Source organism: Meriones unguiculatus, chromosome 8 (assembly GCF_030254825.1).
Source record: "Meriones unguiculatus strain TT.TT164.6M chromosome 8, Bangor_MerUng_6.1, whole genome shotgun sequence".
Classification (NCBI taxonomy): Eukaryota; Metazoa; Chordata; class Mammalia; order Rodentia; family Muridae; genus Meriones; species Meriones unguiculatus.
The window spans coordinates 21,505,454-21,575,678 of record NC_083356.1 but is presented as its reverse complement, the minus strand read 5'-3'; the positions used below and the strand labels follow the sequence as shown (position 1 = coordinate 21,575,678).

The window sequence follows — 70,225 nt, the reverse complement described above, 5'->3', positions numbered from 1 at the left end:
CAGATTCTCCACTGACTACTCTCTCAAGTGTCCTGATGGTGACCCCAGAGCGTCTCCGACCAGCAGGCCTGGGAAGGGCCTGGAGGGACAAAGCCACTCTTGGCTGCAAGGGGCAGCTGGTCGCTGAATGTTCGTCAGTTCACCAGCCTGGCTGCCCCCGCGTGTCACCATGTAAATCTTGTTTTTCTGTCGTGACACGCATGGCAGAGCAGATGTTCCTCATCAGTTCTGATGGAGGCCTCCCCTTCTGTCCAGCCCATGGCACTGCCCTGTCACCTCACCATTCTCCCTGGTTCTGCCACAGTCTGTCCTGCAGCTAGAGGGAGCCTTTTAGAAACTACGTCCCTCCTGAGCGAGAGCCCAGTGAGCTTAGGGCCCAGGTGTCCCAGCTCCACGGTCCAGCACAGGAGACTCAGCGTTTGTTTTTGCCCCCAACCTGTGTTCTTTTCTTATCACTGATCCCTGAACAGTACAGAATACAGGCCGTTTACTGGTATCTACATTGCATTGGATTTGGGGCTTTGGTTTGGTTTTCTAAAGACAGCGTCTCACTGTACTCAAGATGGCCTCATACTCACAAGCAGCCAAGGATGGCTTTGAACTCCTGATCCTCCTGCCGCCACTGTCCCCATGCTAGGACGGCAGGTATACGCTACCACTTTATTGAGTTGGCAAGGGTCGAGTGCCTACCGTGTGCCGGAGTGGTGGGAGGAACCACCTCCTCTCATGCCGGATCTCCCACTGGGTTGCTTCTCTCCTGGGCTCTCGAGCCTCTCCCTGCTGCTGGGTGTTTCCCCACCCCCACACTTCAGCCCTCCACCGTGGGACCAAACAGAACACTCTCCTCTCACCAGGGGAGCCCAGGGCATTAGCTGGTTTGGTTGCTGGGGCAAACAAACAAACAAACAAAATGCAGAAAAGCGGTTAAGGAAGGAGGGTTTCTTCTGGCTCACAGTTCCAGGGCACACAGTCCATCATGATGAGAAAGGTATGGAGGCAGGGGCTTGAGGGAGCCGCTGGTCACCTTCTCTCCCTAGTCAAGAAGAGAGACGGTGCTGCCTATAGTTATAGTGCGTTCCCCCCCCCCCATGCCCCAGTTAACCTAATCAAGATAAACCCTCCTAAACAGGCCCAGGGCTTGTCTCCTGGGTGATTCTAAATCCTGTCAAGTCGACAATCACACGTCAAGACACGCAAGCCCAAACACGATCTAAGGAGCAGCGGTCACTTTGCCAGAACAATCTCCTCCTTACCAAAGGACTCCTAAGGTGCTTTTAATTAGTTTCCCAACAGGATTTTGCATATGCACTGGGCAGGTGTGTACAGGCTGCTGCCTCCCAGGAAGGAAGACGCTGAAACGCGAGCAGCTGCGGCAGCTCGAGCCCATGATTCAGCAGCCCACTCTTGGGCACGAGCCGGAACATGTGGTACCCAGGTCCAGGGGTCCTCCAGGGCTCTCCTGAAGCAGCTGAGAGCTGCAACAGCCCAGGTGCTTCCCAGAAGGGGACACACAAAGAAACAGCCGGGCCGTGAGAGGGCTCAGGAGGTCAAGGACATCTGCCGCCAAGTCTCACAACCAGAACTCTATCCCCGGGGACCTACTGAGTGGAAGAAGAACCAGCTCCCACACGCAGACCTTCATATTTGCGCTGTAGCATACATCCCATATACACAGTAAATAAAAATTTAATAATCAATAAAAAGGAACAAATTATTTAAAGAAATAATCACGATGGTCAGGCATGGGGACTGTGCAGGGTTGTTTTACGTCAGCTTGACACAAGCTAAAGATCGGGCTGTGGGTTCCAAACAGCCAGGGCTCTGTTATTCATAGAAACCCTGTCTCAGGAAAAAAAAAAAAAAAAATTAAATCAGGTTGTAGGCAAGCCTGTAGGGCATTTTCTTAATTAGTGATAGATGGGGGAGGGTCCAGCCCATGGTGGGTGGTGCCATCCCTGGGCTGGTGGTCCTGGGTTCTATAAGAAAGCAGGCTGAGCAAGCCATGGTGAGCAAGACAGTAAGCAGCACCCCTCCATGGCCTCTGTGTCAGCTCTTGCCCTGTTTGAGTTCCTGTCCTAACAGGGCAGTCCTTTGATACTGGAACAGTGATATGGAAGCATGAACCCTTTCCTCCCCAAGTCGCTTTGCATGATGTTTCATCAAAGCGACAGAAACTCTGACCAGGACGGCGGGACACGCCTACCACCCTGTCGCCCAGGAGGCAACGGTAAAATTATCCCTGCAAGTTCGAGGCCAGCCTACTCTGTATAACAGGTTTCCGGTCAGCTGCCTGGGTTACAGAGTGAGACCCTGTCTCAAAATAAAATAAGATAAGCTAAAAGAAGACAGGTGGAAAGAAGAAAGAAAGGCAAGAGTGGTGGGTACATGGCCGAGGAAGGGCAGTGGCTTGCTTCTATAGAAAGGCATGGGGCAAACCAAAAAGTCTAGATTTGAATAAGAAAATAAAATGGAGCTGGGCGTGATGGTTTGTGAGTGTAATCCTAGCATCTGGGTGGCTGAGGCAGGAGGATTGCTTGAGCCCAGAAACTTGAAGTCAGCTTGGGTAACAACAAAACAAATTTCAAAAAAATTTACTGTTTTAGGGAAGATGTAACAGATATGCTTTTTTTTTCCTAGTCCTTCCACTAAGCATTTAAAAACTGCAGACTGCAAGTATAAATGTTGTGAAGGGCTACGGGAAGGTGGAGAGGATGTGAGCTAGCCAGGGTCTCAGGGCCCGAGGGGCGACGTTTGCTTCCATTTGCCTGGGATGTCCCAAGTATAGAGCTGAAAAAGTCAGCAGCCAGAACAGAATGGATAGACTTGGACATAAAGAGCCTCAGGGAGATGAACCTCTTCCCAAGCCAGAGGAACCAGAAAAACAGCCACCAGCAGGGCAGGAAAACTCCAGGCACTAATATTCTGCTCCAGCTGCTCTGTTCAAATACAGTTTGTCCCACCAAAGTCATGTTGAGGCTGGATCCCAAAGTGACAGCATCTGATGTGGGGAGGGTGTGGGGCCTTTAAAAGGAGGCGTTTGGGATCATGAGGGATGATGCTCTCATAAAGGGATTAGTGTAGATGCAAGGAGACTGGTAACTGGTACGGGAGTGGGTGAAGTAAGACTAGCACCTCTCCCTTGGTCTCTCTTACACACCTACCCTCTCTCCATTCACACCAGCGCCTCCTCTTTACCTCCCCACCGTGCTGTGGTATAGCATCAGGCTTTCACCAAAAGCCGAGTAGAGGCTGGCACCATCTTCTTGAACTTCCTTGCCTTCGAAACCGTAAATCAACATAAGGCTTTTTCCTCTGTAAAGTTCTCAGCCTCTGGTATCGTGTTATAGCAGCAGAAAACACAGTAAGACACCGGCCAAACATCGAGGAGAATTTCTGTGGACCCACCCGTGCCAGCAGAGGCTCAAGTGGGGACCCTCAGTGGATTATAACAAGACGATAACAAGACAGATAGGCAGGGACCTGACAGAGAAGGCTGACAAAGAGGTGGGGCTTTCCTCCCCTCTTAACCCTGCACAGGCCACCAATGGCCAAGTGGCGAGGCTGACTTCTGATCCCAGCAGGCAGTAACAAGGTGGCACTGTAAGCCTGAAGCAGGTGTGGCAGCACATGCCTGGCACTCCAGCATTTGGGAAGATGAGGCAGGAGGATTCTAAGTTTGAGGTTAGATAGTGAGATAGTCATTGACAAAAAGCCTGTGTCTAGAGAACATGCTCCTCAGAAATGCAGGGGAAATCAAGACACTGGATCAAAAAAAAAAAAGGGGGTGAGCTTGATTGCAAACAACCCGCTTCTTGATAAAGCTGAAGGAAGTTCTCTAAAGAGAAATCAAAGGATGAAAGAACGACTCTTGAATGACCCTGGGTGGGTACCACAGGCGTTCCTTCTGGTGTGTGACCACTGAGGCAGAAATATCACAGTCAGATGCAGTTATCTGAGCACGGGGTTGGGGGGGGAATAGGTAAGTCAGCTATGGTATGAAAGACACAGCAAAGGCCTTAAAGAGAGCCAAGGTCCCCATGGTTAACTGAAACTGACGAAATGATAACGCCAATATGAAGCAATCCTAATGTATATGATGGAATGGCTACAGAAACTGTTCGGGGGGCAGTTGTGGTGGAGAAGCTATTCAGAGGAATAGCAACATGGCTTGGTAGGCATGGGACTTGCCAGCAAACCCAACAAACCTGATTTTGGGCCTCCACTTACGGATGGAAGGAAAGAACTGACCCCCGCTAGCTGCCCTTTGACCTATGTACCTGTGCACAGCCACACCTACCACAAAAAATATGAATAAAAATAGATTTATAAAGAATGTTCAAGCTGGGGCTGGAAAGATGACTCAGTGGTTAAGAGCGCTGTCTGCTCTTCCAAAGGACCCGGGTTCAATTCCCAGCACCTACATGGCAGCTCACAACTGTCTGTAAAGCCAATTTCAAGGAATCTGGTACCTTCACACTAAATAAACATAAAATAAAAAAATTAAAAAAAAATGTTCAAGCTGAGTGTGTTGGCACATGCCTTTGATCCCAGCACTCAGAAGGCAGGGGCAAGCAGATCTCTCTGAATTTAAGGCTAGTTTGGTCTACAGAGTTGAGTTTAGGACTGTCAGAATTAAATAGTGAAACCTTGTCTCAAAAAAGAAAGAAAGGAAAGGAAGGAAGGAAGGAAGGAAGGGAGGGAGGGAGGGAGGGAGGGAGGGAGGGAGGGAGGGAGGAAGGAAGGAAGGAAGGAAGGAAGGAAGGAAGGAAGGACGAAAGAAAGGAAGGAAGGAAAGACAGACAGACAAGTAAGTCAGTGGAAGGCAAGAGAAAGTGAACAGGAAAAAAAGAAAAAGAGTAAACAAAGATCAGAATTAATCCCTAGCATACAATGCTTACACTAAATGTTAGTGGTCTAAATTCAATAATCAAGAGAGAAATTGGCAGAACAGATTTTAAAGCATCTTGTCTATACGATGTCTACAATAAATTCATTTCAAGTATAATAGTATAGGCAGGTTGAAAACAAACAGATGGAAAAGGATATTTCATGAGAATATTTATTCAAAAAGAAAAAGTGGGGTTGGAGAGATGGCTCAGTGGTTAGGAGCACTGATTGTTCATCTAGAGGACCTGCGTTTGATTCCTGGCAAACGTATGGCAGCTGACAACTGTCTGTAACTCCAGTTCCAAGGGTTCTGGTTCCCTCTTTTGGCTTCTGAGGGTACCAAGCACACACAGCGCACAGACAGACGTATATGCAGGCAAAAACAGCCAAACACGTAAAATCAAATAAACAGAAGCACATGTGCAGGATTTAAGCCTAGTGTGCTGGCACATGCCTATAGTACCAGCGTTTGAGAAACCGGAGGACTGGGTTACTGGGTTTGAGGCCATCTTAGGCACCATGGTGAGACCCTGACATACAAAAAAAAAAAAAAAAAAAAAAAAAAAAAGGAGTTAGGGCAGTGAGATGGTTCAGCATAAAGACATTTGCTGCCACGCCTGGTGTCCTGGGTTTCAGTCCAGGACTCCTGAGAGTCCGTTCCAGATCTACACATGCCAGAGCACACGTGCTGAAAACTGCAAAACACTGGCAAAAGAAAGCAAACATAGTTAAATGGAACGGTAGCTTACATTTCTTTGTTTCTTTGTTCTGCTGTTTTAAGACTGGGTCTCTGCCCATTCTGGCCTCAAACTTGTGATTCTCCTGCCTCAGTTTCTCCAGTGCTTGGGATCCCAGGTGTGTGCCACCAGGCTGACCTGAGACACTCCCCACTGATAAATGGAAGCTCCGGCACTGGAACGATGTCACTTCTCCCCTAACTGGCATTCACACCAGGTGATTCCCACACAAGTCTTAGCAATTTTTTTTTTTTCTAAATATAGAAAAGATTATTGCAATGTGCGTGTGGAAAACCAAAGCAACTGGGGTCGTCGGAACAACTGCTCTGTTTTGTCATCGTTCGTATGTGGCACGTGTGGGTGTGTGACAGCATGACTGTGTGGGTGTGTGTGAAGGGCAGAGAAAAAACCGTGCGGTTTTCCTTAATCACATGCCACCTTTTTAAAGTATATTTTAAAAAAAATATTCATTATTGTTGTTGTCATTGTTGTCGTGTAGGAGAAAGTACAGGCACACGTGGAAAGCAGAGGACAACTTTCAGGGGTCTCTTCTCTCCTTCCATATTGAGTCCCAGGGGTCAAACTCAAGTCATCAGGCTTCTGTGGCAAGTGCTTTTACCTGCTGTTCCGCCACCCTTTTCTGAGTCAGCGCTACGCCAGCTGACGATCACACCCTCCGGGATCCACCTGTCCCTGCCCCGAAGCTCAGACCACTTATTTGTTTATCTGTCCGTGTTTGTTTTGAGACAGAGTCTCACAAGGTAACCTCAGCTGGCCTGGAGCTCTCTAGGTAGATCAGGCTGGTCCTTGAGCTCACAGATTTGCCAGCCTCTCTGAGGCTAAAGGCCTGTGCCTCTACACCTGACTCTCGAAACACAATATTAAGTGTAAATATTAAAAAAAATAATAAATTGGGGGAGGGGACTGTGGAGATGTCCCAGATGCTGGCCAGGCAGAGTTCAGATCCCCAGTACCCACATACAAATAGGTCACCGTCACGTATGCCTGTAATCCTAGCATGGGGTCGGGGTGGGAAGGGAGGGAAACAGGGGTATCTAAGGTGGCCGGATGTGGTGGAACAAGCCTGTGACCCCAGTCCTCGGGAAGCAGAGGCAGCTCCTGGCCCGCCTTGCTCTATACAGTGAGTTGAAAACCAAGCAGAGCTACATAGTAAGACGTGAGACCCTGTGGGGGGGGGGCGTGGGGGGTGAGGGAGATGGGGGAGGGACAGTGATAGAGGAAAGCACCCAGTACCAATTTCTGGCATCCATAAGCATGCACACATGGGTACCCACTTACAAATGTCATACACATGAACAGGTAACACACATGTACGCAGTTTCGGCAAAAGAATCCAGAAGAAAATCTTTGGTGTTCAAAGGTGGGCAGATAGCTTTCACACTTGATCCAAAAAGCACAAGCCGGGTGGGTTTGCAGCTCAGCCGTGAGTGCTTGCCTGGTTTATGCAAAGCCCTGGGTTTCATCCACAGGACTGTAGAAACCCGGCATGAGGGCAAACACCTACAAATCCCTGCACTCGGGAGGGGAGTCAGGAGGCTCAGAAATTCAAGCCTACGTGAGAGCCTGTCTTTAAAAACCAAATGAAAACCAAACCACAAAGGAAAGATGGATAACTCCGAATCCATCAACTATAAACGTGTTTCTCTGTGGAAGGCTTACTGTGAGGAGGATGAAACAGCAAAAAGTCTAGATGGGAGAAAATGCTCACAGCCACTTACCCACCCACCCACCAGTGTTTGAAACATGCCAGGACTTTCACCGCTCAACAACAAGGAAGGGGAAGAGAGAGAGAAAATGGGCAAATGAGGTGAAGACACTTCTTCAAGAGACCTGCAGGTGCTGAGTCTGTTGGTGCTTGCCTTGCCTGTGCCTGCGGCCCCGGCACTGAGGAGGCTGAGGCAGAAGGATCCTGAATGTTATGTCAGTCTGGGCTGCATGGTGAGAGCTTGTCTCAAAAAAAAAAAAAAAAAAAAATCTTAGCTGGATGGTGGTGGCACACACCTTTAATCCCAACACTTGGGAGGCAGAGGCCAGACCTCTGAGTTCCAGGCCAGAGGGAGTTCCAGAACAACCAGGGCTACACAGAGAAACCCTGTCTTGAAAAAAAATAAAAACAAAATAAAACTTAAAGAAAAAAAATGTATCGTAAATCTACTGGTGTGTGCTGTGTGAGTGCAACCATCAAGCCGGGAAGACAAACTTGATTCACTGAATCTTTTCAGCTCACCTTTGAACCTGCTCCTGGGGAAAAAAGATCCCTTTTGAAGTATCTTTGCTTGTTGATAAGGCCCTTGGCTTCCCAAGAGCTCTGCGAGACACCGATTCATACTGTCTATCTATCTGTTCTACAGCCTGTGGATCAAAGACTGGTTCTGGCTTCCAAATCTGATTGTCCAAGAAGCATTTTGCAGGCCCTTGCTGCCACAGACAGTGGTGGTTCCTCTGACGCATTCAGGCAAAGCACACAGAAAACCTTCTAGAAAGGACTCGATGTTCTAGATGCTTTTAAAAAGCATTCACATACAGACATGGTAGGGTCTTCCTGTAATCCCAGCACCAGGGAGGCTGAGGAAGGTCTAGGTCAGTCTGAACTATATAGTGATTCCACCTCAAAAAAAGTCAGAGCCGGGCATGGTGGTGCGTGCCTGTAATCCAGTGCTCTGGGAGGCAGAGGCAGGTGGATCTTTGTAAGGTTGAGGCCAGCGTGGTCTACAAAGGTCCAGGACAGACAAAGCTACACAGAGAAAACCTGTCTTGAAAAAAAACCAAAGAGAAAAAAAAAAAAAAAATCAGGGGGTTGGGCCTGGAGAGATGGCTCAGTGGTTAAGGATGCATACTGCTCCTCCAGAGGACGCAAGTTCAGTTCCCAGCACCCTCGTCAGGCCTCAGGGGATCCAACACCCTGTTCTGAATTCCATAGGTACCTGCACTTATGCGCACGCGAGCCCACACACACATATTTTCTAGGGACTGTGATGTCCTTTTCTGGTCTCCTTGGGCACTAGGCAAGTAGGTATATGTGGAGGCAAATACTCCTAGACAATAACATAAAAAGAAACTATGTTTATATATAGCTTTAAAGGGCTGGGGCTAGGGCTCATTGGTAGAGCATTTGCCCAACGCGTGCAAGGCCCTGGATTCAGTCTCCAGCTCTGCAAAGAGAGACGGAGGCGGAGACAGAGAAAGGGGCACAAGGAGAGGCCGAAGCTGGCATCAGCACCCCGCAGTGTGTCCACTATCACTGACCGTTAGTGGACACAAATTTTAAACCCCAAAGAAGTATCATTACACACCAGTCAGAATGGCTGAAATTAAAAAAAAATAAATAAATAAAATAAAATAAAACAAGGGAAATCGTGACGCCACCACACGTGGGCAAAGCTGCAGGGAGACGGGATCGCTTGTACTTTGCTGGCAGGAATGTGAAACGGCACGGCCGCTCTGGAAAACAGTCTGGCAATTTCCTTTGAAAATTAGGCATGCAAATACCGTACAACCCGGCAATCTCGCTGCTGGGCACTTAGCCCAGAGAAATGTGAGCTTATGCTCACAGGAATGTTTACAGCAGCCTTATGCAGAACACCCTAAACCTGGAAACAGCCCAGACGTCCTTCAACACGTGAGAAGTTAAAACAAACCACGGAGTAGCCACACTATGGAAAACTACTCGGCAGTTAAGAGGAGCGAGCCGCTGAAACATAAGCCCCCGAGGACTCTCCAGAGGGTTCTGCTGGGTGGGAAAAGCCGGCCCCCAAAGATTACGTGCCACATCATTCCATTTATGTAGCATTCTTGACATACCAACGCTGCAGAGATGAGCATAACAGCAGAGGCCTGGGGATGGGGAGTATGGCTTGGATGGGGGGACAGCTGGGGTGGGATGAGGGGCAGCCCGTGATTTTGATGAGTCTGTTGGTAGTCTAGGCTTTGGTCGTCCAGGTCGTGACACCATTTTCTAGCTTTGTAAGATGGGGGGTTGGAGGGCTGGATAGAGTCATGAGACCGTCTCTGTTATTTCCTATGGCTGTGTGCGGAATCGCAATGATCTCAACACTAGAATTTTACTTTTTAAAGGGTGTAGGGCTGGTAAAATGGCTCAGTAGGCACTTGTAGCCAAGCCTGATGACCTGAGTTCAATCCCCAGGGCTCACACTAGGAAATGTGGCTCAGTGCTGGCCCAACATGCACAAACATGGATTCAGGCCCCAGCACCATATGAAACCAGGCATGGTTGTGCATTCTTGGAATCACAGGATTCATGAGGTGAAGACACGAGCATGAGGAGTTCAAGGTCATTGTCTGGTTCACAGACGTTTCAAGGCTAGCCTGGGCTACACAAGACCTTTGGATTTGGGGGAGAAAAGTTAACCAGAATCATCCTAATTCCTTCTCCTCACTCTTCCATGAGAACTGAGGTATAAGATCAGCTTTCAGGAATCAAGTCGGCACACAGAGAGTCCAGCTGTGGCCAGGAGACAGGGGCCACTGGGTCCTCTTTGAGAAAGCTTGGAAAAAAGGCCAGGGTCAGATACTGCAAGCTGATGTGTTGTTCTGAAGGCCGAGAAGAAGAAAAAAAAAAATCCTTTGGTTCTGTCAAGTCTTAACACTAAAACAAAAAATAACAAAAATGAGGAAAGGGGGCATCGCTGATACCAGAAGATACAAACCGGTGAGACAGCTTGACTTCAATCCAGCCAAACTTCGGGATGAACGAGCACAAAGTGACCGGGGAAGACTAGGGAGGATCCAAGCCATCGGGGGTGCCTGTGTGTTTCTAAGCAACAGTGGCATTGGCATCCAGATGTGCAGGGCCAGTGGGTGAGGACTGGGAAGTGGGTGTGCTCATGTGTGAGTGCATGCGTGCTCGTGTGTGCACTCGTGTGCATGTGTGTGTGTATGTGTGAGGGGAGGGGGCAACCAGGACGTCGCAGAGCCACTGAGTAATTTGTGCTTCAGACTTTTTCACTTCCAGTGGAGAATTTATGCTATGACACTGAATTGGGGCTACACAGCAGCCCGCCTCACAGAAGGAGCGCTGGAGTAACTGGGCCATTCTGAAGATGGTGTGTGTTAACGGATGTGGGGTGGGGGAGCTCACTGGAGCCCAGACTAGAGAGGAGGCGTGGGTGTTTTCACGTGGGCCCTCTGTTCCCTGTCTCCATCAGCCTCCACAGCTCCTTTCCCCAGCTTTTCCTTGGGAGGTTTTGGAGCCAGAATGAAAGAATCATCTAACACCACTCAAGGGTGCAATGTGGGATGTCCTCATTTAAAATCAGACGTGTTGACTCTCAGGGAAAGGCAGGGGGCTGCCTGTCACGGTGACTAGGATTAGAATGCAGGCGTCCAGTCGGCGGGAAAGAGAGACTACGCTACCCAAGATAACCAGCACAGAAGGCCTCTCTGCAACCACAGCCAGGGCCCTGGGCCAGGTTCTCCGCATCTGAGATGTGGCCTGTGATAATCCCTCCCTCGATAGGTGTTAAAACCCCTTGGTGCTCCCCAAAAGGAGGAGTGGGGTGCACAGAACACTCACAGTTCCCTAGCCCCCTGGCAAAAAAAAGCTCCACCCCTCGTTCCCTCCCACCCTTCCATCCTGACCATCTCCTGCTAGGCAGCGCTCCTAGTATCCACAGAGGGTTCAATTACCGGTCAATACCCAAGGAGCCTGTGCCTTCTAATGTACAGGCTCTCACTTTGTAAGCCTGGCTGGCCCTGAAGCTCCCTAGGTAGATTGGGTCGGCCTTGAAGGTGTCTCCATCCGCCAAGCGCTGGGATTACCTGTGTGAGTCACCACGCCCAGTTTCACGCATGCGCCGATGGAGCCTACGGCGTTTTCGTATGCTAGGCAGGGACTCTACCGAGTGAGCTACATCCCTGGCTGTCGGTGTGATCTCTAAAAGGACATCTGCGTCCGTGTATCTCTGTAACTGCTTCCGGTCAGGGTGTGGATCCGTGTACCGAAACGCTGTGACTTTAAGGCTAACACCGTCTGAGCATTTTGTCATGCTTCCAACAGAACCAAAAGACACGACGAGGCCTTTCAGCAGGCTGTAGTGGCCCATGCCTGTAATCTCAGCAAAGACAGGAAGATCACAAGTGAGAGGTCGGGCCCGGTGACAGAGCCGCCCCTGCCTCAAAATCAAAACAAGGCAGGGAGTCATGTATTGGTCGTGCAAGCATAAGGATCTGAGTTTCCAGAACTCCCGAGGATAAAAAGTACAAAAAGGCTTAGAATGTTGGCAGGGACTTGTAATCCCAGTACCTGTGAGGCAGAGACAGGTGGATTCTTGGGGCTTGCTGGCCAGACAGACCCTTTCTCAGAACAAAACAAAGACTGTCAGGATAGCTTCGTGGGTAAAGACACTTACTGCCAAGCCTGAAGACCTGAGTTTGAGCCCTGGAGCCCACATGGTAGAAAGAGAGAGCACCAGTTCCCACAAGCTGTCCTCTGAGCTCTCCTTAGAGATCCTGCGCACGCACAGCACACAACACACAACACCCATGTGCACGAGATAGATAAATAAACAACATGGCTTTAAAATTAAAGACCAGACAAAGTACATAGCTCCCAAGGAATAGGCTGGAAGCTGATCTCTGGCTTTCACACATGCATATGCATGTAACACACCAACACACACACACACACACAAATGCACACTTAAGAAAGTTGTTCGGCCTCTGGATGTGAGGCCCTAGGCTACTGGATCAGGCCTCAGTTTCAAACAAGAGCAAGGTAGAGCCTTGAGGGTCCCTTCCACACCATTCCCTACCATCTCCCCTGACTGGCTTCCACTCTGCAAGGACAAGGTCCCTCAGATGTGCACAGTAGGTCTTCAGTCACTGATCCCCTGGCTAGCAGCTTATAATAGGCTGCTCTTCTCTGACTCTGCTGGCCATTCCCACAGGGGCCAGGTCTCCTGAATCTCATGGTTGGCTGGGCAGCCCCCTTCTGCAGCTCTGATCCAGAACCAAGAATTACTGCTGCTGGCCTTTTCTCCTGGCAGGGTGCTGGTGGGCAGGCGGTCCCAGGCCCCAGGCCTGGCTAATCATCGTCTGAATTCTGAGGTGACTGTCTTAGTTAAGAGTGTCTGTTTCTGTGGTAAAACACTCTGACTAAGACAACTTGGAAGGAATGGTTTGTTTGGCCTACAGTACCAGAGGGATAAAAGCCCACTGTGGTGGGAAGCATGATCAGCAGGCAGCAGGGACGGAAGCTGAGAGCTCCCATCTTGAACCATAAACAGGAAGCAGAGAGAGAAAACCTGGAAAGATGTGAGTCTCTTGAAGGCTCAAAGCCTGTCCCTGGTGACATACTTCCTCCAGCTGGGCCGTATCTACTATGCCTCTTCAAACAAGGCCACCAAAGAGGGACCAAGTATTCACATGCCTGAGATTAGGAGGGACAACTCGTTCAAACTGCCACAGCTGGATCTTTGAGAAGATTCGCCAGGGACCCCTCTCTAGCCCAAATACATTTGCTTAATTAACCAATTAAGCACCCCACGCAATTATTTGTGAAGTAAACCCTAGAGTCTGATCCCTGGGGCCACCCTTGGGGACAAGTTATTGTCCCAGGAGTCCCTGGGTCCCCACCTGTGAGATCAGCACCCATGGTCAGCCTGGAAACCTGCTCAAAATGCTTCAAGGCCTCGAATATCAGATCACTGAGATAGCTTTGTTGTGACTTGGGACCACACAGGCTCTCAGCTGGGGTCCAGATTCCACCATCTACTTTACAGGAGAGAGGCCAGGATACATTTCTTCCCTACCTGACTCCTGCACACGCACGCACGCATGCACGCACGAGCGTACTTACACAGACACTGTCCAAGCCTCTGAGTCAAAAACAAACTTCAGACCTTAACTGGGAATCTGGGGTTCTGCTGGGACTGAGGGATGAGAAGAACCTGAACTGGGGATAAGGTTGGGAACCAACCCGGAAGACAAAGGAGTCTCCAGCCACGGATGCTCAAGTCCCGTTCGCTCGCAAGCTGTACCCGGGTTTTCCGTCTAGGCCTCATTTAGTGGAGGAAGCAGTGACGGCACAGGGAGGGTAGGTGACAGCCCTTCAAACAACAACCCCCAGGTGCCACACCCTGGAGTCATCTACCATCCCTAGATCTCAGATGGCCCCTCAGAAGCACCACTGAGATGACTGACTTAGCCCTCAGCCTGGTTTCACCCATGAGGGAAAGCCGCCCAGGGTCCTGCTTTCTACTCCCAGTCCCTCTCATGCTCCGTATGTCTCTCTGGGAGATGCTATTCTAATTGGCCTCGTACGCGGAGAGGCAGCAGTCAGGAGTGGGGTCAGGATGGGTCTGGAAGTTTCCCAGGCCTGACAGGTGGGGGAAGCAGGGTTTGGGGAGGCCCCACTGCGGAGCTTTCTGCCTCCATCAGCGAAACATTCCAGCATCCGTCATGGGAAGGCGGTGGCTCCATGCTGTCAGTCACCCAGGAAAGGCAAACAGCTCCAGCTGGGCCCAGCCCTGCTTCCCAGAGAGCCCCAGCTCCAGCCCTACCCTACCCAGAGCCAGGGGGCCAGGTGGGGGCAACCCCAGACTCAGCTGCCACTGAGGCCACCAGGGAGGGCTGACGCAGGTTCTTCTCGCTCTACCTTCCTCTTTATACAAACACACGCACACAGAGCTGCCAGCAGCATACAGATACACACACAAGTACAGAGGCTTCTACCACACCCACAGACAGCTGTGCACACACACACACACACACACACACACACCTCAAGACAGACCCACAGAGAAAGGGTGCCAGTACACACTTTGACAGCACCCCCCAATAGGTGGGGCGCCTTACGGCGGAACTGTGAGTGAGAGTTGGTATCTGGCACACAGTAGGCCATCTTTGATCCTCCTGAATGCTCTCTGCATTCCTCTGAAGCCCATCTTCTTCCTGGTTCCCCAAGTAGGCTATGAGCACCCCAGCACAGGGTCTTGGTCCCCTATTAAGGGTGTCCCCTGTGCCCGGCACGGGTCCTGTCGCGTAGCAGGAAAGCAGGAAAGGCTGATGGGTTGAGAGAACGGACGGGGCAACATCAGCCAGAAACAAGATGCTAAAGGGAGAGCAGGGGCAGCATCTGGATGCGGCGGCACATGCCTGCAATCTCAGCAGCAGGGTGGCCCGCAGCAGGAGGAGCATGAGTTTAACACCAGCCCGGGCTACTCGGCAAGACACTGCCTTAAAAAAAGAAAAATAAACACGTAGGCACCAGGTCAACTCTGGCCTCCCCACAGATGCACCCACGCACATGAACGAACAGCCTGCTTGTTGGGGTACCCACCATGTGTGCGCAAAACCCTGAGCCCCATTCCCAACCACACCATCCTTCAACCCAGCACCGGAGAGAAGGAAGAGGATCGGAAGATTGAAGGCCATCCTTGGCTGTGTGGGAAATTCGAGGCTAACCTGTGCTATACTTGGGTGAGGCCTTGTCTCAAAGTTTATTATTATTGTTGTTGTGATTGTTATTAATGAAGGAGCAGAAATGGATGGACTCTAGAGTTAGAGCACTTGGTCAGCCCAAGGCCCTTAGCTTCAAATCTCCTCCCTAGAAATGGAGGCTCCTTTGCAAGACCCCGTCACAGAGGGCCGGGGCTAGACTCCTCTGAGGCTGCTTTCTGGCTTCTCTCCCTGCAGAGGACTCCTCACCCCAGGGAGTCCAGGTTTCCAGGAGACAGGCCTACAACAGCCCTCCTTCCCAGCGGAAGCCTGAGTCCACAGAGTAATCTCTGAGCCCACGCTTCAGGACCCTTTCTCAGCCTTGAAGCACACTCCCCCACCCGGAGGGTCAGGTGGCTTCACCAGCCTGGCCTGGGCAGGAAGGGCAGGAAGTTCAGAAGGGCGCATCTTAGCCAAGATGGAGAAGAGCTTGAAGTCAGATAAAAGCCGATGCTTGCCAGGGTACACACATAGTGTGTGTGTGTGTGTGTGTGTGTTAGAGTCACAGGCAAATGAAAGAAAGAGAAGAAGAAAAATCCCACTTGCAGCACTTGTAGGGGGGAGAGTTGAAGATCTTTCAAGAAATTCGGAGGTATCTGAGCCCACTTTCTGTCCTCTTTCTTCGTTTCATTCATCCTTTTGTTTCTTCTTCTTCTTCTTTTTTTTTTTTTTCCTTTTTGAGACAGACCCTTGCTATAACAGCTCAAGCTGGTCCTGAACTGGCAGCAGTTCTGCCGCGGTTAACTCTGTGCTGGCCTTACAGGTACTATGCCTCACCCCCTTGATCCTTTCGGCCCCCTTTTTGCCTCAGTTCTACAAAATGGCCATCGATCCTTCACATACCAGCAGTCACAGCAGGAAAGTAGAGAAGAGGACCTTGCCACCTCCGCAGAAGGCTTGGCCTTCTTGGGGAAGGCCTCCCACACTCACCACCGACCCCTGGACAGCCCAGACCTCCTCTCACATTTCCTTAGGCAGAATGAAGTCACAGGGCCACACTTAGCCCAACCACTGTTCCATGGGAATTGGATGTTCACCACTGGGTTAGATCAATCGCCATTCATCTCTGAGGCTGAGAGCACAGCGTGCCTGCTGATTCAGCACGCAGACGAGGTTTCTCTGCTCAGACAGCCAGCTTAGCACTCCGTAAGCATCCCAAACTCCGCCTAGACACTTCTCTAGCAGATACTGAGCCAGGACCAGGGCTGGGGGGATGGCTCAGTCAGTAAAGTGCTAGCCACGCAAGCTTGAGGACCGGAGTTAGGTCACCACCACATAAAAAGCAGGGCCCAACAGAGCACTTTGTAATCCCAGGGCTGAGGAGGGGGAAACAGTCAGGTTCCTAGAGCCGGGCGACCAGCCAGCTTCACTGAATCTGTGAGCTTCATGACCCAAGGAGAGATCCTGTCTCAAAATGACAAGTTGAAGCCAGGCGTGGTGGCACACGCCTGTAATCCCAGCACTCAGGTAGGTGGAGACAGGTGTATCGCTGCGAGTTCGAGGCCAGCCTGACCTACAAAACAAATAAGGACAGCCAAGGCTACCCAGAGAAACCCTGTCTCAAAACACCAAAACCCAAACCAAACAAAACAAGAATGGTTCCTGAGGAATGATACCTGCCATCATTGATCTCATCATTGATTGGTCTTCACATGCATGGACACACACACACACACACAGGGCAGAGTCCTGGGCCATGGGCCTTCTTCAGGTTCTGCCCACATCAACACACCGCATGCCTGCTTCGCTCTGCCCTGAGAGGGCAGGGTCAGTGCCTCAGAGGTCTGCTGCCGACAGGGGACAATACCAGCGTTTGGGATACTAGCGTGTGGTTATAGAACCCAGCGCAGCACCAGTGGGAGCTGGGGGTAGGGGGTGAGCAGAGTCCCCAAAGCTCATCCCTCCACCCACTCACACTTCGGTGACAGCTGCCAGGTTGTCATGAAGGGCATCGAGGACAACAGGGTGGGACCGTGGGTACAGATCCTGGCCTTCCAGGCTTCCTTCCTAGTTCAAGGGTCAGAACATCTTGACAGACCCAGAAGAGAAGCAGACGCTGGCCAGGGTAATCTTTGGTAGCCCCCCCTTTTTTTTATTTAGAACATACACTTAACATAGAGTTTACTGCCTTTGCTGTTTCCGAGTTCACAGTTCAGGGGCACTGAAGGGGATCTCATTAAAACCAGCGCCACCACCCACCTTGAAACCTGCCTGTAGCTGCCAGTTTCTAGAAAAATGGAAATTCTATTCCCGTGCTGTCCTTATCTGTACTCCCGCCCCACCCCACCCGCATCCTGGCAGCTCCCCTTTCATCGTGCTGCCTGCTACCTGCCTGCATGAATATGGCTGCTCCAGGGACTTTGGGGACACGTACGTATGTCTTTGGCTTTCTGTGCCTGGCTCAGGCCCTAAAGCTCTTTGTGTTCTGTGTCAGAAGGCCCCTCCTCTTCAGGGCTAAAGCGCACAGTGATGGGTATCTGGGCTATCTCAGTTCACACTGCTAGGATCAAGGCTGTTCAGATCCCTCTTTGAAAGCCTGCTCTCAGTTCTCCTTGGTGTAAACCCAGCCATGGAATTACCAGATCAAAGCATGATTCTATAAATTGTTCTTTCTCTGTAGCCCTGGTTGGCTTGGAACTTACTACATAGACCACAGCGGCCTAGAAATCACAGAGATCTGCCTACCTCTGTCTCCTGAGTGCTGGGATTAAAGGTCTGTGCTATCACTGTTTCGTATATAAGTATTGTGTGTGTGTGTGTGTGTGTGTGTGTGTGTGTGTGTGTGTCAGTGTCAGTTTGGTAGTAGCCTTGAGGTTGATTTTGAAGACGTTGGTGGGGTTTCGGTAGGTAGACGGGACACACAGAGCCCAGATAGGCTGGCATAGCCTGACACAGAGCATGTGGACACTTGGCGTGTAGAATGGCAGAACAGAGGGACAAGACCGCTGTAGAACATGGCAGTGGGCACCTCTCAGGCGCGAGGAGCCCGAAGGTCTGCTGAGAGCAGGGTAGAGTTTAATTGGAATTCTAGTATTTGGGTCATCCCAACTCTATTTTCATTACAAGCAGTTTTTAAAGGAGGGTAAAAAAAATGTTACCGCAGAGGCCATCGGGCTGTGGGGCCTTTTCAGAAAGATAAGGGTGTGGGAATCTGAGCACAGTGCAGGCGAGAGAGTGTCGCCACTCAGGAGCAGGGCAGTGAGTACCAGGTGACACTTTTGAGGAAATGTGGAAAGGGGAGAATAGACTCAGGTCAGCTTTGCATTCAACCTACCAAGTCCTGGGCCAGCAAGGGTGACATGATGAGAGGGGGAGGGAGAGGGAGAAGGGGAGAGAGAGCGAGCCATTCAACCTCTGAAGTGTTCTAGGTGACAGCTATCCAGGTGACACGGGTCTGGCGGGTACAGAGATGGGAATGGACACCCACACAGCAGAATGCACACAATATCTGGGCACTGCCCAAGGAGACAGCGCTGCCGTCTTCCCTGAGGAGTATGCTGCCAGAGTTGAGGAACAGGTGTCCACGAGAGAGGAAGGGAGGCTGGCTTCGTGCCCAGCGGCCACGGGGGCCCTGGAGGACAGAAGGAATATGTACCCTTTGACCTATTAGGAGAGCTCTGTGTCCCCCGCTCTGCAATTAGCACCTCACGGGACCAAGAGGTCTTAGCGAGCACTTTTCCACAGTCCCCCCACACAGGACATCACCCTAACCTCCACCCACCTCTTAATTTGACCCATTGCTGTGGGCGTCACAGCCTGCCACGCGTGTCTTGGTCTCAGGTGGGGCAGTCACCGTGGAGGTGGCTGCCTCATCTTGAAGCTCCTGCTACCCTCTGTGGCCTGGAGCTCACTACGTAGACCTGGCTGGCCTTCACCTCGGACATCCGCCTGCCTCTGCTTCTGGGGTTGAAAGTCTTGTTTATGTCCATTTTTCTAAACTTCTGTGTGAACCGAGTCATCCGGACGGCAGAGGGCTTCACACCTGAGCCCAGTGCTGTGGTCACCTCACCCTTGATCTGGGCCCGTGGGACACCGATTTCCCAATTTAACAGCAGCTGCTGTGTGCTCGTGTATGCCTGAAACTGCACAGGATCAGGGCTCCGACAGAAAAGGTCCCTTTTCCATCCTTGAGTTTTATGGGCGGTTAGGATACTCAGACACTCCCTGATTGGGTCCACTAAGAGCACTGAGAGCGAGGGGCTACAGGACCCTCTTGGCTGGGCCCTGAGGCGGCAGCGCTGTGCTGGGCGCTGGAAGTAGGAGGTGCCAGTCACAGGGCAATGTAGCAGACGCTCAAGAGCGCCACTCTCCAGTCTGCTGGCCACTTGTGAAGCACCTAACACTTTTTTTCCTCATCTGCCCACCTTAAGCATCTGTCTTCTCAGGTTAGTGGTGCTCTCCGCTGCCCATGTAAGAACACAGCCTCACACAGAAACCGCAGCCTCGACTGGCTGCAGCAGTGGTTACGGGGAGAGATCTGGGGATGCTGGAATTGGTTATGGGGGTTGCTTGGGGATGAGTTAGTAAGGATGCGCACACGGGTAAGACAGCCGTCCAGGCCTGTGGTGTGCAGCCAGAGACAAAATGTCTGTCCGATTTGTCATTTCTAGTCACCTGGACTAAAGAGCCCATTGAAGATGCATTTGTCCTTGAAGGAAAGGGAGGAGGATTTCCACTGTGGCAGTGGGAGAATCAGGAGATGATATCCTAACTCCTGATTTTTTGACTCAGGACCCAGATCAAGAACTGAGGGCTCGCCAGGCTCAGTGTCACAGCACCCAGAGAGGCAGAACAGGCAGATTGCTGTGAGTTCGAGGCCAGCCTGGTCTATAAAGCGAGTCCAGGACAACCAAAGCTACACAGAGGGGAAAAAAAGAAAAGAAAACAAAAGCAAAAACTGGGGGCTCAGCATGAAGTGTGATTCCGTGGCTTATCTGGCATGGCAAGGCTCAGGTTCCCTCTCAGCACCGCAGGAGCAGGACAAAACAAAGAACTGAGAGGAAACCCTGAGGATTTTTATGAGTTCCCTGACAGTTCAGCTGAATCCTTGCAGCCTCAGCACTGAGAGCCAAAACTGAAAGCCAGACCTGAACTACAGAATGGGGAATTACATCATTAGCGGGGGATCACAACCCCTCAGGGGCATTTGGAGACATTCTGAACCCAAGGGTCTCCACACAGGTCCTTTGGTACCGGTGAAGGAAAGGCTGAGTGGATAGATGGATGGTTGGAGGACGGTGGATAGATGAGCACTGGATGGATAAATGAGTGGACAGATGAAGGGTGGATGAATGAACATTGAATGGATGGATGAGTGGATGACAGAGAGCTGATGGATACCAGATGGTCCATTATGCAGGTGATGGGTGGATAATGGATGGAGGATAAAGAGTGGGTAGATGACGGGCAGATGGGTGGATAGGTGGATGGATGAACACACAGATGGGTGGGTAGATGGAGCATGAACGAATGGGTAGGTGAAAGGTAGATAGTGTGTAGATGATGGGTGGATGGATAAGTGGGTGGGTAGATGACGGGTAGACAAAGGGATGATGGGTGGATTAATGGAGGATGATGGGAATATGGAAGGATGATGGATGGATGAATGTATACATGATGGATGAACGACTGGATAGATGAGCGGGTGTAGATGACCAGTAGATGAATGGATGGATACTGATGCCTCACTGCTGAGGCTGGACCTGCCATTACCCTTGGGGATACCACCTGTGAGGTCTTTGGACTGTGATCAAGTCTATCTAAAGCTGAACACTGTGAAGACCTTGCCTTTTCATACCTGCAAAGCCCCAGGGGAGTGGGCTATGAGTGTGCCCACTGAGGATGCCAGGACTATCTCAGGATGCAGCAGTTTTCAGTGCAACTGAGTTCAGGATGCTGCTCCCATCGGTGAGGTTTGCCCTGAGAGCTCTCTACTGGCTTTCTGGGGAGCAACTGAGCAGAAGTATGGTCCCCTCTGACGGGGGTGGACACAACAGAAATGACAGGGTCTGAGCGAGAGACAGGGGGAGCTGACTTTTGATAGCCTGTTGTCCTGAAGCAGGCCAGGAGTCTGGATAGCATATCTGGTGAACAAATGCATCATGAGGAGCGCAGAGCCGAGGAGTCCTGAGTGGTGAGGTCCTGAGTGAGGTCCTCTGCACCACGAGCAGAGATGTGGGTGTTGCGGGTTCGCTATCTTCACCTCACTGCATTGCTCTTAGCCATTGGCTGGATGCTGAGAGAACAGATCCAACACTTAGCAGGCCAAACACGCTGGGCAGGCCTTTGCCCTTGCGTTTCTAACCTGTGCGGCAGCTCTGTGAGTCTCACGGAGGGAGGACACGAGGCTGCAACAGGGACCTGGTGTTCACCGCTAAACCATGTCTTCTCCCCTGTGGGTTTCAAGCTCCTCAGAGACTGACGTGGCAAGGACAGAATGTGGTATGATTGACACACAGCAGAGGAAGAAGTGAGGCAGGCGGGTCAGGGGGGAGGGATAGGAAAACGGACGGACGAATTCATGGGTATGTGGATGAGTGGGTGCATAGGTGGGTGGGTGGATGGGACGGATGAGCGACGGATGGATGGGGTGAAACTAGACGGATATGTGAATAACAGACTGATGGAGGGATGATGGGTGGATGAATGAATGGAAAGATGAGTAGACGGATGAGTAGACGGTGAGGGAATGTGTGAATGGGGGGGGTGGATAGAAGAATGGACGACAGATGGGTAGATGGATGAGTGGACAGGCAGATGGGCAGATGTACGTATTATCAATGGTGGGGGAGTGCATGGGCAGATGGGCAGGTGAGAGGATGGATACATGGGAGGACCGACTGGGCAAGAGACGGCCCTGGACACACACAGAAGGTACTGGACAGGATCTCAGCCTCCACAGATCTCCTCAACAGGGAAGATACAGGATCAAGCAAGGGGCTGGTGAGAAACTGAAGCCTCTTGTCGACAGTCACACCTCGGGTCTCCACTTTTCCGGCCACACCGTGGTGAGTGTGCTCAGGCATAAGTGCCGTGCTTTGAGGCAGACACGCTCCATCCCTCCAATAACAGATGGTGACGCTTGCAGCAGCCTTTTCTGGGTGACTGTGACACATACATCAGGTACCTGTGAGCTGCTAAGGGGTACTGAATAAGTCACGTGGCGGCTTGTCCTTGGAGGGTTACCACAGAGACAAGGGAGTAAGCACAAAGGGAATGCTGAGCCGGTACACAGGAGGCAGAGGCAAGCGGAGCTCTAACAAGGTCAAGGCCAGCCTGGTCTACCTAGTAGAGTTCTAGGACAGCCAGGGCTACATAATAAGATCCCATATCAACCCTGCCTGCTTCTGAGAGAGAGAGAGAGAGAGAGAGAGAGAGAGAGAGAATGCCTTTTCCAGAAGTTTCTGGGAGGATACCATTTTAAGCTTGAGGATTTGAAGGCCCACCAGGCCCCTGAAGGTCCCCGGACTCAATGTGGCTACCTGGCAGGGAACACGGGTAAGAGGACAGAAGATCTGGGCAGCTCTTCTAGAAAGTTCCTGCCATCATCCATGAAATAGTCCAGCTGTTGGCAGCTGTCGAGATGTCCCATGCCCTGGGCCCTGCAGCTGTCTCAGTTTCTATATCCTGGTGAGTCCTACCCCCCCCCCCATGCCAGCACTGGCTCTAGTGTCCGGGAAACTGGATATTGGGGGTGCATGGAAAGGGAGGCTTTATCAGAATGTCAGCCGGGACAGGGGTTTCCAGAAACTGCCCTCAGCTCCACTCACCGCCATGGGCTAGATCTCTCTGCTCTAGCACAGACTGGGACTCGGGATAGACAGACTTAAGTCACCGGGCTCTGGAAGCACTGGCGGGGACAGACCCTTGCGGTAAGGCTCAAGGAGCGGGTGAATGAATTGAGCCGTAACAACGGGAGCCTCTACCTCAGCCAAGACAGCCTCCAGGTGGCCTTGCACGCACCCAGGGACAGCAGGCTCAGCATCTCAGGGTACCATGGCTTCAGGTTCGGATCACCCCTTCAGTGAGGCACAACCCCCTCCCGGGCTCCCTGCCAGCTCCACAGTCTAAGGAGAACCACAATGATTTTTCTTTTCTTTTTTATAATAAGCTGGCATCCGAGGCTCCAGGAGCTGAGGAAAGAGTAAGGCTGGGGTGTTGCTCAGTGGAGTCCGCTTGCACTGCACATGCTGGGTCCCTCTCTCACACCAAAAGAGCAGGATGATGAAAAGAGCACAGGACCCCAAGGCTGAACCCTGGCTCCCATCAGTCCCCTCCCTTCCCATCTTCCGTGGCCATATTGAGCTGCGACTGGCCTAAAGGCACACAGTAGATTTAGGGCCGAGTCCATCGCAGGGAGCAGGTCCAGGGGCCCAGGTGTTAGGTTTTGCGATGGAGCCAGACCCAAACGTGCACGAGCACATGAGAGTGTGTGTCTGTGTGTGCACATGAGGACGCCCGATGGCGCCTAGCCTCCCCAAGTGAAAGGAACCCGTAGCAAGCTGTTGGCACATCCTGCCAACACGGAAAGGTTAACTGTCACGCCCGATGCCAACACACAGACTTCCGGAGGATTCACTCGGTTTTGTTTTGTGGCTTTTTTTTTTTTTACAACTTTAAATACGGAATATAAATAAACTTTACATTTAAAAAATAAAAAGAAAGCCCCCAAAAATATAATCACCGACTTTACAAAGGAAGCAGACCTGGGACGGGGGAGGGGGAGAAGTGCAGGGAAAGGTGAGGGGGAAGATGGGCACATCACCTCAATCTTGCTGAGGGCTGAGAGGGCAGTGAGGGCTGCCCCTCCCTTGGAGATCTTCTAGTGTCCCACACCTGCCAGGATGGGAACAGCTGGAGCTGAGACCCAGGAAGTGGAGGCAATGGGCAAAAACAAAAACAAAAAACAGCGTTGCTTCCCCCAGCACCACAGGCTCACGCTGAGCTTCAGGCTGGATCAGGGCACACACAGCCCGTCCACACAGGGCCTTGGTATGAAATAGAAGCAAGGCTCCCTTTCCTCTGAGGCTTGACCTACATCTGCCAGAAATCCGTAATAGACAAATTGGCCATACATAGGGTATGCACAGAATTCTCCACGTGCACTGCCCATAATCCCACACAACCTTAACGGACATGTTTTCTGCCCCAAGGAGGAAGGACAGGGTCATTCAGAGCCTCAGTCAAGATCCAAGCACTCGGTGGCTGAGCAGACAGAAGGGCATATGAGGAAGAAGACTGAGTGGAGGTAGAGAAATGAAAGAGAAGTAAATGTAGGGGAGGTGAAAAGAGGCAGGGGACATGGCCCAGGTCACAAGCACGCTGCACCTCTAATCCATCAGAGAAGGCGTGTGGCCATCTGCCCAGAGGAGTTCATGTCTTCCATGATTTCATACTTATAAAATGAAAAGCCGCTGTGGGCTGAGGGGGCGGGGAGAGGTGAGTGGCAGGTCTGGGTGCCATGAGGATTCCTCCAGTCTGTGCTTCCCATGTGGTCCTGGCCACGGGACTACAAGGGACCCTAGCCTGCCTGAAAGTGTTCCCTGCTGGCTGGCCAGGGCTCCAGGAAACCAGGCAGGACATGCAGACATCCTCAGGCCAAGTGCCAAGCTCCCGGGACCAGTCCACAGTCCCCGGTGAGGCTCCCAAACACTTGTCCCAGGTTCTTGGGGTCAAGGGAAGAAGCAGCATGGAGCGGAGTCCTTTGTTTGCCTCTGGAGCCGCAGGGCGGGCTGACTGCTGCTGGTGGAGGTGGCCGGGCAGGCGGGTGAGGGAAGCACCATTGGCCGTCCGAATCAGGCATCGAGACAGACGGACGAGGGAACAACATTATCACTCCAAGGACCCCATGGGGGCAATACAGCAAATACCATATTAAATAACCCTGTGGGCAGAGAAGAGGGATACAGGGTCAGAGATGGCCCTAGGGGCTTGCCTTGGTTCCTAGGCGCTCACACCAAGACAAGGAACTGTGGCTCCTGCCACCATGCTGACTTCCAGAGGGCCCCAACACCAAAATGGAGGAGTGATGGAGAGAGTGATGAGGCAGGCACCCTCTCTCAGAGAGGCTGAGGCACAGTCAGGCCAGTGGAAACCTCAGGGATGCCTGGGTTGAGGGGAGCAGATGTCCCTGCCGGGGCCCTCACCCCGAGTCTAACTCACAGCCAGGGAGGGTCTGAGCCTTGGCTTTCTCGCCAGGTCCTCACCTGCCCACACTCTTGCCGGTGCCCCTAGGCCCCGAGGGTTTCCTTCAGTGCCTTCTTGTCACGCGTGTGCTTAAATTTTCGGTGCTTCCCTTTGGGGGGCCGGCGGATTCGCACCGTCCGGACGGTCACCCGCGTCTGAGGTGTCTTGGCTGCTCAAGAAGAAAAAGTGTTCGTCAGTCATATGGTCGGACTTTATGAGGTCAAAGCCAAGCCGCACTGCTCACCAGGTGTGCACTCTGGGGACGTGACTGAACCTTTCCATGCCTCGGTTTCTCTGTCTGGAAGTGAGGCAGGAGGATGACCCACCTCATGGGGGAGGGGAGGGGACCACACAGTAGCATGCTGGCCAAGCTGTGCCTGATAGGGGCGGCTACATTCCAATGTGGCCCCGAAGCCTTGTGGGACTTATCTTTCCACTTCCTGCAGGTGCCCTGGCTCTGGATCCTTCTACCCAACAGGAGGTCCTGTTGGCAGTGTGTACCGACCAGCCACCTATCTTCAGAGGAATGGCACAACTCTCCTTTGTACTTTGGGCACCCTCTCACCACATGAAAGATCTGGCTGGAGAGGTCATTTGGGGACCGGTTCTCTTACACTACAGGGGTAACTGTCCACTCCCAGCCACAGCCAGACTGCAGCAAAGTCAAGTGAGCTATCCAAGGAGCCTAGTTGGTGCGCAGAGCTGCAAGGTGAGGGTCAGTCACGGTGCAGCGTGAGTGCTGGCCAGCCATTGCGGTGACCCCTTGCTCTCCATCTCTCTGGCTAGTGCTCCTACTGAGACCTCTGCCACTAACCTCTGGCTCCTCCAGCCACAAGATGAGGAGGCCACTGGGCTTTAGGCCAGAACCAGATTTTCCTTGGAGCTGGGCCTGTCACTCAAATTCCTGGGCACTTTGTGAAGAAGGATGAAGGGCTGGGCCATAGCTCAATCAGCTCCTTTCCAAACCTGGGCTCTTCCAGGTACTGTGAGGAAGTCACTTAACCTCTCTTAAAGCAGCAGTGACCTCTTGGCACTCTATGCTCCTGTATTTCCACAGCGGGTATTATTTGTTCTACAGTGTTGGGGAAACTGAGGCAGAGAGCTGTGTTTGAAGTCCTGGGATCTATCCGTGCTTCACACTTCCAACCCTCAGTCCAACTGTCAGCTCCTGGGAGCCCTGGGCCTGCTGACTCTAGCGTCCCATCCCCCTGGGCTCTGGGAAGCCAGGTCTGCGAGGCAGAGGGCGAGCCATTTCTGGGAGCCACTGGAGAGTCTGTGGCCTACAGCTGGGGAGGCCGATGCCTGTCTGCCTGGCTCAGACTGGCTCCTCTGAGTGCAAAGTTCTCCTTGCAGTATAGAGATTCTGGGGAGCTCAGAGTCCCTGTAGGGATGATACCCAGGAGGGCCATGAAAAATCCCCCAGAGAGCTTGAGCCCCAAAGGCCACATGCAGGAGGCTAGGCTGGGCCAAGCCCGAGCCAATACACACAACTCACGAATGCAAGGGGTGTGAGCCTAAGAATTTCAAAACACCAGCCCTGACCTATGCTGTACCAGAAATGAACCTGGAAACGAGCCCCTCAGTATTCCAGCACTAACACTTAAGAATTCTTCCTATGGGGGCGTGGGGGTGGGGGGCTGGAGAGACGGCTCAGTGGTGAAGAGCACTGGCTGCTCTTCCAGAAGTCCTGGGTTCAATTCCCAGCACCCACATGGCAGCTCACAACTATAACTCCCAAGATCCGACACCCTCACACCGACACAGAGGCAGGTGTGAAACACCAATGCACATAAAGTAAAAATAAATTAATGAATTAAAAAAAACATTCTTCCTATAGATGGTAAGGCTGGTGAGCAAAAGCCAGAGAGAGCTGCCCAGGAGAGGGAAGAGCCGAAAAGGGGAATTTCAGGACACCAGTGGCCTAGGATGGGTTGTGTGACCTGGAGCAAGGCCTGAGCATCTTTGGACCGCAGTGGTACCTCCACTACAGACAGGGAACCTCTGAGACTTTTCCAACTCAGACCGACCTGTCTGACACCTGTGGGATCAAAGCTACGAGTCACCTGACGGATGTGTTAGAGCCACCTGGCCATCCCAGCTGTATGGGTGCCCAGCCCTTACTTTGTGTGTCTCCAGGAGGTGTCACGAGTGAAGGGACTGGTTGGTGGCAAGGCCTGGGCTGCAGCCTCCTCTCGGGCTGTGAAGAATCCGGACTGTTCTCAGTGATATCAAAGGTCTCAAACAAATGTAACCAGACAAGTATACAAGTATCTGATCTCTGTCTAAATTTGTGTGTGTGTGTGTGTGTGCGCGCGCGTGCGCGTGCGTGCACACACGAGCATTATGTGTGGACGGGGAGCCAGAGGCTGACGTCAAATGTCTTCCTCTATTGCTCCTCATCTTTATTTTCTGAGGCAGGGTCTTCCACTGGACCTAGAGCTGGGCTTGTCCTCTCCCCACCCACCCAGCACTAGGAGGGCAGGCACCGTGCCTCGGTTTTCACGTGGATGCCGCGATTCAAACTGAGCTCCTCAGGCTTGCTCGGCGAACAGCCAACCCACAGCACGCCCTCCCCAGCCTCCTGCCCCAGCCTTTCCTCAGCTGTGAGCTGAGCCCCCCCGGAGCGGCCCCCAGGAAGGTGGCTTACCTCGCTGCTCCCGGGATGTCCCAGGACTTCGAGTCACAGGCCGGGGGGTCACTACCGTCTCACACTTGCAGGCCAGGTGGTCCTCCAGGGTCACTGTGGCCTTCTTGAAGACTGGCTTCTTCCGCACAATCTCGATCTTTCTCACCTGGAGGGCAGAATGGACAGCACTCCCCTGTAGGAGCCACCTGTGCAGGGGCAGTGTCATGGGCCTGGCAGGCTCCTGCGCTAGTCTTTCCTCGAAAGCCAAAAGCCAGGCTTGCCTGCCGAGGGAGGGCTCTGGACCCAACAATAGCAAGGCCTTGCCCTCTGCCCCTCTCAGAGCTTTTCCATCAAAACAAGCCCTTCGACCTAGCTGACCCGGCCTCCAGCTTTGCTGTAGCAACCCCCGCCACCCTGACCCCCCAGAGTGGGAGAAAGGCATTTCCGGGTAGAGCTTGAGTCCTGTGGGTCCTATTCCTGGAGCACCGGCCAAGGCCAGGGGCTGTAGCAGAGCAGGGAGATGGTTATCTGGAAGGAAGTGACAGAGGCCTTATCTAGCAGAGAGGCTGGAAGGGGAAGGCAGCTGTCAGGTGTCCATCCCTAAAGCTGGGGACAGAAGATACGGTGAGGTGGGTGGGGAAGCACAGCACGTGGCTTGTACTCTGGGTCACAGGGATAGGCCGGGAATGGAAGATAGGCAGGAGACCGGGCACAGGCCACAGGAAGAGGCCAGAGAAAGACAGCATGGCTACGCAGCCAGTGTACCAAGTGGAGACGGTACTGAGATCTGTGCCACGTGCCCAGGGGAGGCTGACCAGGGTACAGAAGACCCGTCCATCCCGAGTTAGAAGACATCTGGGCCTCCCCGGGCCTCTAAATTCCTCCTACAGACTAGCATCTGTGTCCCACTCCTTCCAAGAAATCCCTAAGTGGACACAGAGCTGGGTCGTTTGCCTTTGCGGGGGCTGGTTCCTACAGAGCTTGCCACCTGGAGGACGCTCTGGGCCACCTTCACTAAAGACAAAGCTTGCAAAGAGACAGATGAAATCCCAAAGTGTAGGGGCCCCTGAGTATGACGGAGCATTAAGGGGACCTGAACATTCTTTTTTTGGGAGGGTTGAGACAGGGTTTCTCTGTGTAGCCCTGGCTGTCCTGGAACTCACTCCTATCCTGGAGATCAGGCTGGCCTCAAACTCAAGAGAGCTGCCTGCCCCTGCCTCCCTAGTGCTGGGATTAAAGGCCCGTGTCACCACCAACCAGAGTCTTGAACATAGATGTTTGAAGACAAGAGAACTATGGGACTGTGTCCCCGTAGAGCAAGTGGCATGGGTCCATTACTTAGCCTTTCACACCCAGGCACATCCTGGGCTCGGACTTTCAGTGACTATGGTCTGAGACGCGTTGGAGTTGGCGCCCAAGGAGCCTCCCTCTCCGGAAGGAGCCGGTACACCCAGCAAAGCTCTGCAACCTGCCGCAGCCGGGAGGCCCCCCGGGGTGGGCCGGGCCGGGCCAGGGGGCGGGGCTGGGTCTACGCACCTGAACAGGCCGCATCTGCACCCGCGAGGCCCGGCACTGCACGTTTCGGTTGTTGCAGCAGCCGGAACAGCGCTGCACCTCCACGCAGGGCGGCCACACCAGGAAGTTGGCGTTAGTGCGGTCGATGAGGTTCCGGGAGATCTGGAACACCTCCGTGCGCGTCTTGCACTCGGCGATCACGGCAGGCTCTGCGGCTGCCAGGGAGCCTGGGGGAAGGAGGCCTGTCAGGAGCTGACTCTCTTCTCTGACTGTCCTATGTGAGACCTTATACACTGCTATGCTGTTGGCTTCACACTGGTCTTTTGTTGTTTGTTTGTTTTTAATTATTATTTGTTTGTTTGTTTGTTTGAAACAGGGTTTCTCTGTGTAGCCCTGTTCCTGGAACTTGCTTTGTAGCCCAGGAAGGCCTCAAACTCAAGAGACCCGACCTGCCCCTGTCCTTGAAGTGCTAGGATTACAGGCATGTGCCACCACACCTGGCTGAACTGGTTTGCTCTTCTGTGCCTTTCCTTCAAAGCCTTATCTGTGAAACAGAGTGACAGCAGAGCTGCGCCTCTTCCCTGAGCCCAGGGAAAGAAGGTGGATGAAGCCTGTAAGTGTTCCTTCACCGACAGGGAAAGGTTTACAGGTGGAGACGTGGGCTTGGAGACCTGTGGGTTCTGCCAGGTCTATCTCCAGTGACTTGAAAACTGTAGGAGGCCACAGGCTTCACCCTGGCAGGCTTTTCTAAGGCCTACGGGTCTCTTGGCTTGGTCTCTTCCAAGGAGCAATCAGGAGTTCTGAGCTCTGCTTGGTGCCTCTGCATTGGGCCACAGTGCAGCCCTGGGCCATAGCAGACAGACGACCCACCCTGAAGACCTTGGGTTCAAGTGCTGACGAAAAAGCCCTGACCTCAGCCCTTCCACTCCAGTGTCTCCACCCTGGTTTCGAGGCCTATGGAGTGGGGTTAACCATACCTCCCCAGGGCTGGTGTGAAGAAGCAGCGAGTGTAAACGGGGAGGCAAGAGGTAGGCAGATCTCTGTGAAACCGAGACCAGTCTGCTTTACGTAGTGAGTTCCAGGCTAGCCAGGGCTACACGGCAAAACCCTGCTTCAGAAACAAAAAGGACCCAAACTACTATTTTGAAAGCATGACATGAGGCAGAGGGCACAGTAACTCAACTTCAGAGACAGCTCCACGCCTGCTTCGGCCCTAACAGTGGGGGAGGAAGGGATCTTGGGGGTGACTCCCAATCCAGGCTGGCGGTGTGCCCTGATTTCTCTTCCCTGGATCCCACCCTTTGAGGAGCTGACGTATGGACCATGCTTTACCTAGGCTCCTCCTCCCTCGAGATGAGCTTTCTGGCTCGGCTCCAGTGTGTGCTCGGGTCATGTTCAGGCCCAGCTCGGCCCCATCTTCATCTGCAAGGGAAAGCTCAGTCAGACACGCTGATCCAAGCCGGGTGGAGGGTGGCTTCTCTGCACTCTGAGACCCTGCCCTTTGCATCCTCTAAACCTGAGGGTCCCGGCTCTGAGGAGGCAAGCAGGCAGAGATTTGGGCAGCCCCGTGGCTCAGTAGGGCTGGCGGGGCCTAACTGCATCTTTTGGGAGCCTCCAGCCTCGCTCTGGGTTTTTTAGCCCCATTTTTGGCCAGAACCCATGTCAATGGAGTTAAAAATAACCCTTGCCCTCTGCTACTGTCAGCGAACCCTCCTCAGCCTTCAGGGTGGAGCAGGGGCCCAGAGCACTGGAGGCCTGTTCCCAGTGCCCTCTAAAGCTTTCCCATAGGAAGTGCTGAATGGAGAAATTCCCAGAATCCCCTCAGGGCCAGCAGCAGCTCCAGCACAGCTTTCTGGAGCCTTGACAATGGCCCTCTGGTCTGGAGAGAAAGAGTGGAGAGGGACCGGGGTGGGAGGGCCAGTGCCTGCCACACAAGGTCAGCCTCTCTCCTCAGCTTTCATCATTCTGGGCTTCTCTGTCTCCAAGATTTGGCCCTCTTCCTGTCGGGAGCCACAGCTCTCCTCTCTAAACTGGAGTCCTTTCTCCTCAGTGCCACCAGCTCTCCTTGGTGACATCTCCATCCCAAGTGCCCCAACATTGACAGCGCTGGAGCCGAGTGTGGCCAGGAGGCTTTGAACTTGATCTTGAAGATTGCTAGTCCCTTCTGTCCCTCAATGGTGAGGAGCAGCAAATGAACTGAGGGAGGCTGGAAGCTAGCCTCTGCCACCTCCTTATGGCACCTTGGGGGCTCATTTATCTTCCCAGCCCACTGGTCCCATCAAAGACAAAGCTGCCACTCCTTCTAGGATCCCGGGGATTCTGTTTGGAGAAAATTGTCCTGCAGTTCGCCACTGACTGACTAGTCTGCTTCCGTCCAGCCCAACAGTGTCGACCACGTCAGCCTGTCTGTCTGTCCTTTACTCCCTTCCTTTCGCTCTGCCATCTCTGGAATGTCCCTGGTGAGGAGGAGATGGGGAGAGATGTGCTTTGTGGAAAGGTTAAGTTGATTAGGGAAAAAAAAAAAAAAAATAGCCACATGGTTGCCTTGAAACAGGCCTGCTATTGAAAGCCTCACATCCAAGATCCCGACCCCCACCAGGGGTGTGGAGGGGCTGCCTGAGTTGGGCGGCAGAGCGCCTTGGAAAGAAACAGCAAGAAAGCTAAATTTGGAAGTTGCCCCATTGTGTGGCCAGGGTTGGCCAGCCGGGCACGGGTGGGAGACATCGGGTGGGGGCCCTGGTGAACAATACGTGGGCCCAGCTGGGGCCCCCTCCTGCCTGCCTTGCCACCCCCCAGCCCTGCTGGTATTGAAAGGGCCCGGGAATGCTTTTGAGAAGGAGCCAGGGGCCCAACGGAGAGAGGAAACAAAGGCAGGAAATGCTGTTCCCCCGTAGATAGCGTCTGGGCAAGGATTACAAAGTGACAAAGAGACAGGACCCCAGAGGGACAAGGGCCTGAGGGTGCAGGGAGGGGGGCTGGGGGAATGCTGAACAGGGCTCCAGGGACCAGGCCAGAGGTTAGAATAGAATGGAATTTGCTCTGAAGACAGCATTTATAAATACATTCCCAGCCCAGCCTGCCGGCCCCCCGCCACGTGTGTGCCACCAAGCACGTGCCCATTTGCCCAGTGCACTCTTGGGCACGGGCAGGGCTGCCAGCTGGTCCCGGCCAGGTGTCCCCAGGAGACCTTGCAGACCGACCAGGCCCTGGGCCAGACAGACAGGGAGCTAACTCCTATAGCCCTACCCTCCAGCTGGGCCCACACCTGCACAGGTAACTCAGCACGTGCCCTGAGTGCTTTCTCTCTGCCGGCCCTACTCCAGGAACCCCGCCCTCTGCACCAAGCTAGAGCTGCACGTGGGGGGCTGCTTCAGCCACACCCCACGTCCCAGGTACCTACTCTGCCCCGCCCTGGGGAGGTGTGGCCAGACCTTTGGCGGGAAGTGCCATAGATCTAGTTCCCTTACGTCAAGGGCGGGGGGTGGTGGTGGTCCCTGCCTGCCTCCCACCCTCCCACCCCACTTTGCCCGAGCACTGAGGTTCTGGAGGAGGGTCCTATTTACCTACGGAGTCTCCGTGCAGCAGGCGCTGGAGGTCATCAAAGGAGCGGATGGAGTGGTCACTCAGCATCTCATAGAGTTCCTCGGGAATGGGGTCCCCCTGTTAGACAGACACCAGGAACCAGGTAAACTTCGGTGAAGGCTCACTGGGCACGGCTCTCTTGCCAACCACACGCCTTCTCTAGCCTCTCCCCTAACCACCCCCAAACAACAAATAAGTAAGGCTGGAGGAGAAGAGATCCAGAAGTCGAGGGGGGGCGGGGGGGGGGACAAAGGCTCGATTAACTAAAACCAGGCTGAGATGCTCCACCCCAGTCCTCCACAGTCTCCAGGCTGGTGCCCAGCTTCACCGGCCTGTCTGCACCTGTCTCCCCCTCAGATCACGGACCCTGGAGAAACTCCAACAAGCTCATTTCTTTCTACTATTCCCTCCACAACTTGTAGCTAAGATTTAATCTTGCACATGCGCACGCACACACACAAACACACACACACACACATTCACACTTCTGACCTAATTATTACCGCATTACAGAAAAAAAAAAAAAAAAAAAAAAAGGCAGAGGCTCAAGCAGGTAACATCCTTTGTCCAGGGGCCCCAAACCCAATGTAGCAGGGGCTACAGTGAAGTGTGGACTGCAGCCTCCCTATCCAAGAGGTGTGCAATAACGCTTGCGAGGAGTTGTGTGGTCTCAGAAGGCCGTGTGTCCTAGCCCTACCGACTTAGTCCCTGCCAAAGAGGAAATAAGGGAATCCTCAGGCCCGACCGGGAAACCTGAAAGCTTACCCATGCCCCATGCCCAACCAAACTCTATTTTTAGAACCCCTCTGGCCTGTCACCAAGCACTTGAAACTTAGTTAGAACCTTAACAGGCCTCGCTACAAGCCAGCTTCCTCCGGGGAAACCGCAGGTCCCACAATCACACCCATACAGCCGGAACATCCCCACGGTCACAGGAGTCTCGGGGGCCTGGTGCCAGAGGCCCAAGGGAGAGGTGAGGGCAGAGGGGACTGGAAAATGCCCTAGCAATAGGGGGCAATGGAAAGGCACAAGATGCCACAGCATGTCTGAAGCCTGGGATCATGACTGTGAATGCACGCCCAGGAGCACGCCACTGTTCGCTCAGCTTGTGACGAGACCACGAGGCTTGAGAGAAGTTGAGAAGACTAAACGACTCTGTGCCTCAGTTTCCCTGGACTGAGAAAGAAAGATGCCCACTGACCCACCCTGAGATAGGAGCTTTGAGTAACTGAGCACAGGCCTGTGTATGGGATGAGGGCTTGCTCTCTCACTGTCTAAGGTAGAAAAGAGGCTCCCACCCCTGGCCCACAAGGGTGTGTGTGCACACGTGTGTGTGTGTGTATTCTCCTCAAAAGCTATGTGTATCAGAGCCAGATGCATGGTGCCTAGGGGCCCACTTGTGGTTCCAAGCTACTCAGGAAGCTGAGGCAGGCAGATCTTTTTGTGTGCTGGCTAGTTTTATGTCAACCTGAAACAAGCTAGAGTCAACTGTGACGAGGGAGTCTCAGTTGAGAAAAATGCACCCATCAGATTGGCCTGTGGGCATGCCTGGGATATATTTTGATTGACTGACAGAGGGCCCAGTGGCCTTGGGTGGTATAAGAAAGAAGGTTGTCAAGCCGTGAGGGGCGAGACAGTGAGTGGTCCTCCTCCATGGCCCTCCTTCCATTCCAGCTTCCGGGTCCCTGCTCTACCTTCCCGCAGTGATGGACTGTGGTGTGCAAGCTGAAATAGAACCTTTCCAAGTTGCCTTTGGCCATGGTGGTTCGGCTCTTTTGAGACATGGTCTTACATTGCCCTAGATGGCTGCCTCTGCTCCTGAGTGCTGAGATTAAACAGGTGTGCCACCATGCATAGCAGCAAGGAAGATCTTTTGAGGCCAGGAGTTCCAGGCTAGCCTGGGCAACATTAAGAGAGAGACCCGGTGTCACCCAAAACAAAACAAAAAACAAAAAAAACCTCTGTGGTCCTTGACATTTGTGGTGATGTTTAGGAAAAGCTCTTCAGGGGTCCAGTCATGCCCTCTGGTCCTCAAAGTCGACCTAGGAACTAGAGAACTAGAGAGACGGGGGGGGGGAGGGGAGGGATGGGCAGGCGTGACACTTCAAAATCTGGCTCCTGCAACCTCATTCATTTAGCATCTGGGTCACTTTGTTCAGTCACGGAGTTTGTAAACCTGCCTGGTATCCCAGGGATGTTAGAGGTTAGAAGGAGAGGCTGGCGGGGGTGGGGGCTTGGTGGCCCCTGGCGTCAACGGTGTCACGCTTGGGCAGAGATGTGCAGGACAGTGTCTAGACGCTGGTCTGAAGCAAGTCTAGAGAAGGCCACTGCCCTGAGTTTTATCAAATGCAGAACTGGTATTCAAGAGATTTAGGTTCCGGGCCTCACACTGCTACTGTCGGCTGTGTGGCTGATAGCTGGTGTCACTGCCTGTCCCTGGTCTTGGCTCTTCAAGGAGGTTACGAAACGTTTGATTCCATTCTAATTCTTCCAGGGGGTGACAGAAGGAGCAGAGGGTAGCCATAGCCAGGATGTGTAAGGTGGCCTGCTTGCCCAAAGGAGTAAGAAATGTCTGCAGCAGGATGGCTGGAGTTGCCCCTGAGGCAAAGCAGGCTGAGCCCTGGACAGACCTGGCACACACCCCAAGCCTAAGCCACAAAGTAACGGAGCCCCTCATACGAAAGCAATCTTACCCCTGAGGTTGAGTGGGGAAGGACCCCAGATGCAGACTGTGGAGGTAGGAAAAGCGCTCAGCTGGTGCTCAATAAATACTGGTAAAAATACGTGAAAGACCGTCCCTTTCTCTGTGAGGGCCCCTCAGGTGTGATCCCTCATACCAGACACCGACGGCACAGAATTCCGCACCAAGCACAGCCCTGAGGCAGACACTGTCATTAGCCCCATCTTCCAGACGGGAAAACTGACGCTTAGGGAGATGAATTCACAGCCACAGGTCTAGGTGACCTGCCAGTGGCAGAGGTGGATCCCCCCCCCAGGGCACAGCATGCCTACCCTCTCCTGGCCCACCAGCAACAGCTCAAGCAGGGCTCCACCCTGCCCTGATGCCACTGGTCCCGCTCCAGATGCCTGCTGGCTCTCTGTCCCCATCCCATCTCACTGCAATGGCCTCAGTTACAGCGATGGCACCCCCACGGGACACTGACACGGTGTCATAGAGGCGGGAACACTAGTCACAGGATACAGGGCTGATGTACAGGATGCCACACAGGATACGGCATTAGTGGCCCCCAACACCCCCAAGGTCGAAGGTGAGAAGAGCACGACAGGAGAAAGCCAGGGCTCCCCACGTGGGGGGAACTAGGGTGCTCGGAATAAATCTCACCGTGACAACCTTACTTTCGAAGCTGGACAGAACAGCATGGGCCTATCATCCCAGCTCCTCGGGAGGCTGAGACAGAAGGATCGCCAAGTTCAAGGCCAGCCTGGGAAACTCAGCAATACCCCGGCATGAAATAAAAACAAAAGAAAAAGAAAGGGACCTGAGCGTGTAGCTCGGTGGCAGAACTGCCGCCTGGCATTGGTGAGGTCCTGGCTTCAGTCCCCAGTACCACCAAAAAAGGAACCAAGGGTGTCTTCTTCGTCCTTTAAGTGGGGTTGACCACAGCAGGTCCTGGGGTTCCCGGTAAGTGTAACTGTACACAGTAGAGCAGCCCCAAATGAAGGGCATTCAACAAGCTGTCACTGCCACCATCACCAATTCTTTCATATGGCTCCTACAAGGACAGCAAATGACACACATGTCCTGACTCAGAACATTTCCAAGGATGGTGACGGGTGGGTGGAGAGCTGCTGTCCCCTGGGACAGGGTGTGAATTTGCACTAGCCCCCACGCTGGGCCACAGGAAATGGCACCTAGCCCCACACCGACACCACCAGGTGCCCCGTGGGCTGACGGGTCTCTTCCGGGTCCGGGGGTGTGAACATCTAGCCTGAGGTCCACTCCAGGATGCACTGCTCTGGGGAGACTCTCTGAAGCACCTGTTTGCAGACAGAGTCCATGTATCTGTCTGTGACACCCCCACCCCTACCCCTACCCCCGCCCGACATAGGAAGCGGCTCAAGCCTGATTTTTCCGCCACAGATTCTGGAGGCCTCCAGGTGGGCCCCCACAGGTTACCCCCACCCAGAGGAAAGGAAACCTGACAGCCTGAAGAAGCTGCCCCAGATCTCAGGCCTGGGGCTCCTGGGAGGGCAAGGGTGTGGCGTGGTGGAAGCAGTTGGGGCCGAGCCAGCCTGGCAGCCAAGAGAAACAGCCTCCTCCCTGCCCTGCCCCCAAAGCCAGCTGCAGGAGGCACGAGCAAGCGCGAGGGCAGGTGAGCTACCTGCTCTCAGCGAGGCTAGCACATCAAAAGGGCTTGAACCCCACCCTCCACCTGGGCCCCAATACACACACACACACACACACACACACACACACACACACACACACGTGTACACACAGGCAGAGATACATACTCCACAGCCGGCTGCCACTGCAATGAGGGAGATGGGCTCTCCGCCCAGCACCCAGGGCGTTGTCTGTGGCTGGCAGAGGCAGAAGCTGATGAGGCCTCCTAGGGCCTTGCCTGCTTGCGTCTCAGGCCTTATTTAGATGAGATGGCAAAGACAAGCTCTTTGAAGAAGCGCTCTCTGGGCACAATGCGGAGGCCTGAGGAGCCAGCTTTTCTACCCGGTGGTTCCCTTCCTGGTTCCTGGGAGGACTCCCCTGTTCACCCTCCCCCTCGCCCTGCTGCCCAGCCCAGCAGAAGTGTCAAGGCTGGAAGAAAGGACCTGTCCCCGAGATGCGCCACCCTGGTGGCCCATTGCAATCACTGTCCCCACCTCAACTCAAGAGGAGCCACCTCCCCTATTATTCAAAGCATTGCCTGAGTCCATTCTGCTCAGTATTTTAGGTAGGAGAAACTGAGGCCCAGCCTGCTTGCTAGGTCCCAAAACAAAGAAAAGTATAATCTAATCTCTCACTGATGGGGAGAGGCAGGTTTACAAGCCAGATGCTACAGAGGCTTTGTGCTGTGGGTGGCTGCCCTCAGGGGCCAGGGGTTCATCCAGGCTATGTTAGTAAAGCACCCGAGAGCTGGCCGCTGTGGTGCCCGCCTTTAATCCCAGCGCTTGGGAGGCAGAGGCAGAGGCAGGCAGATCTCCGAGAGTTCAAGACCAGCCTGGTCTATGGAGCAAGTTCCAGGACAGGAAAAACCTAAAGAAATAAAGCTGGGCCCCCCCCCCATTCACAGTTCTTTCGTAATTATTTGGTGATTTGTTCAGGCTACAAGCACCCCATCCATACAGCGGGAACCAAGACGAAAAGTTTGCGGATCATGGAAGAAAGCAGGTAACAGACAGCGGAATAAACCACAACTTGAGAAGTTGTCACAGTCAGGCATGGTAGTGCACACCTCAACTCCAGGGATGATGACAGGAAGAGCAAGGGTTCAAACCCATCTGCATATACACACGGGACAGGTCACCCTGGACGACCTAAGACCCTGTCTCAAATTCTAAAAACCGAAAGAAAATATGCCACAGAAAGAGTATCAAAGAGAGGGAGGGTGTCCTGAACCCCAAACAAACACCTTGAGGTCGATTCCTCCACACACGTACTTCCTGACTCTTGCCCTGGGGGCCTCCAAAAATCTATGCGACCTTGACTTTCACACTTCCAGGCAGGGGGATTCCAGCAAATGGGTTCCCCCTCCCCTGCCCCCGTGGCCATTAGCAAACCAGAAGGAGACTGGGTGGTTGGTGGCTGTGGGGCCCTCCACTCCTTCCCGGCAGAAGGGTGCTAAGGCAGACAGATAGTCACATGACAGTCACCTTCTGGGAAGCCAGCTCAGCTGATGGAGACGGAGATGGGGCCTGAGCAGCGTGTTCAGCGCTACCAGCGCGCTTCCATGGACACACAACCCCACCCCGCCATCAACACACAACCTGGTCCCCTCAACCCCGCCTGCCCTGTACTGGTTATCTGGAGCTTGCCTGGGCCGGTCCCATGGGGACATGCCTCCTGATTTCAGTCTAATACTGAAATAAAGCCATTCGACGACTGCAAAGCACAGCGCACCTGGGATCCCAGAGGTAGTCAGTCAGTCTATGGAGTAGCGAGGTTCAGTTTCAAACCAAACCAAAATGCAAATAACTCCTGGGAGCGGTGGGGTGGGGTGGTGCTGGAGGACGCTGGGATGGCAGAAGGCCCTGGAAGCCTCACCCAGATGTTACATATCCAGCAGTGCCCGTCAGAACGCAGGGCTTCCCACCCCTGCCAGGATTAGCCAAGGCAGGGGCGGGCACTGAGAACACACGCGCGTCAGGTAGGCAGCGCCCCCGTCTTGAAGGTCAAATGAGTGCTTATTGGGAAGGAAAAACGCCTGCACACTGGGGTCACTCCGGCATCACCGTCGGCCCCGCGGGGGTGGCTGGAAAACCGTTAATGAGGGGTAAAGTTTAAAGGGCGCCAAGCTATCCTAACCAGGCCAAAAATGGGTGCTGCGGAGTCCGGTTCAGGCTCTGGGGTGGTCCCGCCCTTCTCTGAGCCCCCAGGAAGGAAATTCTGCAGCTACAGAGGCGGTTAGGTGGCAGGGCCCACCTGTTGCGTGGGGGCGGGCACCTGGTACCCAGCGTACAGAGGGGCCGTGCGTGCCCGCGTGCGTGCGTGGGTGTGTGAGCGCACGTGTCCCCAGGCCGCGTGCGCGCGTGTCCCCCCGCGTGTGCACGGGCGTGGCGGGCGGACGGGCGCGCGACCCGGCCGGCTCAGTGCGTGCCCGTCGCTCTGCGCGCCCGCCCGCCCGCCCGCGGGAGCGCAGCATCGCCTCCGGCCAGGAGTGTGCATGCGTGGGGTGAGTGAGCGAGTCGGGGGCCGGGCGGGGTGGGCTGCAGAGAGCAGCCGCGGGGTGCCGCCGTCCCCAGGACGCCGTGGCACCGGGCCAGCCTCCAGGTCCCCGAGGCGCGGCGAGGAGAGGCGGCAGCCGGGGGCCTCCGGGCGCCCCCCACCCCTTCCCAACAGCTGGCCGCGGCCCCGGGGGGCTGCAGGCGAAGCGGGGAGGGGGCCCCCGCGGCGGCCAGGCCGACTCCCTCTCGGGCTCCGGCCGCGGGGGGCGGCCGCGGAAGGGCGGGGCCCCCAGGGCAAGCGGCCTGCAGGCCCTCCAGGAGCCCCGAGAACAAAAGGAGACGGCGACGGCTCCTCCGTGGTCAAAACAACCTGAGCTGGCGGCGGCCCAAGGTCGGGCCGCGGCCTCGGAGCCCTCCGCCTTAACCCCTTCCCTGCCGCCGCCTCTCCCCACCCCCGCGCCGGGCTGCGGGCGAGCGCGCTGGCCCGGCTCGCGGGGTCGACTCGGTGCGGGCTCCGGCCCTCGGCGGGCGGAGGCCGGACGGGGACTCGGGGGCAGGGCGCCCTCCCGGCCCTCGGCCGGCTCCCGGCTGGCGCCTCCTCCCGCCCCGCCCCCTTCCCACCTGGATTCCCGGTAGACTTGCCAACTCACTGCTACGTGAGGCTGGGAGGGGTGGGAGCGCCGGGCCGACCTGAGCGTTCCCGCAGACGTCCCCGTACCCCGCCGCCCTTGCAGCTAGGCTCCTGCAGGCGCGCGCGCTCCGCACCCCGCGCTCGCGCGGGAGAGAGGGCTACTTCCTCTCGCAGGGCGGGGGCGCAGGTAATGGCCGGGCCTCAGACACACACCGCCCCCGGGGTTGGATTCCTCCAAGCGCCCCCCCTCCCCGTTCCGCCCCCAACCTCCAGTCCTGTCTCTCTACTCCAAGCGTCTGAACCTACCCGTGTGTCTGTCTGCCTGCCTGCTGTCTGTCTCTCTAGCGTGCCTGTCTCTCTCTCTCTCTCTCTCTCTGTCTCTCTCTCTCTCCCCTGCGCCAAGATACAATGTGCTTTTGGACCGTCCGGCACGACCCCAAGGTGCCCAGGCCACAGCAGACCCTAGGGTGGGACCAGAACCCTCGCCAAAGGTCTCTGGATATCCTGAGTTCGAGGACACACACTTCTAGGGCAAGCCGGGTCCTGGGCAGAACCAAAGCCCAGGCTGGTTCCGAGGTGGACTTAGGAGGTCTCGATCCTTAAGCACCCTAGCTACCACCTCACACTCTCTCCCTTGACCTGGAAGGGGCTTAAGAGCGCTGGCTCGAGCCTCAGGCAGGGGGCAGGGCAGCACACACCTTTCCCAGGACGCGGAAAGGTTTAGGGAGCTGGGTCGGTCCACTGGAGAGAGAAACCCACCCCCTGCCTCCTCCCCATGGAGCCCAGCACCCCGGACCTGGCCTCCCAATCCTTGGGGCCACCCAGTGCCCAGGGCCTGGCTCACGCGCTGCAGGGCTCCAAAGTTCACTGCAGGGGGAGGAGGGGGCGGCCAGGCGTGGGGGCTGGGGCCACGGGGGAAGGATCCAGCCTCCGCCGCCGCCGTCGCGACTCACCTCGGCGCTGACCAGACGCAGGTAGCAGCAGAGAGGCAGGAAAAGCGCCCAGCAGCGATTCATGCCGACTCCCGGCCCGGCCCCGCGGGGCCCCGGACGCGTAGACGGAGTGCGCCGCCCCCGCGGCCAGGGTGGGGGGCTGGGGAGGAGGGTGGGCTCCGCTCGGGTCCGCCGAGATCAGGCGCTCAGGCCGCTGCAGCCGCCGCCACGGCTCACCCGCATGGCCCCCGGGCGCCGCCGCCCCCGGCCCCGGCTCCGTCGCTGGGGGGCTGGGGAGGACCTGGACACGGGACCAGGGTCCGAGGCCGCTACCTGGGCGGATCCCGAGCCCACGCGAGCATCCACGGCCTGGGGGCTGCGTCGCGAACCAGCCAAGGCGTCTAGCCGTGTGGGGGCGCGCAGGGGACTCCAACCTCCGGGAGGAGAAGGAACGCGGCAGTCGATGGCTCGTCTTCACTCGCCGGCTAAAGGCGTGTTCCTCTGCCCGCTGGCTTAGCTTTTTTGCAACATTTTCGGGAAAGGGCCCCCGGATCAGAAAGCGAAGGGCTGGGCACCTCCAAGCCCAAGTCTCCCCAAAAAAACTTTTTCCAAAGTTGGCTTTGCAGCAGCGGCCCGAACACCCGGGCAGGGAGAGGTGCAAACTCCCGCCCGGGCCGGGTGGCGGGGCGGGAGCGTGTGCGCCCTGGCGCGGGGCCCGAGCGGCGGGCACGGCTGCTCCGAGCGCGCGGCGCGCCCACTGCGCTCTGGGCCGGGCCGGCCCGACAGGTGGACGCGGCGTGGGTCAGACGCTCGCTCTATCCACCCACCCGCTCCCCGCTCTGGGCGTCCTCTGCGGGCTTCGAGCTGCGTCTGCTCCGGCTTTCTCGTTGCAACGAGGCTAGAGGGTGGGATTTTTTTTCTCTCTCTCTCTCTCCTTTCCCTTTTGCGCGTGTGTGTATGTGTGTGTGCGCAAAATATCTCTCTGGAGAAAGATGGGCGCTGTCGGCCGGAGGGGAGCCCTCGGGGAGGCAGCGGGGGAGGCGGGCAGGCTGCTCCCGGCTGCCGAAGTTGCCACCCTTCAGCTGTTCCGGCCTTTATAAAGGAGAAGGGAGAGTGCAGGAGGTGGGTGGAGACAGGGAGACAGCCTTTCCTCTCCTGGCCCCGAGTCCGCGCCGGGAGGGGGCAGGAGCCGAGGGAGGTCCTCGGGCGAGGGCTGCAGCTTAAGGGGTCTCTGAGAACCGGGCAGCCCCTCTGGCTGTGAATCTAGCCCCTTGGCAAGAACTGGAGGCGAACTGTGGCCCCACCCCTTGGCACAGTGACCTGGGTTTAGAGCCATGTCTGCAGGGCCAGGACCAAGACCAGGAGTGTGGCCCCTGAACCCCAGAACCGGACATCTGCAACCTGGCAAAGGCATGGTGGTGAAGGACTGGGGCTCTGCAGCCTGGCGGCTTAGACTCAGTTCCTGTCTAATCGAGTAGCTGGGTCACCTTGGACAAGTCACTTTCCCTCTGTGCTTCACCATCTATTCTCTAAGTGGGGGCCGGAGTAGTGTGTGGACAAATGTCACACTGATCAGAAAGCGTGCAGCCCCAAGGCTGGGGCTCTAGATCCACAGTGGGAGCCCTTCAGCTACAAGCTGAGTCTGCCTCTCCTCGCTTGTTGCCTGGCACACAGCAAGCGCTGCCATGCCAGCCTGGGCTGAATCTGGATTTGTTGAACTGCAAAGTCACACAACCGCGCACCCCCCCCGCACCTCCCCCACCCACCCCCAAGCCCTGCAGCGTCTCCAGGAGGCTGCCATCCGCCAGGGTGTTTACTACCTCCCTGTGCCCCCCAGTGCCAGGCCCAGAGGCTGCCCACCCACACCGGCACTCTCACAGTTAACGCCTTCCACCCCCAGCTCAGGGAGCTGCTGTGTCCCTGCCTTCAGCAGTCACACTGTCACAGTGACACAGTCACACACGCGCTCGCTCGCTGGCCCAGCACCCACCCCAAAACCAGCAGGCTTGCTGCATTGCCTCCTGCCTTCAGGGCACCTTGGCCTCCTCCACTTCTGCGGCCTGTCCTTGGTCCTCATGTCAGCCTGCAACCCCACACGCGCCGGGTGGTGCTACTGCCTCTTGTGGCCCTGGGCAGGGGTTGCTGAAAGAGGGAGAGCCTCCCAGGCCTCTCTGCGTATGGCTCCAGGTACCCACTTTACCAGATGACCAGCTAGCAGAGCGGCCCACTGGCTGGAAGGTAGCCTGGGGCAGGTGACCTCCGGGAAGGTTATTCAAGCTCTCCGGTGGTCCCTTAATTTCCTCTTCTGTAACTAGCAGACACGATTGGAGGGAAAGAGGATTGCAGAGGAGCATGGGAAAATCATAAGGGGTTGGCCACATTGGCCATCTTCGTGACGATGGGTTCATAGGTTGGGTTGGGGGTCTGGGGAGATGGGTCAGCTGGCAAAACTCTGACATGAGGACCTGAGTGCAATCCCCAGGACTCATCTCAACAGCCAGGCATAGTGGTACACACTGGCACCCCCATGTCGGGAAGCTGTACGCTGAGGGCTTGCTTGCCAGCCAGTCTAGACCAATCCCTGAGCTCCGGTCCAATGAGACTTTGTTTCAGAGGAGCTGGGCAGCGTTTCTAAGGGTATTACCCGAGGCTCTCCAGTCACCTGTACACGAATGCATACAGGATACACACGTGCACGTGGACTTTGTTTCTGTCTTTTTTTTTTTTTTTTTTTTTTTTTTTGATGCATACGTTGGTTTCGCTGTAGTGAAAGGGGTTTGCCCTCCTCACAGAGCTGGCAGGAAGTTCACAAAAGATACTCCTCCATAGGAGCATGGTCCAGGGAGACAAGATGGCAAGTGTGATCGTGTGGAGATAATCCAACACGCTAGCTCCTATCTCGAAAGGCTTAGAGATTGAAAAGGTCTTCCTCCAGTCAGCTGCGGAAGCTTGGCCTCGGTCTCAACAAGGCCTGTGCTCTTATCTGTGAGCACGGTGACGGCACTGCCATTGAGCCGACCCTCGGCACCCTCGTCGGTGCTTCTGTGAGGTGTGTTAGTCCTGTGTTAACATCGTGGAAGCTGCAGCGCAGAGGGGTTGAGCAGCTTGGACCAGGTCACACAGTTCCGGTCAGTAGTGGGGCCTTGACCTGGGCTCCGGGGGTCCAGCTACAGAGCCCACATGCTTAGTCCACCGTGCTGTGGTATTATCTGTAGGTGATGGGGATGATGACAGTAATGGCACCTTATTATTTTATTTATTTATGTGTATAGGTGTTTTGTCTCGTGTGTGTGTGTGTGTGTGTCTGTGCATCGTGGACATGCAGTGCCCATAGAAGCCAGAAGAGGGCGTCAGATCCACTGGGCCTGAAGTTGCAGCTGGTTGTGAGCCACCATGTTGGTGCTGGGAATTGAGCCCCAGTCCTCTGGAAGAGCAGCAGCTTCTCTTAGCCAGTGGCCTGTCTCTAGCCCCCCAATAAGGGCACTTTTTGCACAGTGTTTCTGTGTCGTCCGCGAGTACACACCTAGGTTCTCTGTCTCCTGAAAGATGGTGTTCTCCAAAGTTCATCTTCTGTAACACACCCTGGAGGAGCACACAGATGTGAGGGTTGGGCAGGGCTGTTCAAAGGGGCGGCCTTGAGCACCTGGTAAAGCACTTAAGAAATGGAATGAGAGCCAGGCCTGGCACTGCGCGCCTTTAATGCCAGCGCTCAGAGAGGCAGAGGCAGGCAGATGCGCCGTGAGTTTGAGGCCAGCCTGGTCTACAGCGCGAGGCCCAGGACAGCCAAGGCTACACATAGAAACCCTGTCTCAAAAAAACCCCGAACAAACAAAATAACCTGACGTGTGTGTGTGTGTGCACACACACACGCGCGCGCGCCCGCGCATGCGCCCACTAACGAGATGGTTCTCCGAGTTCAGTTCCCGGTACCCACAGTGGACAGCTCAGAAAAGCATCACCCCAGCTCCGGAGATCTGACGTCCTGACGGATGGGGGCAAGAGAGAGGCCGCTCAGACTGCAGGTGCTGAGGTGCATTCTGGGAGATCCTCTCTTGCACCTGCTTGCAGGGGAGCCTCCCCTCTCCTCCCTCCCACCAGGAACGGTGCAGTCTTCCGGGAAGCCTGTCAGGCCGGGTACCCGCTTCAGGCTGTCCTGGAGCACCCCCACAGCGTTGTCTTGACATTGCTCTTGGATCAGCACTAAACCGCGTTGAGAGTGAAAGGAAGATTTGGCTCCCAGCATGCAGTAATTGCTTGGTAAGTATTTGCTGGGACAGTAAATAAATGAGCAGGCATCAAGCCTGTTTCTTCCTCTCAACGCTGGCCAGCTTGTGCAGAAATGTCAGACCCTTCCTGAGAGGTGATGTGATACAAAACTCAAGCACAGGGCCTCTGGGGTGTATCCTGACCTCCCATTGTCACGGTGGGTCTGGACGTCTCAGACCTGGGAAGGCCAGGCCTGAATTCTTCATTGGGGACAGGAAGGAATCTGATTCTCCTGTCGGGTCGGTTGAGAAATGGGATGTGGCCTTGGAGTGGGGACACACGCTGACCCATAGCAGCTGAGTGGCTGTGCTAGTGCATGCTGGGGTTGGTTTGCCCAAGAAGGGGACTTGTCTGGCTGTGTACAGCGGTCTCGGCCCTCCTCCGTTGAAACCCATCGGCCTTCGTTTGGTTTCTGTTGCTGTGACGAAGCACCGTGACCAAAAGCAGTATGGGGAGGAAAGGCTTTATTTGGCTTAGACTTCCCCATCACAGCCCATCAAAGAAGAAAAGTCAAGGCGGGAACCTGAGGCAGGAACGGGAAGCATGCTGCTTACTGGCTTGCTCCCCTGTGTCTTGTTCATTCTGCTTTTCTTATACAACCCAGGCCCATCTGCTCTAGGGTGGCACCACCCAGAGTAGGCTGGGCCCTCCCACACTGAAGGTTAACCAAGAACCTGCTCCAAGAGCCAATCTAATGAAGGTCAGATTGGGGATCCTCTTCCCAGGTAACCCCCCCCCAAAAAAAACCCTAACCAGCACATCTTATATACCAGGCTGTGCTTGCCCAGGGCCTGGCTAGAGCTAGCAGATGCCAAGGAAAGAGGTGGCTCCTCCCCAGGGTCCATCCCTGTGTCTCCATCAGTTACAATCCCTGGCGAGCTTGCTTTTCCCCCCTGCCACAAGTGGCCTTGCACTCCAGCCCTGGGCCACGTGACAGCCACGCCCATGAGCTGCCCCGCTGTGTGGGGCAGTCATCCCCTGCCTCACTGGGGAAGAGACCTGTGGCTGGCCTGCTTCGCCTCAGAGCTGCCAGATGGGGAGAGAACGCCGTCACGCTATATTCATTTTACAGGGCCGGAGGGGCCAAAAAGTCAGAACCCAGAGAAAGACCGACTGCTCGTAGCTGGGTGGCCTCGGGAAAATCACTTAACCTTTCTGAGCCTCGATTGACTCACAGGCAGCTGTGTTGGTGGGGAAGTAGTAACCCTCCCTCCCCCACCACCTGGGTTTGAACGGCTTCATGGCTTCACACGTGCGAGGAGTGCTATGCAAATGTCGGCCTTTGTAGTAATAGAGGGTGCACACAGCAGCCTCCAAGCCCAGGATCCAGGCTTAGGAAAACAGACCACGGAGGGGAGGATCCTAGGCCTTCAGAACTGGGACTGCCTTGTCCTCATATCGGGCCCTACTCCTACTGGAGGACTAGTCCTCTGTGAGGCCCTGGCCTCAGAGCTGTGAGTCTTAGAGAGAGCGTCCAGGCTACCCACAGGAGCCCACCCTGCTGCCTTGGGCCTGTCAGGTACACAGGGCAAGGGAAGCCAGTGTTTGTTTACCCCGCTAGGCAGAGCCGAAACATTTTTAGATCCTCCAGGCTCCAGACAAGGAAGAGGATGTGGATGTTTGGACCAGCAACTCTGCTCTACCTACCTGGAAACGGCTGGAGAACCGAGTCCTCACAGAGCTGGGCCAGATGGCTGGGAGGACATCTACCCACCGCCCCCTTACGGGAACAGGCAAAGGTTCCTTCTCCTGGAGAAGACCCCTCCCACCGGCACCCTTGCCGGGCTCAGGTCAGCCTGGAGGCACTTTGTGGGCCTCTGTCGTGGCTGCTCAGCTGTAGACCTCAGTGTCTTGCCTGAGCCTTCAGCAGGAATAGGACAGTCGCAACCCCTTGAAAGCAAGGACAGGGATATGGCTGCATCCCCTCTGAGTCCCTAGGAAGCCTCCTGATTGACTTCACTAAGGCTCAGAGAGGCTTGCAGCATGCCCAGCATCACCCAGCATGGACGTGGCAATGCCAGCCTGACCCGAGACCCCTTCCTTTGCTGTCTCCCTGTTCCATTGTGCCTCCCATGTAGCCTGGATCAGAGCGGCCCAGCTTTGGCGTGTTGTGGGGTACAGAAAATATAAGAGCTCCTTGGAAGGGACTGGAGGTGAAAGGTCAAGGTTTCAGAGTACCCCAGCACTCGCCTCACCCAGAGAAGAGCCATGTCCTGGGGATGGGTAAGTCAGTTTCATTCAGCCAGGTGCTGAGCATTCTGCAAGGGATGGGGTAGGTGGAGGAGCACAGGGAGGTAGTAGCTTGCTTGACAGAACTATTTGTAACCGTGATGGGCCTGTGAAAAGAGCAGGAAGTTTGCCATGACATGAAAGTCACCCATTTCCCATCAAAGGCTCACATTCCGTGGCCCAGCGCTCAGCAGGAAGCTTGCCCCAAGTCCCCTGTGCAGCCACTCATTTAAGGCACACGGTGCTGCAAGAGCGGGCTGTTCTCCCAGGTGGGGACACCCAGGCCCCTAGCAGCTCTGCCAATGTGGCAGCCAGAGGGCAAAGAGGAAGACACACCCCTCCCACTGCCCGTCCACCCGGGCACTGCCCGCACTCACCCGCTTTTCTGCACTGTCTCTGTACCTTCCCCTTGGATGTGCAGTGAATAAACAAGTAAATGGAGCCTTTTTCAAAGATTTGTGGTTATTATTTTAAAGTAAGTATGTGTGTGTGTGAGCGTCCATGACCTTGAAGGTCAGAGGCATCACCTGATGTTCCCTGGAGCTGGAATGAAGGCAGTTGTGAGCCACCTGATATGGGTGGTGGGAACTGAACTCTGCTCCTCCGAAACAGTAAGAGCTGCTCTTATACTGCTGAGCCATCTCTCCAGCCCCCAAAGTTTTTGTTGTTTTTTGTTTTGTTTTTGTTTCTCTCTTCCTTTTGGAGATAAGAGTCTTGCTATGTAGCCCAGGCTGGGTTTGAACTCACAGAGCTCTGCCTGCCTCTGCTTCCTCAGGTGCTCAATGCTGGGGTTAAAGATATTCACCACCATGCAGGGCGGTGGTGGTGCACACCTTTAATCCCAGCACTCAGGAGGCAGAGGCAGGCAGATCTCTGTGAGTCTGAGGCCAGCCTGGTCTACAGAGCTAGTTTACAGGGACAGCCAGGGCTGCTACACACACACACCTTGTCTTGAAAAATAAAAGTTACTCACCGCCATGCCCTCCCGAAGATCGTTTGTTTTTGTTTTGAGGTATTTTTTTTGTTTGGTTTGGTGTTGTGTTTTTTTTTTTTTTTTTTTTTTTTTTTTTTTTTTCCAGACAGGGTCTCACGGTGTAGCCTTGGCTGTTCGGGATTCAATTTGTAGACCAGACTGGCCTCGAACTCATAGAGATCCGCCTGCCTCTGCCTCCCTGAGTGCTGGGATTGCAGGTCAGAGCATACAGCTCAGCTGCCCAGCCGTGTGGGGAAAGTATATGATCCCTGTTGACCAGACAGGAAAATGGAATTGCTGAAGCAATGCCAAAGGCCTCAGTGCCCTCTGTAGGATGAGGATGCAGACACGGTGTGCGTTCCAGGAATGTGGTGCCCATGGGGCTTCCCCCTAAAGACTGGCCATGATGCTGCCAGTTCAGCTCTCAAGAGTGTTCTGCTTTGTGCTGGTGGCCGGGTGGGGAGGGCGGTTTGCAGACCCAGGAGGACAGAAAGGTCTAGATGATTGCACAGTTCACCTCAGGTAGCAGTTACCTGGTAGCAGTCCTAGCAGGGTGACCCCAGTAACATTCAACCCCCGGGGGTGCGGAGCTCCTTGGGTGAAGATGCATCCCAGCACACCCTGCCTCATCTCGGGCCGGCCCCAGAAGGGAGCTGGAGTCCCAGGAAGATGGACTGGACCTCTCCGTCTCTCTCTGTCTTGTCCCTCTCTATTGTCCAGGGGCTCTCTGGGACGGCCTTCATTCTGCCACGGTTACAAGCTGCGGTCCCAGCTGTGTCGCCTGGGTTTGTCCTGTTCTGAAGCCAGCCGCATTAGGTGATGGTGTTGGGATAACGTAGCGAATGAAGGCAGGTGTGTAGCGCCAGGGTATTCAGAACGGCACTGTGGTCGCCATCACTCAGCAAGGATGGCAAGATTCACCAACGGGTCATAACAGGTTTCAGGGGACAACATGGGAGTGGCCAGGAACGATCCTGTGACAGAGAGAAAACAGGCTGAGGGAGGGAATGTGGCTCCTGGGAGATTCTCCGTTGCTTAGAACTGGACCTGGACTTGAATTCCCAGGACTCCCAAGACAGTGCTCCAGGGAGGGAAGAATACTAATGGCGTGGAGCGATGGCTCAGTGGAGAACTGCACAGAAGGCATTTGCAGAGTACCTGACTTCAGTTCCCAGGACACAGCTCGGGCGGCTCACAACCCAAAAGCTGTAGCTCCAGGGGATCTGCTGCCCTCTTCTGACCTCTGCTGAAACCTGCGTTCACAGGCCGTACACACTCTTAAAGTACATTGGGCTGGAGAGGCGGCTTAGTGGTTGAGAGCACTGGCTGCTCCTCCAGAGGTCACCAGTTCAAGTCCCAGCAACCACGTAGTGGCTCACAAGCTTCTGTAATGGGTTCTGACATCATCTTCTGTCATGCAGGCACACATGCAAATAGAGCACTCATCCACAGAAGTAAATCAGTCTTTAAATAAAAGTGAAATAAAATAAATCGGGAGCGGGAGAAATGTTTCAGTGGTTGAAAGCATTGCTGCTCTTCATAGGACCAGAGTTCTGTTCCCAGGACTCCGGCTGAGCGGCTGAACTGCCACAGCTCCAGTTTTACAGGCTCCAAGGCCCCTTTATAGCCTCCGAGGGCACCTGTACTCAAATACATATAATTAAAAATTAAATAAATCTTTAAAAAAATGATAGAGGGGCAGCGGTAGCACACGCCTTTAATCCCAGTACTCGGAAGGTAGAGGCAGGCAGATCTCTGTGAGTTCAAGGCCAGACTGTTCTACAGAGTGAGTTCCAGGACAGCCAAGGCTACACAGAGAAACACTGTCTAGAAAAACCAAACAAGTAAAAAAATCTTGCTGGGCACAGTGATACTCACCTTTAATCTCGGCACTTAGGAGGCGGAGCCAGGTAGATGATCTATGTGACGTCAAGGCTAGTTTGGTCTACAAAGTGAGTTCCAGGACAGCCAGGGGCACATGGTGATTTTATTTTATTTTATTTCACTTTTAATCCAAGCCCTTAGGAGACAGGCGGGCAGATCCGAGTCTAAGGCCAGCATAGTCTAATAGCAGATAACAGGTCAGCCAGTGTGACTCTGTCTCAAAAAAAGAGAAACAATGGGGTAGGGGGTTTGTGACTGCCTAGCTGGGTAGCCAAGGCCATCCTGATCCCCCTGCCTCAGCTGCCTGATTGCTGAGACTACAGGCAATTACCACCACACCCTGCCAGAATGACAAATCTTTCTTCTCTAGATGAGAGGTTTTTCCCATGTGGAATATGGTTGGGTGTGCTGGGAGGGCAGGTCTGCCTGTGTGACATGGTCTGAGCGGGACGTGGGTCTTTGTGCATCAGTGAACCTGTTGGGAAGACATGAAACAGCCAGGTATGGCCCATGGGAAACGCCCAGAGAGGCCAGGCCGGCTGGTGGGATCCTGCGTGCAGGCACAGAAGGGCTTCCGATCCCGGGAAGACCACCTCAGGGTGGAGAACCAACACCTCAACCTCCATACTCTTCTCCCCTTCACCTCCCGCCACCCACCCCCCCAACCTCCCCAGCCCCTTCCTGTTTTGATGGAAGGAAAAAATTTTCAGCTTTTTCCTTCTTTATTTTTCCAGACGGGTGACTCGCTCAGGAGAGGAATTCCCCCCTCCCCAAACCCTTGTCACCCCTATGCATCCATGCCATAGGTCCGGCCCATCCTGTTGTGCTGGGACAGTCATGGCTATTTTTGGGTATTTTATGGGGGTGGCGCCTCAGGGGAGGGGATGTGGGGGTGCCTCAGCTGCCTCCTTCCAGTCCCCTGCCCCCTTCCAGGTTCCTCCCCACCCCCACCCATCCTCCGGCCAGCCCGGCTCTGGGAGGAGGGAAGGAAGCCTGCTTAGCCTGGGTATAAATAACTCAGGTGGTTACTCAGCCCTGCGAACATGTTAATGTGAGTCACCATGTGAAATCAAGAAGAGCAGCGAGCAGCCTCAGAGCCCCCCGGGGCAGGGTTGTGGGCTGCACGAGGGCAGTGTGGTACCCAGGGACCTGCCTGGCAAAGCCTATGAGCAGTGTGTGGTGTTGGCCCCTCGTGATCCCACGTTAAGATTTTGAGGGGAGTGGCTTCATTTTCAAGGCCCTGTCTGTGCCAGGGAGCTGAAGAGAGGCAGGACCAAGCTCTGAGCATCACCAGGTCCCCTCCCCCTGCCTGTCACACACCAGGGTGCAAAGCAAATCTACTGAAAGTCCTGGTCCCCTCCCCAATTTCCAGGGCAACAAGGGCCAAGCAGTTCTCAAGTCCTCTGGGCCCTGCAGGGTGAGAGTGGGGCGTGGCCTGCTGCGGCTTCACCCCCTAGGTTAGCTCTAAATGAGGACAGCCCTGTGACCACCTTCCTTCAGAGGCTGGCTGCTGTGTGGGTGCAGAAACAGGACACCCTGAGGGATGTGTGGCCCAGCAATGGGATTAGCTTGGGCAGCCCGTTGGGCTGAAGCCCAGTCCTCAGCTTTGGCAGGCCAGCTCAGAGGCATCCCAGCCCCAGCCTCCCCCATCTCTAGAGCCACACAGGTCTGGATCCTTGTTGCCATGGCAATGGGTTTTGGAACCTAGGGAGGCCCAGCTTCTGCTGTCTTCCTGCCATGCCGGCCTGGAGCGGGCAACAGGACCGTGGGGTCAGGGAAGCAGCCAACACCATTGTCAGGCTAGGGCACAGTTGGTAGAGTCAATCCTAGGCCAGGCAGGACACTAGGGTATCCATGAGTCTTGGGTACAATGTCCCTGGAGCTGAGCCTGAAAATGCCACTGGATAATGGCAGAACAGGGTGGGAAATCATGACTCTCCTAGCTATAAGGTCAGGAGCTAAGAGCTGGTGATGAGGACTTCAGGCTCTTTCTTTATCCCACGGTACCTCTTTACCACCTTTGACCTTAGTCCATAGGACAGTACTCCCAGAGCCTACCTCACTAAAATGACTTCCACCCAGCTTCTTTTCCAGCTCCATCTTGGCCCCTAACCTTGCTCCTGCCCCAGCCACCACCCCCGTGTGCCCAGACAACTTGGCATGGATCAGGATCTGCCATTCAGCAAGCAGCTTGCCCTCTGGCCCCTCACAAACAATAGGGACTCCAGGAATATTGTCTACCCGGACTGAATCAAACACTCTAAATTTAGTCTGTCTGATGCGCCCTCTGTTTCCTGCCCCTGTTGCCCTCCTTTCAAGGCGATGAGGTCACCCCGGAACTGCATGCCTTGGCAGCCAGACCCAGGGGGTTTCCAGGTCCGGAGCATTCTCCCGTTCTTGGGAAATGGACCATGGGGATCAGAGGTCCTGAGTCTTCCCTCTTGCCCCACCCCGCTGAATCTCAGGAACTTCTCCAAAGCGATTTAGGGATAACCCTTGCTTACAGAAGCCAGCACCAAGGGGGGTGGGGAGCGAAAGCAATGGACCAAGCTTGGTCCCTGCCCTGGAGGTGACAGCCTGAGGGGAGGACAGTCAGCAAATAAACAAGGAATGAGCAGGGCTCTCTCAGCAAAGGCAGGGCGGCCTAAAGGACACAAATCAGAAATCTGATCGACAGGCACAGAGCCGGGGGAGGCCCTGGCTTGAGAAAGAGGTCAGAGCAGGCTTCTTTGAGGGTGACATTTGAGCTGAGGCCTGAATGACCACAAGGCTGAAGTCCTAGGCCGGGCCACTCCCTGAAAGCCATGGGAGGGTAAGTGAAGATTCCAGGAGGGGAGACACGTGCCTGGTTGAGGAATAGTTAGTAGACCGGTGTGACTGGAGGGATGTCAGGAGGAGAGAGGGACACCCTGCTCCCCCCTCCCCCGTGATGAGGGTGCGGGGATGCTGCAGTGACAGGCTGGGGAAGCCTAAGTTCCCAGGGCTCGAAACAGCAGCATCCGGCATTCTGTGCTGGCTGAAGGAAGGCACCTTCTTCTCAGGTATCTGCCTCAGGTGTTCCTTGAGTCACTAACCAGAGGGGGCATGTGTCTTGCGGAGTCACACAGTGAATCAGAATCTCCCTGGTACGCCTTGGCCACCTTCCTCGGGTTTTGATTACAGTGGGAAAGAGGCAGCCCGTAAGGCCGAGCGAGTCCACGGTGGGTGGGAGGGGTCTGGCCCTCCCCCATCCCCCTCACCTTACCACCCGAACATCCTGAAGCCCCTGCTCTCCCGTCCTGCCAAGAATCCAGGCTTGGCAGGAATGTGGGGGGCTCTGGAATGTTGTCTCCCGATGCCAGCGCCAATGTGCCAGCCTCGCCAGGGGCCTCGGGGGCGGATGGGGGATCACCAGACCTTGTCTGGAATGGGGAGCTGGCAGCCGTGCCACCATGGGAAGGCAGGGCCCTGCTTGCCTGCTGAATGAAGCTCCATGTAGAGACATCCTCTTCTGGAACTGGCCCACCTGACCTCTCCCTTTTACCACGTAGGGTGGTTCGGCAGCGCCTGAAGGGCTCCAGCTAACCTTTCTAGAGCAGCGCTTCTCAGCCTTCCTAAGGCTGCGACCCTTTACTACTATAGTTCCTCATGTTGCGTGACCCCGCCCCCAACCATAAATTTGTTTTCGTTGCTACTCTGTAACAGTAATTTTGCCACTGTTACGAGTCCTGTAACTTACCTGATATCTAGGATATCTGATAGGTGACCTCTGGGAAAGGGTCATTCAGCCCACAAAGAGGTTGAAACCCACGGTTGAGAGCTGCTGTTCTAGACACCCGTCTACAGAAGAAAGCTTTGGGCCCAGATCCCACCTGAGCTGACCTTGTTTCCCCAAAGCTGCCCCAAGGTTCTGGGTGAGCATCGAACACTAAGACACAGGGCTTGCCCTGGCCTTGGCACACTCCAGGGCCCCTGCCCTATTGGCTCTGTCCCCACCACCCCACTTTGTATCTCCTCTCCCTGGTTGTTTAGGAGAGGCAGAAACCTTCCGGAGAGAGTGTGGAATAGAAGTCCAGGGAAGGCAGGGCCTTTGGGTTGCAGGAGGTGACAGGTCAGTCGGTGAGGTCATCACTACTCAGAGGCCCAACAGACTTCAGGGTTAGCCCTGGCACCCCCCAGCTGGGTGGCCAGCTGGGTCACCTTGGCAAGTTACTAACCTTTTCCCAGCCTTGGCTTCCTCTTGTGTGTCGAGGTAACAGTGACCGCGCCCACACGTGGCTGTTATTGTGAAACCGTTAGCTGCTAGGTAAAGGAGGGCATTAGGAAGAGGGCATATCTCCCCTACAGGTCAGGGGTTGTTAGGAACTTGGGGAGGGCAACTCCCCCACCCCACCCTGACAGCCACAGTGAGGAGTACTGCCCCGCCACACTGCCAGCCCAAAAGAGGCAGAAGGACTGCCATGCTCCCAACAATGCTCCTGATAGACCTTGGCAAGGCCCCCTTATCCTGCCAGATGCCCTTCAGCACTGGATCAGCACTGCCCCTCCAATCCCCTGCAGGGCCCAGGCCAAGAAACCTTTATTTTTAAACCTTTAAACAATGGCTGGTGGGGCTCAGCCTCTGCAGAGGACAGAGGTGGTGGAAGGGAGGGGAGTCCCTTCCCAGGCCAGCACTGGTGCCCAGGGGACCCTTCCCTCCCTCCAAGAGAGGCATAGAGCCTACTCCATCCCTCCCACTAAGCTTAGCCTCTCTCTCCTATGAGGTTCAGATTCTAGCGCTAGCTGCCATCCCCCTGCCCAGCACATACAGGCCCCTCTCAATAGACAGTGAGGTACACCGGGTATGTGTCACAGCGGACCTTGGCCCCTGAGAGGAATTATCAGTACTCCCCCATCCTTTATAAACTCCTGGGAAGAACAGAGGGACAGCCTTGAGGATCCCACCCACCCAGCACCCAGGATGCCCACTGTTGTCCCTCGTGACACCCTCGCTCACAGCCCAGAATAAAGTTTGGGATGACCAGAAGCAATTGTCCCTGAGAGCCAGACAAGGGGCCAGCCCTCCTTGCTGGCATCTCAGGCTAAGACAGTGAGGACCTCTCTCTGTGGAGCTTGGCCTCACCACTGGCCCCTGGAGGACCCAGCCTCTAAAGGGGCAGGGCACAAATGATGTGCCAACAGGAAGAGGGCTCCATCCTTCCCCCATCTGTGCTCCCCTTCATGTTCTTGGCCTGGCTGCAGACAGTACCTCTGAAATTACTCTCTCGGGTACTGTCCTGTCCCTACCTGCCCTCTCACCCTAGGAGTACTGAGATTACAGATGTTCATGCCACCACATCTGGCTTTACTTATGTTATGGGGAACTGAAGTTCTCACAGTTGTATGACAAGCCCCATACCTCACTGAGCCGTCTTCTCAGCCAAGTTTTACCCTTTTGACATGTCTGCCTGCCTGTCAGTTTGTCTATCTACTTATCTATGTATCCGTCCATCCATCCATCCATTAGCTAGCCATTTATCTACTTCTCTCTTGCTGTTATTGGGGTTACCTTTTCCCAACCAGTAAGAACCCCAGCACTCCTACAGTGGAAAGGGAGGGAAAGACAGGAAGAATCACCCGGACATCCTCAAGCGAGCTACTCTGGAATAAGCAACACCAAACAAGATGGATCCTGTTTCAACAAGGGAAGAGAGAACCAGCTCCCCATCATTGTGCTCTGACCTCCACAGTCGTCCCAAGGCCCACCTGCACCTGTACCACAAACACACAGAATTGGTTAAATAATTTTTTTAATTGATGATATTTCTGAGTTGATAAAATGTACAAGAAAGCAGATTTAGCTCCCCAGCATCCATGTAAAAGCCCTGCATGCCTGCAATCCCAGTGTTGGGGAGATGGAGACAGGGTAGTTCCTGGGGCCCTCTGCCTAGCTATTCAGGACAGTGTGCTCCAGTTCAGGGAGAGAGTGTCTCAAAAAAGAAGGGAGAGCCAGGTGCAGTGACAGACGCCTTTAATTCCAGCACTCTGGAGTGGGAGGCAGGTGGGTCTCTGAGTTCAAGGCCAGCCTCATCTACTGAGGGAGTCCCAGGACAGCCAGAGCTTGAAAAGCAAAACAAAGTAGGAAACACCTCTTTGAGGAAGAGACACCTGTGGGCAATCTCTGACAGCCACATACATGCGCACATGCACGCCCACACCCCCGACCACACAGACACATACGTACGAAAATAAGGAAACGCAAAACATGATGGACGCTGGTCGGGGAGGCGGAGGAAAACCGGCAGACAGAGCTGTGGGGTGGGTCTGTGAGTTCCCGCCAGCAGCACAGAACTAGTGCGGAAGTTCCTCAGAAACCAGGAGGGCTCTGCTTTGGGGCAGGCAGCCCATCCCTAGGTGCCCATGAGCACGGGAGGGGAAATAGTGTGCTGGGCAGACTTGTCTGCTCGCCTTCCCTCGAGCCTCTGTTCACCATCCCCAGGCGGAGGAACCAACCCCAGTGCCATCAGCTGATGGCTGGAAGGAAATGTGGCACCTATGTGCCACCAAAAACTAGTCAAGGGGAAGAAAAGGCACCTCGGCCCTTCTCAGCGTCACAGATAAGCCTGGAGGTCATTACATTATGTGAAATGAGCTGGGTTGAGACTAAAAAAGAAAAAAAAGAAATGTTCTCACTTCCATGGGGAAGTAGAAAAAGTGGATGTCGTGGGAGTAGAAATTAGAGGAGTGCTTGAGACGGGGCTGGAGGAGGAGAAGAGGGGAGAGAGGAGGATGGTTAACAGGTCTGGGGGTCAGCTGGACAGGAAGAATGGCTTCTAATTTTGGGCCTCACAGTGGGGTGTATTAGTGACCCCTGGCTGTGACAAAACCCCCAACAAGAGCAATTTAAGGAAGGAAAGGCTCGTTCTGGCTCGTGGTTCCTGGTACAGTCAGTCTATCATGGTGCGGAGGCGTGATGCGACGAGCTGGAGGAAGCTGCTCACACTGCGTCCTCAGTAGGGAAGCTGAGAGAGATGACCGCTGGTGTTCAGGTCTCTTCCCCTTGCCTTCGGTTATCCCAGCCCATGGAAAGGCGCTGCCCCCATTTAGGGCGGGTCTTCCCATTTCAGCTAACCTAGTCCCTCACAAACGTGCACAGAGACTTGTTTCCATGGTGATTCTAAATCTCATCAAATTGGTAATTAAGATTAAGCAAAGCTGGAGAGATGGCTCATCAATCAAGAGCACATGCTGTTCTTCCAGAGGACTTGAGTGCGGTTTCCAGTATGCACAGCCGGCAGGAGCCTGACCTTACCACCTGCAACTCCAGCTCCAGGAGATCTAGTGCCCTCTTCTGGCCTCCAGAGGCACTGCACTTATGTGTGCAAACCCACACACAGACTCATACACAGACACACACAGACAGATACAGATTCACACACATGGGCACACAATGAGACAGACACACAGTAAGACACACACATACACAGACACAAACACAGTAAGACAAGACATACATGGACATACACACACACACACACACACACACACACACACACACACACTTTGGCCAGAGATACCTTAGATACCTTAGCCATTAAAAGCACTGGCTCCTCTTGAAAAGGACCTGGATTTGATTCCTAGCACCTACTTGGTGGCTCACAGCAGTGTCTAACTCCAGTTCCAGGAGATCCAACACTTCTTCTGAACTCTGTGAGCGCCTAAATGCACGTGGTACACACACATTCTCTCTGGCACATATGCGCACATAAAATTGAATAAACATATATTTTTAAAACTAAAGCCAGGTGGTGGTGGTATATGCCTTCAATCCCAGCCCTAAGGCAGCAGAGTCATGTGGATCTCCTCTGTGAATTCAAGGACAGCCGGGGTTACACAGAAAAAAAAAAAAAAAAAAAAAACCTGTCCTGGAAAACAGAAATGAAACAAACACAAAACAAATACCTGGTGGAGAAGATTGTGTATGTTCCCAGCACGAAGAAGTAACTATCGTTTGTGATGGGCACATGGTGTGTACGTGCATCGAAATAGCACACCATCCCACGCACACATGCGAGCAACCTGTGCCAATTAAAAATCAACATTTCAATCCAGGCCTGCAGTCCCAGCTACTGGAGAGGCTGAGGCAGAAAGGGTGAGAGTTCAAGGCCTGCCTGGACTCTAGGGTAAGGCCCATTTGAGCAACTTAGTGAACGCCTGTATCAAATTTGCTGTACGAACCTGAAGATCCCCAGAACCCACAATGAAAGGAGAGCCAACTCCTGAGAGCTGACCTCTGACCTCCACAGATGCACAGGGCCATATGCGTATCCACACACAATAACAATAATTAATAAAATGATATTTAAGTGAAAAGAGGGCTAGGGACGTTGCTCAGTGGAACGGTGCTTGCCTAGTATGTTTGAGGCCCTGGATTCCATCCCTACCAAGAGGGGAAAAAAAAGGAACTATTATGACATGAGCCTAGCATAGCTGTTCTCTGAGAGGCTCCACCCAGCAGCAGATCAAAACAGATGCTGAGACTCACAGCAAAACATTACGCAGAGCATGGGGAGCCTTGTGGAAGAGTGAGGGAAAGGATAGAAGGACCCAGAAGGGACAAGAACTCCACAAGAAGACCAACAGAGTCCATTAACCTGGCCCAGGGGGACTTACAGAGACTAAAACACCAACCAAGGACCATGCAAGGACCAGACATAGACCCCCTACACATATATAGCTGATGAGCAGCTTGATCTTCGTGTGGGTACCTAGTAAGGGGAGCAGGGGCTGTCTAAGACATGGACTCTCTTGCCTGCTTTTCTATCACGACTCCTAGTGAGGCTGCCTTGTCTGGCCTCAGTGGAAGAAGATGCAGGCAGTGCTGATTCCAGTTGATGTTCTGGGATGGTTTGGTGGGGGGTGTCTCCCCTTTTCTGAGGAATATGGGAGGAGGGTGGGACGGGAGGAGAGGAGGGAAGTGGTTACGATCAGGATGTTAAGTGAATAAAAATAAATAAAGTCAAATACTTCAGGAAGCTAGGGAAATAGCCCGCCTCCCCCCCAAAAAGTTGACATTTCAGTACAGATGAGGAAAAGAAGCCTGGAGCAGGCAGGTCGTCTGCAGGAGGCTGCTCACTCATTCACGCGCTCTACAAATGCTGAAGAAGTAGGTGCCATGGGATGTCCAACCCTTCAGTGTCTGACCCCAGAACCACAGGTCAAAGCCCAGACAAGCAAGTCAAAGTCACAGAGGCAAGTGGCTTGTCTCTGTGCTTCAGTTCCCTCGTGTCTAACAGCAGAATGACAAGGTTTGCCCTGCAGGCAACTGTCCACCGCCTCTGGTGCTCCTTCCCAGATACCTGTTTGAACTCTGTATCGATTCGACTCACTTAAAGGAGATCCCACAATAGAGGCCCCTTAGAGGGCTCAGGAGACTGAAAATGACACTTAAGGGCATGAACTGTATTAGCTGTTTTTGTTTTTGTCTCTGTGACCGTGTGGCCTGACACCCATAATGTAATGGAGCTTTTGGTTTTTGTTTTGTTTTGTTTTTGTTTTGTTTTGTTTTTGTTTGTTTGTTTGAGACAGGGTTTCTCTGTTTCTCCCAAGCTGTCCCGGAACTCACTTTGTGTACCAGGCTGGCTTCGAACTCACAAAGCTCTTCCTGCCTGAGTGCTGGGACTAAAGGTGTATGCCATCACAACACAACTTGTCAAGGCTGGAGGAACAGAGCACTTTACTTTCAGTGGCCCAGGATGCAGGACAAGGGGACTGCTGGAGCTCTGGGAATTTCTCCTTATTCTTTGCAGGCCCCAGTCCAGCAGGCATTGTCACCCATGTTCAAGGCAGGTCTCTCCCGTGTTAATTCTCTCCGAAAACACCCTCACAGACAGACCCAGTGGTGTGCCTCTGTCTCCTGGGTGATTCTAAGCCAAGTCAAGTTGATCGTGATCAGCCATGGCTCTGGGTGTGATGTCACAGCCTTTAACCCCAGAAGTCAGGAAGTACATCAGGAGGATCGCCGTAAATTCAAAGGCAGCTACTCCAGGCTGGAAGAGGAGCAAGAACAGAGCCCCAGTGATGGGAATGAGTTTGCTCATTACAGGAAAAGGAAAGGGGGAAGTGAGCGAGGAGGCCAGTGGCAGGAGATTTGTCAAAGAGGACAGGGTGCTACTGCCTGCTTCTCCCTTCCCTCTCCACTTATGACCTTGGCCCCACCTACCCCTAACCCTAGCCTCGACTTACCCTTCCCACTATGGGTGGGAAGGCAGTGACCACATCCTTTCCTAGATGGCACCCCTCTCACCGCTCCCTGGGAGCGGGTGTCATCATTCATTCTTCCAGAGGTGAGGGGACCCAGCGACTGACCCTCCTTCTGGTCCCCGCAGCCGCTGTCTCTGGAGGTCCTTCTCTTTTGCTGTTCACAGCCTTCCTAAGACCCCAACACTCACCATGCAGTGAACTCACCCAGGGCCTACAACGTCCTTCCTGCCCTTCTCCGTCTACCTGGACCTGCGCTGTTCCCTGGGCATCCTGGGGTAGGAGCAGAGAGTAAGTCTTATCCTTCCTGTACCCCAAGGACTGGCACAGGGCTGGTCTCCGAGAAGCATCTTGATGGAGGGGAGGATGGACGGACAGAGTGGACGGACATGACTCAAGTTCAATCAGCCTCAAGAACAAGTAACCAGGGTGCCTCCGAGAGCTGACTCTCATCACGTTCATGGGCAAAGAGCTCCTTCCCCGGGCTAGGATTCCCCAGCCACCCTGGGCCCCATATTAATCTGTGGTGACCTTGGGAAGCCTTGGGTTTTATGAGAACAGCAGCTACAAGGATGTCAGTTCTCAAAGCACAAGCCCCAGTGGTGGGTGTGGGCCAGACAGCCCAGGGTCAGAGCCTGGTCTTTGATTACTGTCGAATGCATGACCCCAGATGATTTACTTTAACATCCCTGAGTCTTAGTACCTGTCTCATAGATTCCCAAAGGTTCTTGGGATTGCGAAACCAAAGCACTGTCACAGGAGTCAAAGTTAGGTCTTAGGCGTGTGTGTGTGTGTGTGTCTGTATCCAGGAGCAGGACATGCCTGTGTGCTCACACAGACTAGCATCAGGGCAGCAAGCTGGGGTATCCCAGGCTGCTGTTCCGAGGTTCCCCCAGTATCTAGAACAGGGGTGGGGAGAGGCTTTGGCAGTGCCGTCTCGACGGGCGGCCCTAGCTGAGTGCGTGGTCACTTTGCAGGGTGTGTGGACCGGGCTCTCTGTGGACTCCCACACTGCTGCCCAGGGGCAGCCTCCTCTCTACCCTCCCACAGACCTGCTGTAGGTGGATGGTACCACAGAGACTGAGGGGAGCTGAGGACAAACTTCTCCGCAGCCTGAGCCTGTGGAGCCCTGGCAACACGCTCGCCCTCACGCGCTCTAACCCAGGGACAGAGCTGGAGACAAATAGAAGACAGACAGGCAAGGTGTCAGCTATCCCAGCAGAAGGAGCGGCCTCTCAGACCCCTGTGTCCCTGCTCCAAGGGGCCTGGGGGAACTTAGAGGATTTATGGTCCTGAGAGCAGAGCCTATTGAGCAGGGCCACTGAGGCACAGGAAGGTGAAGTTACTCCCCTGAGGTCACATTGGTGCAAGGGAGAAGCCGAGATTCTGACTGCTGGCTGTGTGCCACGCCCTCGCCCCGCCATGATGCGATTCTGGAAACTACCCCAGTTCTAATTTGCAAAATGAGTCAAGGACATCTGTACCTCCCCGGGCAGGAGACAATCCCAGGGACTCCCTGGCCAGAGGCTGACATTGTTCTGGGTGTCTGGCGGCAGAATAGCTCTTCTGGAGAACCCAATAATGAAACCATTTAAGCCACTGTCTCCTCCTGCTCTCTGCCCTGCCCAAACCCATTGGGCGGGAAGGACTGCTAAGTCACAAAGCATTTGTTTAAAAACACAAAGGCAGTCCAGGTTCTGACCCTTGGGCCACCTCCAAGCCCAGAACTGGCCCTGGGCCAGTTCTCCAGGCCAGGTCCCCCAGCACCTGGGCAGATCTTGGGTGCTCACCCCCGGGTCCAAAATTCTCATTTTTAGTTTTGCTATAAAAGGCATGATGCATGCCTACTTGGGAAAATCTGAAAAGTGCAGAAAAGTCAAAATAAGGAAGAAAGATCACCACCCACAGCCCTGCCGCCCAAGCCCAGTCATTGTTAGGGCTTGATGTATTTCCGTCCATAGTGTTTTGTTTGACGACTGTTTTAAAAAGCATAGCTGAGATCACACTGTATATTAAAAGGAGAGAATTAAAAAAAAGGAGAAGAAGAAGCCCAAACGGTTGTATCCTGCTTTTCTTTTCTGGCCTGCCATTTTATCACAGGCTTTTTTTTTTTTTTTTTTTTTTTTTTGTGGCTGTTTTACTTCCGGCCTGGGTTTCCTTTCCCTGTCTGTGAACCTCATTTTTATTGGTTGCCTAATATTTTATCAGGCAAAAGTTCCATGGTTGACTTAGCCATTCCCTTGTTGTTGGACATGTCCATTATTTCCAGTTTGAGGGAGTTATAAATAATGAGCCACTGAGCCACGATTGCTATCTTTGTATGGAAAGTGTGCTGTTTTCCAGTTAGGGGTAGCTCCTTAGCTGGAATGGAATCACTGGGTTGGTGAGTCGTGTGCCCTGGAACCCTTGGCCCAACAGCCTCCCAGGGAACATGGCCATGCCTGTTCAACACTTGAGTGCGGAGAGCCTAGGGGTGGCAAGGATGCCCATGGGCACTCGGACACTCGGCCGTGCCATGCTCCTTCCTCTGCAGCTCATTTGCCTCCAGTAATTCTCCCTCTGGTCACTCACTCATTCACTCGCTTTGATACATAAGGGGAAAGGAGGCACAGGTCTAGACTCAAGGATACTGTAGGGACCGCCGTCTGGAAGAGGAGGGAAGGCACAAGCAGAAGGAAGGCAGAGTTGATACCGCTGAGATTTGGTTATATGCAAATCGAGGTGTTCCGAGGCTCACCATCTCATTTGCATGCCTCCAGAAGAGTGGGTAGGCAAAAGATGACATTGGCTTCCTTTAAACTCGTATTGGAAGCCAAGGCGTGGTGACACAGGTCTTTAATCTTAGCCCTCAGGTGGCAGAGAAGGCCAGCCTGGTCTGTAGAGTGAACTCCAGGGCTACACAGAAAAATCGTGTCTCAAAAACAAAACAAAACAAGAGGGTCCAGCCCACCACGGGCAGTAGCACTGCCTGGGCTGAGGTGGTCCTGGACTATATAAGGAAGCTAGCTGAGCATTATTCTGTCTGCCAAGCAGCAGGCTTCCTTCACGGCTCCTGCCTCCAAGTTCCTGTCTTGAGTTTCTGCCCTGCCTTCCCCCAGTGATGCACTGTGACCTGGAATAGTAAACCAAATAAACCCCTTCCTCCCCTGGTCGCTTGCAGTCTGTGTGGGGTTTTGCTTTCATTTTTTTCAAGACAGGGTTTCTTTGTTCTGGAACTCAGAGATCCACATGCCACCACTGCCAGGCTTAGTGTGTTTTATGACAGCAACAGCAGAGGAAGCTGGAGTAGCACCCAAGGTTTGCTTCAAGTACAAGGAATTAAACCCCAGGCCTCATGCATGCTGGACAAGTGCTCCACCTCTGAGTCTAACCCTCTGTTTACTTTAAAAATGATTTTTTTTTAAAATGTTCATTGGTGTTTTGCATGTATGTTTGTGTGAACGTGTCAGATATCCTGGGACTGGAGTTACAGACAGTTGTGAGCTGCCATGTGGTTGCTGGGAATGGAACCCGGGTCCTCTGGAAGAGCAGTCAGTGCTCTTAAACCCTGAACCATCTCTCCAGGCCTCAATTTACTCTTATTCTATGTGCATGGGTGTTTCGCTGGCTTGTATGTCTGTGTATCACGTGGGTGCAGTCCCTAGGGAAGCCTGAAGAGGGCACTGTATTCCCCCGGAACTTGAGTTACACCCGGCTGTGAGCTGCTATGTGGGTGCTGGGAATTAAACTCAGGTCTTCTGGAAGAGCTGTGTCAGGAACAGGAAGGCAGATACACGTAGATAGTATAACAAAAGTTCTATTTGAGTTTGCTGAGGGTCGTCACAAAAAGTTCCTAAGAACGGCCCTAAGCCTGTCTCGCCAAGGCTGCTCACCTGTGCAATGTATCTTAGCTGAAAGTCAGGTCCAGTCTCTAACAGCAGCCTCTGATTAGAGGGTCGGGATCCCGGGGGAGGCTCTCCAGCTGCAGGGCAGATCAGGGTGTGCCCTTTCTCCAGATGTGCAGAGCAGAGCATCGCTCTTGGTCTCTGCTGATACACGGTCCGGTGGGCGTCAGGGGGTTCTAGGGATGTGTCTGGTTATTCTGAGTGAGTGACGTCACTGGATTCTGGTGATCAGGTGCACCATGGCTGTAACTCGCTATGTAGACCAGCCTGGCCTTGAACTCACAGAGATCTGCCTGCCTCCACCTCCCCGAGTGCTGGGATTAAGAGTGTGCTCCATCACTCCCAGCTGGGCTGGACCCTCTTTACATCACTTAAAAATCAAGACAGTCCCTCAGAGACACGCCCTCATACCAGTGTGATAAAGATGATGGGATAAATCCTTTTCCAGGCGATTCTGATCCATGTCAAGTTGACGATGCTAACAAGGAAGGTGCTTTCCTCAAAGCCTGGACTCCCAGCTTCTCCCGGGCCCTGAAAATTAGACCACGTGGCCCAGTTCCCAGGGGGATGCCAGGAGCCCAGCCGGAGCCTATGCTCAGTGTTTTGTCCATCTTTCCCAAGCACGGTAGCTCAGTCACAGGCCTTCAGAGCTACAAGGACAAAGAGAAGGTTTGAACCTGCAACTGAGGCCCCCGAGGCCACCTTGTTGCTAGTCCTAGGAAAACTCTTTAATAGATGAAAGGCCAAACAGGTGGACGGACAGCCCTGCCAAAGCCAGCGGCTGCGCAGTGTCTCCCGTGGGGGAAGACGGCCTGGTAGCCGGAACTCACAAATCAGGTTGGAAACTTCCTATTTCTTTGACCTAGGGTTCCCTCTGCTCAGAATGCTCTCGCTCACTCCCTCCCAGCTTGATGCTGAACTGAGATGCTTCCTCTTCCAGGAAGCTCTGCCTAACCCTGGCCAGGATGAAGGAGGACACCCTGCATCTGGCTCCTGAACCTTGATCCAGGAAAGAGTGGAAGCTGGGCCTAGCCAGAAGAGACTGACAGCGACATGGATCCCGTGGGAGCCCCCGGCTTGTGCCGTTCCTCACCGAGTATGCTCTGTAAAGTGAGGGGAGGAAGGACAGAAGGGAATGGCTGATACCTGGCCCGACAGCCCTGGAGTCGGAGTCCTGCTCATAATTCCCAGCTTCAGGCTGTGCATGCGTCGTACACCCTTAATCCCAGAGGAGGAGACAGGAAGAGACAGCTCTGTGAGTTCGAGATCGGCCTGGTTGGCATTGTGGATTCCCGGCCATCCAGGGCTGCCTAGTGACAACCTGTCTTAAAAATAAATAAATAAATAAATAAAAAGTGGTTCAGGTACACCTTCAATCCCAGCACTAGGGAGGCTGAGGCAGGCGGATCTCTGTGAGTTTGTGGCCAGCCTGGTCTACAGAGTGAGTTCCAGGACAGCCAAAGATGCTACACAGACAAACTGTATCTCAAAAAAATAATAATAATAAAATAAAATAGACTACCTTCCTACATGACCTTGGGCCTTTCTTAATGGTCCTGTGCCTCGGTTCCACCTCCCACACCCGCACCACACACACACACACACACACACACACACACAGCAGGCTGTATGGAGAACATCCTTCCCTCTACCATGAGACGTGCTATAAGTAAATAGAGACTTATACGGGACCAGCAGGGCTAGAGGCCCCCAACCCCACTTTCCTGAGCTGTATGGGTCCAGGTCACCCTTAATAAGAGCCCTCACTCTCATCCTGCTTCTGTCCCCTGCCCTTCCATCTGGGTCCACCCTTCCTCAAAGGAGGGTCAGGTGGCCCTTGATGGAGGGCAGCCCCTGTCAGCCCCATGCCTCGGCACGGCAGTGTGTGTCCAGAGCTTGCATGGCCTTATCGTCTTGAGCCTCAGCCTCCCTGGGAAGAAACAACTCATCAGAGGCCACCTCCTTGGCCATGGAGTGTGGGTGGCTTCCTGGCCTGAACAATGGGGCCGGGATGTCTCTCCGCTTCTGGTGTGCAGGGGTGTGAGGACATCTGACAAGGGTGGCCTTGCTGTTCATTCAGGGAGCATTGTGCACACGTATGGCGTGTTAGTTTGTTTGTTCCGGGTTTTTTGTTTTGTTTTTTTTTGCTTTTTGGAGACAGGGTTTCTATGCCTAGCCCTGGCTGTCCTGGAACTCACTCTGTAGACCAGACTGGCCTCGAACTCATAGGGATCCGCCTGCCTCTGCTGGGATTAAAGTCGTGTGCCATCACTGCCCCACTCACCAAACCTTTTTCTTAAAGGGCCTGGTGCTCAGCAGGTGGCCCCGGAGTTCACAAAGTCAGACCGTGCAGTGGGGGACAGTAGGCACATGTGGAGACCCAGCCACCACCTACATGGGTAAGGCTCCCACTGCGCCACTTGCGGATACGTGGCCTAGGCCAAGTCACCTCTCTGTGCCTGTGTCTCCTCAGCTGTAAATGAAGCTGACTGTGGGCCCTCTGGGGCTGGTAAGACAGCACAGCAGGTAAGGGTGCTGGCCAGAGCCTGCCCTGAGAGCAAGCTCCGGGATCCACCAAACTCCTACAAGCTGTCCTCTGACCTCCACATATGTGCCATGGCATGTATAAGCGTGTGTGTGCACACAAATAAATAGACATATGAAAGAGACAGATAGATAGATAGATAGATAGATAGATAGATAGATAGATAGATAGATAGACAGAGAGAGAGAAATTTGAATCCCTCTGCAGAGATATGTGTGAAGAGCTAAGCCAACACAGAATGCCTCTCTGGGGTGAGCACAGCTCCTGTAGCAACTGGCATCCTTGGTCTGGCCTCCTTGACTCTGAATCGCTTTGAACAGTTGCCATGGAGTTGGCGATGACGTCTGAAGATGGCCAGTCTTTACCAGGTATCATCTTGAAGCTTAGTCCTTGGAGCGATCACAGTGAGGAGGAGGATGGGTTGGCACCTTTCTTACAGAGCTGGGCTAGTTCTCTCTCACAGGATGGGTTGGTTCTTAGAGGACTGGGTTAATCTCACAGGCTGGGTTAGTTCTGTTCTTGTAGAACTGGATTAGTTACCATGAGAGCCGGGTCCTTATGAATTGGGGCTGATCTTTGGGTTTCATCGCTTCCTTGTGCCTGACCTTCCAATTTTCCGTAAGTTCAAGGCCAAGGGGTCTTCCTAGAAGCCAAGCAGATGCCCAGAGCATGCACTTGGACTTCAACCTCCACTGTCTGCTGAGAGCAACATGGTCTTCATAAGTTACCCCACCTCAGCCATTCTGTGATAGTAATGGAAAGTGGACTAAGATTCTTGCTAAATTAAGAGAACATACTTTTTTTTTTTTTTTTCCTGAGACAGGGTCTGAGTTTGTAGCCCAGGCTGGCCTGGAACTCCCTATGTAGTCCAGGCTGAACCTCAAACCCTTCTCTTCTGCTTCCTGGATCTAGGATTTCAGGTATGTGCTATGACCCACTTGCAGGTAACAGGACCAGGCCAGAACCCCATCACAGACAAAAACAGTTATAATGAAGCGGAGGGTTGACGGTTTCCAACTGGGGAGGTATCTGGGGCCTATCCCCTGAGATTCAAACTTCACATGCAGCCAGGAGAAAGAGTCTTTGTGCCACAGATACTGAAATAATGACAAAGTCAGAAAAACTGATCCTCTATCACACCACCACTTTGAGAAGCTGAGGCAGGAGAATCAAGAGTTTGAAGCCAGCCTGGGATACACAGTAAGAGCCTGTCTCAAAATATAAAAGATAAAACAAAGGCAGGAGAGCAAAACCAAGTTTGGAAGAGTCTGACCTCTCAGCTTCACACAACAGAATAAAGCAAAAACAGCCGTTAGCGATAAGTAGATGAGGGCCCCACTGTTCATATCCTAACATCTAAACCTGGAATGACATCACGACCTTACCCACTGATGTCCTTTTCCTGCTCCAGGACCTGCATGCCATTTAATCATCCAGCCTCCATGGTCCCCTCCACATTTGATGGTCCCCATTGGCATTTGTAATTCTCTCTCTCTCTCTGTCTTTTTTATGTAGATGTATATATAATGTGTACCTCTTTGTCTGTATGTGTATTGTGTGTGCAGTACCTGCAGAAGCCAGCAGAGGGTGACAGATCCCCTGGAACTGGAGTTACCAGCCGTTGTGAGCTGCCAGGTGGGTTCTGGGAACAAACCCAGAGGCTCTGCAAAAGCAGTCGGTGCTCCTAACCATTGAGCGATCTCTCCAGCCTTTTTATTTATTTATTTATTTTACGAGGCCTCACTATGTAGCCCTGACTGTCCTGGAACTAGCTACATAGATCAGGCTGGCCTTTCTAACTCACAGAGATTCACTTGTCTCAGTCTCCCAAGTGCTGGGACCAAAGGCATGTGCTATCACGACCAACATCATTTTAACCTTTTCAGAATTATGTGTATTTATTTGTGTGTGTTGTCAGATCTCTTGGAACTGGAGTTACAGAGGGTTATAAGCTACCGTCTGCATGCTGGGAAGTATACTCAGGACCTCTGGAAGAGCAGCCCGTGCTCTTAACTACTGAGCCATCTCTCTAGCCCCACCCCACCCCTATTTTAACCTTCTAAAAACATGTATTTCAGAGCAGCATGGGGGTGCACGCCTGAAATCCCAGCACTCAAGGAGGCAGAGGCAGGCAGATCTTTGTGAATTCGAGGCCAGCCTGGTCTACAAAGCGAGTCCAGGATGGTCAAAGCTACTCAGAGAAAACCTGACTCAAAAAATCAACACACAAACATCAAAACAAAACAGAACAAAAGCACGTAGTTCAGTCTGTCTCCTCTTTGGGAAGCTCTCTGATCGCCTCTAGCCCGGCTACTCTAGCCTGAGTCTCTCATCCCATGCAGAGAATCCTTGATCTGTGTACACTGACAGATTCATAGGTTCTGGGAATTATAACGTGGATGTTGACAGCAGATGGGGCAAGCAGGGGCTGTTTCTACTACAGGGACAGCCCCTTCCTCCTACAACCACCCCCAGTTCCCAGAACAAGGCCTGGAAGACATGAATTCCATCTCTCATCAGCGCTTCCCTCCCCTTAGCATGTGACATGACCACTGTGAAGATGGTCCAAAAGCAGCAGCGTCACCAGGTGAATGTCACCTCATTCCCATCAGGCGACATTCGGAGCAGCGCCCAGCTGTGCTCCAGCCGAAGCCTGCGGGCCACACTCAGACTCACCCTACACCCAGGAAACCGAGGCCCAGAGGGACAGACAAAGTTCCTGCATATCGGTGTTGCAGATGGGTGTATGGGTCCCTAGACTCCTCACTGTAATACTGCTGGTTGCTAGAACCCTGAAAAAAGGGCTTGAGA

General features: G+C 53.9%; 1 protein-coding gene across 7 annotated transcripts; it reads right to left on the bottom strand.

The window, feature by feature from the left end:
- Positions 1–23,674: 23,674 nt before the first annotated feature.
- Pdgfb (platelet derived growth factor subunit B) lies at positions 23,675–42,558 on the bottom strand. Of its 7 annotated transcripts, none has more exons than XM_021652429.2 (7): positions 41,437–42,558; positions 32,991–33,087; positions 30,760–30,849; positions 29,449–29,654; positions 27,934–28,078; positions 25,307–25,455; positions 23,675–24,984 (listed from the first exon to the last, which is right to left on the bottom strand). In XM_021652429.2, exons 1-6 carry the CDS (start codon positions 41,497–41,499, stop codon positions 25,331–25,333), a joined length of 726 nt encoding a protein of 241 aa, XP_021508104.1. In that variant the 5' UTR covers positions 41,500–42,558; the 3' UTR covers positions 23,675–24,984; positions 25,307–25,330. The 7 variants fall into 7 exon arrangements, with proteins under 7 accessions (XP_021508104.1, XP_060245007.1, XP_060245008.1 ...); XM_060389024.1 differs by lacking the exon at positions 41,437–42,558 and adding an exon at positions 40,503–40,651; XM_060389025.1 differs by lacking the exon at positions 41,437–42,558 and adding an exon at positions 40,495–40,632.
- Positions 42,559–70,225: the final 27,667 nt, after the last annotated feature.

Coding starts and splice junctions, on each gene's coding strand:
- Pdgfb (XM_021652429.2), bottom strand. CDS start 41,499: ATGAATCGCTGCTGGGCGCTTTTCCTGCCTCTCTGCTGCTACCTGCGT. Junction 28,079..29,448: donor TGCAGATGCGGCCTGTTCAG/GTGCGTAGACCC, acceptor TCTGCCCTCCAG/GTGAGAAAGATCGAGATTGT. Junction 25,456..27,933: donor GACATCCCGGGAGCAGCGAG/GTAAGCCACCTT, acceptor CTTCTTGAGCAG/CCAAGACACCTCAGACGCGG.